The 72,089-nt window shown below is 33.0% G+C and overlaps 1 protein-coding gene, 1 long non-coding RNA gene and 1 other non-coding gene across 4 annotated transcripts; all 3 read left to right on the top strand.

Moving 5' to 3' along the window:
- Window positions 1–38,999: 38,999 nt before the first annotated feature.
- On the top strand, window positions 39,000–42,670 carry LOC139874214 (uncharacterized). Of its 2 annotated transcripts, XR_011767840.1 has the most exons (8): window positions 39,000–39,193; window positions 39,332–39,371; window positions 39,529–39,665; window positions 40,889–40,962; window positions 41,125–41,266; window positions 41,830–41,930; window positions 42,302–42,369; window positions 42,574–42,670. It is a non-coding gene; the product is annotated as an uncharacterized lncRNA (long non-coding RNA). The 2 variants fall into 2 exon arrangements; XR_011767839.1 differs by lacking the exon at window positions 42,574–42,670 and having other exon boundaries at window positions 42,302–42,434.
- Window positions 42,671–46,053: 3,383 nt separating this feature from the next.
- TRNAN-GUU (transfer RNA asparagine (anticodon GUU)) lies at window positions 46,054–46,125 on the top strand. The gene has a single exon. It is a non-coding gene; the product is annotated as a tRNA-Asn (tRNA).
- Window positions 46,126–47,558: 1,433 nt separating this feature from the next.
- Window positions 47,559–49,461, top strand: LOC139877188 (ras-related protein Rab11B-like). The gene is made up of 2 exons (XM_071864599.1): window positions 47,559–47,755; window positions 48,741–49,461. The coding sequence occupies exons 1-2, from the start codon at window positions 47,559–47,561 to the stop codon at window positions 49,459–49,461; spliced, it is 918 nt and encodes a 305-aa protein (XP_071720700.1).
- The last annotated feature ends 22,628 nt before the right edge of the window (window positions 49,462–72,089 follow it).

Genomic DNA, 72,089 nt, shown 5'->3' with positions numbered 1-72,089 from the left:
ATTTAAGAATGACCCGCTTGATAGTTATTTGAAAGACCAAGGCATTGAACATCAGTTCTCTGCTGCTCGGACCCCCCAACAAAATGGAGTAGTCGAACGACGTAATCGTACGTTGTGCGAAGCAGTACGAACGATGCTTGCCTACTCCAAATTACCTCCAAAAATGTGGGGGGAGGCCATTTCAACTGCATGCTATACCCAAAATCGTTGTATTGTAAACAAACGTTTTGATAAAACTCCATATGAGTTGTTATATGGTAGACGCCCGAATGTCAAATATTTCCGTGTTTTTGGTTGTATATGCTATGTGCTTAATGATTTTGATAGCCTCGGAAAGTTTGATCCTCATGGCAATCAGGCCATATTTCTTGGTTATTCCTCGAACAAATTTGCTTATCGTGTTTATCATAAGCGGACAAAGATGATTAAAGAGAGCATTAACGTCAAGTTCGATGAATTTTTGGGAATGGCTTTTGAACAACTCAGTTCAAAACTCGATCCTAACCTGGCTACTACTTCTTCCGCGCAAAACTTAATTTTCTCGAAGAAGGGTGTTCCTATGGTTACATCAGAGGAACTGGATATCTTGTTTGATAGTCTTTATACTCCTCAACGGGATTCAAATGTTCAAGCCGTACCGGTTACACCATTACAGTCAACTACTGTGGAGACTCTTCAAAGTCTTTTTAATAAAGATTCAACACCAACTGATTGACCTGTTGCTTCTTCATCCTCCCTCCAACCTCCTGTTACTGATAATCTTGAACAAGATCAAGATTCATCATTTGATACAACTCCAGCTGTTTCTCCAGATACTCTATTGAATCCATTAGATAATGTTACATCAGATCAAGCAGATCAAGGCTCAACGTCAACAATGGTTGATGTTCCGATGGATACAATTGATGTTCAACCTCTTCCCCACACCCGATGGACTAAAAGTCATCCAATAGATCTTATTATTGGTGACGCATCTGCTCCAGTTTCAACTCGAAGGGTTACTCAGAATATATGTCTATTCACAGCCTTTCTTAGTAAGATTGAACCAACAACAGTTGCTCAAGCTTTACTAGATCCATACTGGGTAGTTGCAATGCAAGACGAGATCAATCAATTTGAACGATTGAAAGTATGGCGATTAGTTCCAAGACCAATGGGTCAACGACCAATAGGGGTTAAGTGGATTTTCAAGAACAAGAAGGATTCTGATGGAATTGTGGTTCGAAATAAGGCACGTCTTGTGGCCAAAGGATATCGACAACAAGAGGGCATTGATTATGACGAAACGTTTGCTCCAGTTGCTAGGATTGAGGCAATTCGTCTTTTCCTTGCATTTGCTTCTCATATGAAGTTCATGGTGTTTCAAATGGATGTGAAAACTACTTTTCTGAATGGTTATTTTCAAGAGGAAGTCTATGTTGATCAACCAGAAGGCTTTGTCGATCCCGTTCATCCAAGCCACGTTTACTACTTGGAGAAAGCTTTATACTGTCTGAAGCAAGCACCGCGTGCATGGTACGAGACCTTAACAAAGTATTTGATGGACAATAACTTCTCTCGTGGAATGATTGATACAACGCTATTCATCCGTAAAAACCACGGTCACATTCTCTTGGTTTAAATTTACGTTGATGATATTATTTTTGGTTCCACGTCCCCGGCCTTATGCAAAGAATTTAATGACCTTATGGCCAGCAAATTCGAAATAAGCATGCTTGACCAGTTAACTTTATTCTTGGGGTTACAAGTAAAACAATTACCAAATGGAATTTTTATCAGTAAAACAAAGTATATCAATGATATGCTAAAACGTTTTAAAATGACTGCTTTAAAACCAATGACAACCCCAATGAGGACTTTACCGGATGCTGATACTAATGGGGAACCCTTTGATATTACGCTTTATCGAAGCATGGTTGGTTCTTTAATGTATCTGACTGCAAGTCGACCAGACATTACACTTGCCGTAACTTTCTGTGCCCGCTTTCAGTCCAACCCTAAGAAATCTCACTCCAAAGCGGTTGTTAGGATTTTTCAATACCTTAAAGGTACACCTAACCTTGGGATCTGATATCCTCATGGATCCAATTTCAATCTCACTGCTTATACTGATGCGGATCATGGTGGTTGCTATGTTGATAGAAAGAGCACATCTGGATCAATTCAGATGTTGGGGAATAGGCTAGTTGGTTGGTCATCCAAAAAGCAGAACTGTGTGTCTTTATCAACAGCTGAGTCTGAGTACATTGCTGCAGCTCACTGTTGTTCACACGTTTTGTGGATGCAAACTCAACTCTTGGACTATGGCTTTAAGATTTCTAAGACCCCGATCTATTGTGATTCACAAAGTGCTATTGCAATAACAAGCAACCCGGTTCAGCATTCTAAAACTAAACACATAGATATTCGTTATCATTTCATTAAGGACCATGTAGAGAAAGGGGATGTAGAGTTATACTTTGTACCTACTAAAGTGCAATTAGCTGACATGTTCACTAAACCTTTAGATGAACTTAGGCTAAAATTCTTGATCAAAGAGATTGGCATGGTAGAGTATAGTGCTTGATATTCCTTAGCTCTGTTGGAACTTATTTTTGGGATCTTGTGTTTAGGGGGAGTAGATACTTTCTAGGGGGAGCAACTAAGTTTCAGTGCTTTAGATAATTTTTCTTTAAGGGACTGTCTTTAGATTAATGATAACTTCCTAAATATATTTGTTCAATGGTTACGCAAGGGGGAGGTAACTCATTGATATCCTATTTCAAGGGGGAGTTAATTCATTTTCTTGGGAACATAATCAAAATGCTGATTTACTTTCTTGTATATCACATTTTGAGGGGGAGAAAATGAGAAAATTATTTAAAAAATATTATTTTTCAAAAGTGAATTCAAAATTTCTTTGTTTTTATCTGAAATAATTCACTATGGCTTGTATACATCTCAGTATGCAACCCGTGTCAACAATTGGTATCACTGAAGATTTGTACTTTGTATAAAATTCAAAGTTCTTTTAAGTACAAATCTTATTTTGAAAAATTCATAAAAATTGGAAAAGATAAAATCCAAAAAATATTTAATTTTACTGAATAAATGCTATTTTTAGCATTTTACCGAGTCTGACAACCAACAGTATAGATTCGGTAAGTTCAAAGTTTTCAAAAATTGTCTCAGAATTGTTTTTCATGAAAAGATTGAAATGGATTTCAAGAGGAAAAATCAATTTGTCAAGATTTGGAGTTAAATTGTTAAAGTTTTAAAAAATTGGATTGTATTCGGTATATTAGGCCCATTCTGTAAAGCCCATTCGGTATTTTACCTTCGGTATCTATAAAAGGAGAGTCAAAGTCAAACATTACTCTCTTACTGTTATTAATTACCTACCGAGTCTGTTGATTATACCGAATCTGCCTAATTCTACCGAGTCCGTCATTCTGTTTCTTCAAATTCTTGGTAATTGTTCATTTTAATCAATGTTTAAGATATATAATTGTAGATCTGAGATAATTAAGTTTTTATCAACCAGAAAAGATCAAAAATAACTGGATTATGACCTTTAATTTTTGAAATCTTGTTGATTATACCGAGTCTGAGTCGATTTCAATTAATCTTTGATTAAACTCAATTGATGTGGAAAATCAACATGAAATCTTGTCTAATCTGAGTTAAATTGACTGATCTATCATTTGACCGAGCCTGATTACATGTTTAATTACTTATTTGATGAATTCTGTATCTACCGAATGTGTTCTTATCCTGATACCGAGTTTTTTCATACAATTAACATGTTAATATGCTTGTAATTGAATGGTTAATTGATCATGGTTGTGAAATTACATGATATGTGATAGAATATGCATGTTTGAGTGACTTTCTGTTAATTGTTGAAGATACCGAATCTGGTTTTCTTCCTTGATACCGAGTCTGAAATTTGGTACCTTGAAATTTTTTGATTTTTATCTTCAAACACTTAACATGTTTATTCTATATCTTTCTGATATGAAAACTCAAGCTTATTTGGTTACAGAATCTAAAGTTTTCATAAATACCGTATCTGCTTGAATTGTGCTGAAAATTGACTAAGTGTTGTTCTGATTCCTTGTGTTATATAATTGACTTTGCATGATGATTTTGTACTAAGATGAATATCATATGAATGTCATGGTTATCAATTATTTGTTCATATTTGGAATAAATGATTTTTATATCTTAGAAAAGTCATAAAAATTATAAAATTTGAAAAATATAAAAAGGATTTCAAAGGAAATAAGAATAGAGAAATGTGCTTTATGATAACATTTTGTGGTCTTCTATTTCTTATGTATACAGCTAAATGGCGAATAATCACTTTATCAATTCTGAAACCAATATTCCCTGCAATTATTGGACTGCAATTCTAGAGAGGCATACTTTATGGCCTGCTCTGAGCTCCACAGTTAGTGTGCCAGAAACAGACTTGGATATTCTTAACAGATCAATCAGATTTGTGGAGGCCACACAACCAAATGATACTAATTCACAGGGTGAACCAGCCAGATTTGAATTTAGGCTGAGGGGAGTACAAGGATTCAGGAGTATCACAAAAGCAGACTTCAGGAGGATATTCAGACTTCCTCTTGTACAGAATGCTCCTGCTTTTCCTGCCACACAGCAGATGATGTCTTCAATCTTTTCTCTTGGATATGTTGGTGCAACTAATGTTTCACCTGCTAAGTTTCAAAAGAAGTATCTACACTCCAGGTGGTATGTGATATTCTCAATCATCAACAGATGCTTGTTGATGACAAAAAGTGGATCTGATAGCTTAACTGTGCCGATGCTCAAACTTTTCTACTCATTCACAAGAGTAGAGAATCCTGATTATGCAAAACTTATATGGGATTTGGTTCAGGCACAGGTTGAAAAGCCAAGGGGTTCATACATCCCTTGCGAAAGGTTTTTCTGTATCTTTATCCATGATGCTATAAATGCTTGCAGAAATGCAAATATATTTGTACCAGGTACACATGGATTACAGATGAAAAGGTTTGGAGAGCTGAAGATGAACACCCCTATGGTGTCTGATAATCAATTCACTGCGCCAATTCCAAATTGGCTAGTGAGGCTAGCTGAACCCCAAGACGCTCGTATGCGTTCTTATTTTTAGGTTGTAGGAATACCTCTTCCGAACCCGGTACAACAAGAACAAGTTGAACCTGCCGTGGTTCCAGCCCCAGAGGTTGTAGAGGAACCTGTAGTTCAACCACCCGGGCCAGCTAATCCTCCACTTAGGGTGAACCTCAAACGATCTAGGGTAGCACACCAAGCTCAACCCGTGAGGATCAGGGAACCTAGTTCAACTAGGATTGAACCAACCCTTTCCACAACACCCAAAGTAAGTAGTGACACTTCAGCAACAGCATCTGAATCATCTCCTGAACATTCTCCTAAGAGAACTCGATACATGCCTGATGAGATGATTCAGACTCCGCCAACCCAACGAGTAACTAGATCTAGGATTTCGACACCCATTGTCTGCCAAACAGTTACTCCAACCATTGGTGATACGGACCAAGACCTAGAGCTAATTAGGTCACCTTCACCCATCTCCGTATCACATCCAAGAATAACAGTAAGCCCTACACTAAATGAAGCGCAAGCTTCGGTAGGTAAGAGATCTAAACGCACGGATGGTAAAAAGACCACTAAGCCCATCCAATCTAAACAGGACTTAAGAATAAATCCCACAAAGCAAGATGCTTCGGCATCTAAGGAAGTAAAGTCTTCCTCTGCAGTAAAGTCTGCGTTGACTCAATCGATTGAGGACACTCAATCAATGAAGTCCTGAACGGCCGAAGGGGAGCCGAAAAATCTTGAAAAGGCACCCTGCGTATCAGCTGGAAATCCTCCTGTGCCTCAACGTACAACAGTGTCTCGAGGTCCGGCTTATCTTGATGAGGAAGATCTGCCGCGTCCCATGGAAACGAGTCAACATGACAATCCTTCGGGATATTTATCAGACTTCCAGCAGACTGTTCCATTGGTTCATGAAAGTGATCCATTGGTTCAAACCATTTCTCTTCTGGATTCTGAATCTCAGGGTCTGGAGGAAGAGTCTTTAACTGAAAGAGATGTGCCACCTCATGGTATATCAATGATTTCAGGAGTCGGGGATAGCAATATCTCTGCGAGAACTAAACAGACAGGTAGTTCTACTACTCTGTCAGAGTCCCATGAGACCAAAGTCATGGAGGCGGATGCTTCGAAAGAAACTTCGCCGGTGACAACTCCGGTTGTTACCCAACCTCCATCAGAAGGGGATATCACGAATCTGACTAGTAGTATGTATAGCCCTACATATAAGAATAATACCGCACAATCATCCTTACCTGCCCTCATGTGACGACCCAGAAATTTTCGACCAAATTTAAATTTAATCTTTATATGTTTTCGACACGATAAGCAAAGTCTGTAAAGTTGGGTCTCAAATTTTTGGAACAGTTTACAGTAATTCAATTAACTTGTGACCATTTCCGACGATTCACGAACAATTTGCTTGCAAATAAATATGTATATGTATATATATATATATATATATATATATATATATATATATATATATATATATATATATATATATATATATATATATATAAATATGCGTATATATAATAACTTGAAATAATAATATACGAATAATTGTTATAACTAAATATGTATAATAGTATTGTAATAAACCTAAACTAATTAATAAAATAGCCACATTTTAATATATATATTTATATAGACATAAGTTTTCTAACAAACATTAGACAAAATGAATAAAATGGATCATTATATAATTATAAATACTCTGTAATATATATACTACTAGTTTGAATCAAGCATTATGGAAAATGCATCTATCTGAATCATTGATTGCTTTTACTATTACACGAAACCAACCTATAACAATCTCTTAATTATCTTGTGAATTAATTGAGTGAATTACTATTTAATGTTGTCATTCGCTGGCCTTCCACAAACCATTTACGGGGTAATATCTATATTCTATTACATCACCACCTATCTGCTATAAATATTTACATAATTCTATACATAATTATTATAAGTATATACATATGTATAATTTATAGTTACTATATGAAGAAATTAGAATATTTCAGTCTATGTAAATATTAGTATGTTAATATTGATTGTTATATTGAGTACTACTATTATTACTAGCAATATGGTATTCATTATATTTAAAGTAACTATTAACAATAAGATTAATAATTATTATCATTAATAATTATTATTATCTGTATTATTAATATTATTATTAATAATAATTAATATTATCATTATTATTATCATTATAAATAATAAATAATAATAGTATTATTATTATATGTTAGTAATTATGAATTATTAATAATAAAGTAAAAATATCATATAAATCAGATATATACGCGTGTGATATCTATTTCACCATCATCTCTATTATTTTTTCCCTGATTCTCATACCTGCTCCATGATCCTTGTCGATCCAGTCTCCACCACAAAACAAAATTTGATAAGTATTTGTTTCTGCATCAATCGCATGGGAAAAAAAAAAACATTTACTGCTATTTGATAAAGAAAAACAGAATTTTTTTTTTTAGAAACCAAACCCACTTCCTGTACACGAACACTTTTAGTTCATAATTCATCTTCGAATGAATTGTCAAAATCTAGAAATACAGAAATCTTTCTAATCTATCCGTGAAACTATACACTAAATTTCAGATTCTAAATCGAAGAAATTAAGCTCGAATTGGAAAAGTCAAATATATGTTCTTCATGGTCAACGATTCGATTTGAATAATTGGAGACGTTTATGATTCAATTGAGGGTTGAACAAGATTCTAGGTGTGATTTAAAACTTACTTTGTGCTATAAGTTTTGTCCAAAACATTCACGAATTGGAAAGCATTTTTTTTTTCTTCTTTCGTTTACAAACAGCGACGCAGCAGTAGCTGTGGTTTTTTTTTTTCGTGTTTTCTTTTTCTGATAAATCTAAACACCACATATACTTCGTTCTTATTTTCGTTTATAAACCAAATTCCTAATGCGTAGCTATGGTTGATTGTTGGGCTGCTCGATTGGTTTGAAGAAGAAGGAAGTAAAAATACAGAAAACAGACGGGTTATATTACACTCTTTGGGTAAGATTTCAGGAAAAACCGAATTGGAGTAATGGTCATGGGTGTTTTCGGTGAGCGAGGGGTCTTGGGTTCGAGTCTCGTATGCGACATTTCTTTTTAGGATGGCTTTTGAAAGGGTATACATATTTCATTATTATTATTATTATTATTATTATTATTATTATTATTATTATTATTATTATTATTATTATTATTATTATTATTATTATTATTATTATTGTTATTATTATAAATATTATTATAGTTATTATTATTATTGTTATTGCTAGTAATATAATTATTATTATCATGTTTACATTTATAAGCATTATAATTATTGTTATTAGTATTAAAGTTAGTAATATTATAATTACCAATATAAGTATTATGATAAAAATTCCCAATTATTATGATTATAAAAACGGGTATGAAAATTATTATTAATATCATTAATAGTTGTAGTATTATTATTATTATACAAGTTATTATTTATCTCATTAATATTAGTATTGGTATCACTTTTGTCACTATTAGTATTATTATTATTATTATTAAACAAAAGTATTATTATTAACAATATCATTATTAATATTAATATTATCATTTTAATAAAGTTATTATTATTATTATTAGTAAATCATTAATATCATAACTATCATAAATAGTAAAATTAATATTTTTACAAGGATTATTATTAATATCATTGTTATTATCACTAATAGAGTTATTATTAACAAAAGTATATTATTAATGTTATTATCATTAGTTTTACTAATATTAACTTAGTATAATTAGAACTATTGTTTTATTAAGCAAATGAAATACATAAATATATATATATTTAACACATATAACATAACAAAGTTTAATATTTTTATATACAAAAATGAACATATCAAACATATATATATATTATTTAACATAAAGGAGATATAGCTAATACATTTATATATATGTGTTCAATTAGAACAATGAATATTAATAAATATACAAATGATATAGGTTCGTGAATCCGAGGCCAACCCTGCATTGTACAATGTCGTCATATGTATTTTTACTACAAAATACAGTATTGTGAGTTTCATTACTCCCTTTTTAAATGCTTTTGCAATATATATTTTTGGGACTGAGAATACATGCGTTGCTTTTATAAATGCTTTACGAAATAGACACAAGTAATCGAAACTACATTCTATGGTTGGATTATCTAATCGAATATGCCTTTTTATTAAGTCTGGTAATCTAAGAATTAGGGAACAGACACCCTAATTGACGCGAACTCTAAAGATAGATCTATCGGGCCCAACAAGCCCCATCCAAAGTACCGGATGCTTTAGTACTTCGAAATTTATATCATGTCCGAAGGAGGATCCCGGAATGATGGGGATATTCTTATATGCATATTGTGAATGTCGATTACCAGGTGTTCAATCCATATGAATGATTTTTGTCTCTATGCATGGGACGTATGTTTATGAGAAATGGAAATATGACATCTTGTGGTCTATTAAAATTATGAAATGATTATTTATGATAAACTAATGAACTCACCAACCTTTTGGTTGACACTTGAAAGCATGTTTATTCTCAGGTACAAATTAAGTCTTCCACTGTGCATTTGCTCGTTTGAAAGATATTACTTGGAGTCATTCATGACATATTTCAAAAGACGTTGCATTCGATTCGTCGAGTTCAACAAGATTATTATCAAGTCATTTATAGTTTAGATATATTATGAAATGGTATGCATGCCGTCAACTTTCGATGTAATGAAAGATTGTCTTTTTAAAAACGAATGCAATGTTTGTAAAATGTATCATATAGAGGTCAAGTACCTCGCGATGTAACCAAATGTAAGATATTCGTCCGGATGGATTAGGACGGGTCCTTTCAGTTGGTATCAGAACGGTGGTCTTAGCGAACCATGTCTTGCATTAGTGTGTCTAACTGATAGTTGTTTAGATGCATTAGTGAGTCTGGACTTCGACCGTGTCTGCATGTTAAAAGTTTTGCTTATCATTTCGTGTCGAAAAATTTTCTGCTTATCCTTCTTAGAAAATTACCTGCTTATCTTTCTTAGTCTAGACACATCTTAGCGTATATGTTACTGTAACTTTGCCTGACAACTTCCGTAGATTCCTCCGTAACTTATGGGATTTTAGTATTATATATGCATATGTAAATTATGTATTGCAGGGTACTAATCTACATCCTATAATCTATTTCTTATCGAAAATCCTTCATCTGATCGTACGAGATGAACACTGCAACCAGTTCGAGTCCCTCAGATTACAATAGCTATTCCGGTAGTTATTCCGACAGCTATCCCGACAGTTATTCAGATTGGATAGTCATCTAAGCTCCGGAAGCAACGACACCAGAATGAATCAACCAGTCATCCATCCCCAATTCATCTGATGGATTCATAGTCGACTTAATCAATGGAGACGCGCAAAAGGCGATCCCACCCACTAACCGAATTCACCTTTTGGCGAAGAACCTGAAGCACTTACCGGCGAACCTGTTCGTAACACCATTTCACCCTCATTTCCCAAATATCTCGCCACGACTATATCATAACTCAAATTCTAAACCTTATTCATCTGCTTGTTCCGACCGACAATCATCTTGGAATAATAGGAAAAGTCAACGAACTTCGCGCTCGAGTAATCAATCTGGAGAATATGGTACAAAATGTACCAGCTTCAGCAACATCATCGACACCAACAGTACCATCAGTAACAGCACCAGTACCATCAACAATCCATGCCTCAACATCTCATTATGTACCTCGAGTATAATCATCGTTCTACGTATCATTCTACATCATTTACCTTCGTTTGACATGGTGATTATGTAATCTCTAATATGTTAGAGATTATATATTCTTGTTCTAACAATAAATCACATGAGTTTGATATCATATTGACTCATTAAATCCAAGATTACATCTGAAGAAAATATATATGTATATATGTTTTCAAAAAGATTGTAATTAGAAATTCTTTTGTACAAACTATTAATGGTGAAAATATTTTAACGGGTAGGTAATACCCGAGGAATATTTAAATTTTACATTAATAAGTTACACTGTATACTCTTCGAATCTGATTCAACAGTTATTCACTATCCTATTTACAACCACCGAGATACGTATCCGTTCACCAAAGAATAACTATTTTCATTCAAATTCAATTTCATATTTGGATTTTGACCTATCAGAATCCAACAAGTGGCATAATGAAGAAATAATGGACACAATAAAAATTGATTAGAAACAGACTAATTAACAATATTAAATTTTATTAAGAAACCACCCTAACAACATCCTAACTAACTGTTCCTAGCTAACTGTTAATTCCGTATTACATTTTATTTATCGCAATTTAATTATCGCTATTTATTTTATCGTAATTTATATTCTCGCAATTTTATTTATTGTCATTTAATTTCTGTTATTCACTTTACGCACTTTATTTATCGTCATTTAATTTTTGTTATTTATTTTACGCACTTTAAATATCGGGACACGTATACAAAGTTTTGACATATCATATCGACACATCTATATATATTATTTGGAATCACCATAGACACTCTATATGCAGTAATGATTGAGTTCTCTATACAGGGTTGAGGTTGATTCTATAATAATATATATACTTTGAGTTGTGATCGAGTCTGAGACGTATACGGGTCACGACACGTATTAATTAATTCGAATATTATATATTAAACTATATATGAATTATTGGACTGTCAACTGTAGACTATCGACTGTGGACTAATAACATTGGACAATTAAAATGAATTAAAATATTGATTAAAATATATGAAACTAAACAATTCTTCAAGTTTGCCACTTGATTTCGTCTTAAACATCATTTGTATCTTCACGATTACAATCTGCGATTCAAACCTTTCATGATTCTTGAAAACACCTCAATCGATAAGATGAACCAACCACACTTCATCTACGGAAGAAAGGATCGATGCATATAGTTACGCACCTGAAAACATTCGGAACTTGAGTAAACGTTTAACACGTGTCTGTATTAGCTCCTTTGGCATTGTTATTACCGAAAATAACATTGCAACTCTTTTTCAAATTAGCCAATTTTATCACAGCTTCAACAAATCAACTTCAACTTCTATTCGAATCAGCCTTATTATAATCGCGATATATAAGTTTACTTGTCGTCATCGTTACCGGAGAACCGTTTATAACATTAGCAGTAAAATTACCAGCAACTTCAATGAATTTGGACTTTCTGAAAAATCATTATATTCATTGAAACCCCATCTTGTATTCATTTATACCCTGTAACAATAATTGCCATACCAATTACCGGGAATCAGCAATCAGTATTTCGAATCTCGTAGCATTTCTACATCAATAGTTATATGTATACATATAATAATTATCTCCTAGAATTACGATCTTCAATTCCGAAATTTTGAAAAGGCACCCATTTTACGAATTGATACTCTGAATGTTGAAAAAGCTGAATGAAGCAGTAGAAACTGTAGGCAACCGTAAATGACCTTAGTCGTCGAAAGTTTGATGATAAAGAATAATATGTTGGAAAATCTTAGAAATGTTGGAACTGGAAAACGGATAGAGTTAACCATGAAGGAGACCAAGGACAAATACAAGGACCATACCCTATATTCAAAGAATCCAGATAATTCTGGATCCGTTGAAATCTTTAGAGAATATCTTGCTCCGAAGTCATGTTAAAATTTTACGAAAAATCTTTCTCTACCAACTATCGAACTTAGAAATTCCAAAATATCCTCATCAATATTTTCGATATTTCTGAGGATATTTTCATAAATATTCTAGTCCGAAATTATATACCTCTTCGTGCTTCCTGTGTATCATTATATTAGAAATATTCAATAGAAAATCTAGTACCGAAAACCGGATTATGCGAAACTATGAAGGAAGCTGTGGACAAATCACAAAGAATAAGTTTGACTTCAAAGAATCCAAATGATTCTGTTTCTAATGAAATCTTTAGCGAATACCTTGCTTCCGAATCTAAACCCTTACGGATAAATCTTCTTTATCATCCTTCGATATTAGAAATTCCAAGATATCATCGTACCTTTCATTATAAATATTCTCCATATTTCTGAAGATATTTTTATAATTATTCTTATCTGAAATCATTAATCTCTTCGTGCTATCAGTGTTACATCATATAGAAACTGTTAGTTTCTATATTTTGTAAACTTTCGAGCTTAAAATAGGAATGTTATTGAAGTAATGATGGGAATTGATGCATGAGTTAGTATAATATAATGACACTTGATCAATGTGATTATATTACAGTAAGTCATGCTGAGTTCTAAGGGGACACGATGGTTCACAGTAGATCATACCACCATCGTGTGCCATGTTACATAACTCTTTCATTCTACTTCACCTCCGAACATATCAAGAAATTATATTCTTGATAGTTCTATTCTCACCTTGATTCTGGTAATTTGACAAATCAAATCGTGCCATTACGATCTCCTTCTTAGAACATTAATAATGTTCATTCCGAAGTTTATATATGCGAATTCTGAACCATTACAAGCGGTGTTTAATCGCAAGAAGATGAAACGAAGGGGCAAAAACTCCAAAATATAAGAGAAAATATAAAGCCCAATAACAACACGGAAGTTACAAACTGTGGATATTAATATGAATAACAATATAAAGACATGGTATAATTAAGAATAGTATTACCCCAAGGTAATAGTAGGAGTAAACAGATTCTTCTGGTGGAAGATTGAAAAGAAGGATGACAGAAATGATAATTAAGAAAACATCAAGGATTAGAACGGGATTAAGCATTTCACAATCTTTTGGATGTATGGACTAAGAAAGAAAGTATAGGAATGGTGAGAATAATGAAACGGAAGAGTTTGATTTATAATGGAAATATCAGACAGAGTAATCGAGGTAGATCACGGTATTTAATTATAGAGATCTTAATTTCCTTATTCACCGAAGAATCAAATCTTTTCGATTTCGAAGATTTTCTATAAATCCCTTGAATTCTGGAATTCAACCAATACAACGTCAAAAGTTAAGACACACCTTATTTTCTAAATTCAACCCTGACTCTGTCAAAAGTTAATATGAATCTTTACTTTCATATTTCACTAATTGGTGATAGCTTCATTCGTACTCTTCGAATAATCGAATTATTTTTTTTATCCATATTACTCAATAATGATAAAACTCTATTTATCAGCTCATATTCGTCAGGAAAACATTTTTATTGTTAGCCATGACAACCACATTCAAATTTCGGGACGAAATTTCTTTAACGGGTAGGTACTGTGACGACCCAGAAATTTCCGACCAAATTTAAATTTAATCTTTATATGTTTTCGACACGATAAGCAAAGTCTGTAAAGTTGGGTCTCAAATTTTTGGAACAGTTTACAGTAATTCAATTAACTTGTGACCATTTCCGACGATTCACGAACAATTTGCTTGCAAATAAATATGTATATGTATATGTATATATATATATATATATATATATATATATATATATATATATATATATATATATATATATATATATAAATATGCGTATATATAATAACTTGAAATAATAATATACGAATAATTGTTATAACTAAATATGTATAATAGTATTGTAATAAACCTAAACTAATTAATAAAATAGCCACATTTTAATATATATATTTATATAGACATAAGTTTTCTAACAAACATTAGACAAAATGAATAAAATGGATCATTATATAATTATAAATACTCTGTAATATATATACTACTGGTTTGAATCAAGCATTATGGAAAATGCATCTATCTGAATCACTGATTGCTTTTACTATTACACGAAACCAACCTATAACAATCTCTTAATTATCTTGTGAATTGATTGAGTGAATTACTATTTAATGTTGTCATTCGCTGGCCTTCCACAAACCATTTACGGGGTAATATCTATATTCTATTACATCACCACCTATCTGCTATAAATATTTACATAATTCTATACATAATTATTATAAGTATATACATATGTATAATTTATAGTTACTATACAAAGAAATTAGAATATTTCAGTCTATGTAAATATTAGTATGTTAATATTGATTGTTATATTGAGTACTACTATTATTACTAGCAATATGGTATTCATTATATTTAAAGTAACTATTAACAATAAGATTAATAATTATTATCATTAATAATTATTATTATCTGTATTATTAATATTATTATTATTAATAATTAATATTATCATTATTATTATCATTATAAATAATAAATAATAATAGTATTATTATTATATGTTAGTAATTATGAATTATTAATAATAAAGTAAAAATATCATATAAATCAGATATATACGCGTGTGATATCTATTTCACCATCATCTCTATTATTTTTTCCCTGATTCTCATACCTGCTCCATGATCCTTGTCGATCCAGTCTCCACCACAAAACAAAATTTGATAAGTATTTGTTTCTGCATCAATCGCATGTGAAAAAAAAAAAACATTTGCTGCTATTTGATAAAGAAAAACAGAATTTTTTTTTTTAGAAACCAAACCCACTTCCTGTACACGAACACTTTTAGTTCATAATTCATCTTCGAATGAATTGGCAAAATCTAGAAATACAGAAATCTTTCTAATCTATCCGTGAAACTATACACTAAATTTCAGATTCTAAATCGAAGAAATTAAGCTCGAATTGGAAAAGTCAAATATATGTTCTTCGTGGTCAATGATTTGATTTGAATAATTGGAGACGTTTATGATTCAATTGAGGGTTGAACAAGATTCTAGGTGTGATTTAAAACTTACTTTGTGCTATAAGTTTTGTCCAAAACATTCACGAATTGGAAAGCATTTTTTTTTTCTTCTTTCGTTTACAAACAGCGACGCAGCAGTAGCTGTGGTTTTTTTTTTTTTTCGTGTTTTCTTTTTCTGATAAATCGAAACACCACATATACTTCGTTCTTATTTTCGTTTATAAACCAAATTCCTAATGCGTAGCTATGGTTGATTGTTGGGCTGTTCGATTGGTTTGAAGAAGAAGGAAGTAAAAATACAGAAAACAGACGGGTTATATTACACTCTTTGGGTAAGATTTCAGGAAAAACAAATTGGAGTAATGGTCATGGGTGTTTTCGGTGAGCGAGGGGTCTTGGGTTCGAGTCTCGTATGCGACATTTCTTTTTAGGATGGCTTTTGAAAGGGTATACATATTTCATTATTATTATTATTATTATTATTATTATTATTATTATTATTATTATTATTATTATTATTATTATTATTATTATTATTATTATTATTATTATTGTTATTATTATAAATATTATTATAGTTATTATTATTATTGTTATTGCTAGTAATATAATTATTATTATCATGTTTACATTTATAAGCATTATAATTGTTGTTATTAGTATTAAAGTTAGTAATATTATAATTACCAATATAAGTATTATGATAAAAATTCCCAATTATTATGATTATAAAAACGGGTATGAAAATTATTATTAATATCATTAATAGTTGTAGTATTATTATTATTATACAAGTTATTATTTATCTCATTAATATTAGTATTGGTATCACTTTTGTCACTATTAGTATTATTATTATTATTATTAAACAAAAGTATTATTATTAACAATATCATTATTAATATTAATATTATCATTTTAATAAAGTTATTATTATTATTATGTAACGACCCGTCAAAATCGCTATTGACGCGGCACGTTAATCATTGATTCCACAGTGAGGTTTTGACCTCTATATGATACGTTTTGATAAAATATTGCATTCATTAAAATAAGTGACTTTCTAAACATAGAAAGTTATAAACATGTGGGCGAGTGCTTAGGTATAAGCAAAACCCCGAAATACATAAGTCTTTAATTTACAGGTTGACATCACAGTCCAATTATTTATTACACAACGCAGTTTTATTTTGAATGCAATAAACTTTGTACAAAGCATGAGAGACTCCATGCAGGCAACAAGCACATCACAGCGGAAGCATTCTAAGGACCTGAGAATAAAACATGCTAAAAAGTCAACACGAATGTTGGTGAGTTATAGGTTTAATTGCTCGAGTCATAAACATATATAAAGATAGACCACAAGATTTCATCAAAAGTTTATCAATAGATTCTACGTAACAGAGCACCCTGGTAACTAAACTTAACGCTATAGTGATAATTACCCCATTCGTTTTAATACACGCAAACCAACGTGTCTTAAACTCAAATAACATACGTCCGTTAAAAGGCTAGTGCTCTAGCTCGGACGGGGATGTCAAGCCCTATGGATCCATATACAATTATTCGCGCCCACCAGTCCATATCCTATGTACTGGCAGCTACTAGTTACCAAAGCTAAGGGATTTTCGGTTTAACTCAGTGTAGAATTTAGTATGTACTTGTGTCTTATCGCGTTTAAAATAAATTGCATATAATTCTCAGCCCAAAAATATTTAAAGTATTTAAAAAGGGAGACTATAAACTCACAGTTCAATATTGAGACTCAATATTGTAGGCAAATTGCATAGACGTAATGATGGTAGACAACTGTATGGTTGGCCTTGGATTCAAGAACAATACCCCGAACAATACCCAATATTTCCTTAGCTTAAAGTGGTTTAAAACCCGAATTAAAACACCCTCGAATATACTTTATTATTATTAAACTTAAATTTAAAATTATAATTATAATTTAAATATAAATTTTTTTATTACTGAAGAAAAAAATATGTGATAATTCGTCGAGCAAAACAGGCGTATTTATATTACTTTTTCGTTACTGTAGCTCATGCGATCGCATGAGTTTTCAGTGTTTTTGCCATGCGATCGCATGGCCGCCTTTTCTATTTTTGTTTGCTAGTTCGTCGACATCAAATAGTGTTACTGTAGCAAATAGTGTTTTACTGTAGCAAATAATCTGCTCAATCGGATGCTCCCTTGTCCATTTGGTGTTATGAACAGGTGAGCTGGTTGTAGAACACACAGCATCTTGATCATCAGCTAGTTCAGATGAGTGAACAGCAACAGAAGGTTGCTGATCAATATCAGTAGAATCAGTACCAGCTTGTGATCTCTTAGAACCAGCAGACCTAGGCTCATAGTGTTTACTGTAGCAAATAGTGTTACTGTAGCAAATAGTGTTTACTGTAGCAAATCACTGTAGCAAAGTCGTTTTCACTGTAGCACTGTAGCAAAATACGGTTTCACTGTAGCAAATAGTGTTTTACTGTAGGAAAGTCGTTTTTACTTGTACATATATATATACATACATATAATTGTTCATGAATCGTCGAGAGTAATCAAAGGTAATTGTATATATGAAACAGTTCTAAAATTTTGAGACTCAATCTAACAGACTTTGTTTAGCGTGTTAAAATAATAAATCGTATAGAGAATTGGTTTAAATAAGTCAAAAAATTTCGGGTTATCACAGTACCTCCCCCTTAAAGAAAATTTCGTCCCGAAATTTTGAGTAGTACCTGTTTCATGAGCGATATCAGTGAATAAATGTGGATACTTTTGCTTCATCTGATCTTCACGTTCCCAAGTAAACTCGGGTCCTCGTCTTGCGTTCCAACGAACCCTAACTATCGGTATTTTGCTTTGTTTTAATTGTTTGACCTCACGGTCCATGATTTCAACAGGTTCTTCGATAAAATGGAGTTTATCATTGATTCGTATTTCGTCAAGAGGAATTACGACATCCTCTTCAGCTAAACATTTCTTCAAATTTGACACGTGAAATGTGTTGTGAATACTACTAAGTTCTTGCGGTAGCTTTAATCGATAAGCAACTGTTCCAATTCTTTCGGTGATTTCAAAGGGTCCTACGTACCTAGGACTTAGCTTTCCTCGTTTACCGAATCGTACAACCCCTTTCCAGGGTGACACTTTCAACATGACTTTGTCGCCCACTTGAAATTCTAGCGGTTTTCTTCTTACATCAGCATAACTCTTTTGGCGACTCATGGCCGTTTTCAATCGCTGTTGTATTTGAATGATCTTTTCGGTGGTTTCGTGAATAATTTCTGGTCCAATAAGTTGTCTTTCTCCTACTTCACTCCAACATATAGGAGATCTGCACTTTCTACCATAAAGTGCTTCAAATGGCGCTGCGTTGATGCTCGTATGATAGCTGTTATTGTATGAAAATTCTGCCAACGGTAAGTGTCGATCCCAACTGGTTCCAAAGTCAATCACGCATGCCCGTAACATGTCTTCCAATATTTGTATTGTTCTTTCACTTTGACCATCTGTCTGTGGGTGATAAGCGGTGCTCATATCTAATCGAGTTCCCAATGCTTTTTGTAATGACTGCTAGAAACGTGATGTGAATCGGGTGTCGCGATCAGATATGATAGAGATGGGTACACCATGCCTGGAAACTACTTCCTTCAAATATAGGCGTGCTAATTTCTCCATACTGTCTGTCTCCTTTATTGGTAGAAAGTGAGCTGATTTAGTTAGAAGATCAACTATCACCCAAATAGTATCATGACTACTTGCAGTCCTTGGCAATTTCGTAATGAAATCCATAGTTATTCTTTCCCATTTCCACTGCAGAATTTCTGGTTGTTGCAGTAATCCTGACGGCTTTTGGTGCTCAGCTTTGACCTTTGCACACGTCAAACATTTGCTTACATAAGTAGCAATTTCTGTCTTCATATTAGGCCACCAATAAAACTTCTTGAGATCGTGGTACATTTTCCCGTTTCCTGGGTGAATTGAGTACCTCGTTTTGTGTGCTTCATCTAGTACTAGTTGCCTTAGATTACCATATTTTGGTACCCATATCCTATCAGCAAAATACAGGGTTCCATCGGCTTTTACCTCAAGCTGTTTTTCTAACCCTCTGCTCATTTCGCCTTTTTCATTTTCTTCTTTTAAAGCTTCTAACTGTGCTGCTTGAATTTGCTTTGTGAGATCTGTACGAATTGTAATATTCAAAGCTCGGACCCTAAGAGGTTTTACTCTTTCTTTTCGACTTAGGGCATCAGCTACAACATTAGCCTTTCCGGGGTGGTAACGGATTTCACAATCGTAATCGTTTAACAACTCTACCCAGCGACGTTGTCTCATATTGAGTTGTTTTTGATCAAAAATATGCTGAAGACTCTTATGGTCAGTGTACACTGTACACTTGGTGCCATATAGATAGTGTCTCCATATTTTGAGTGCAAAAACTACAGCTCCAAGTTCCAAATCGTGTGTTGTATAGTTCTTTTCATGAATTTTTAGTTGCCGTGAGGCATATGCGATAACTTTTGTGCGTTGCATTAATACACATCCTAAACCTTGGCGCGAAGCGTCACAATAGATCACGAAATCATCATTTCCTTCTGGTAGTGACAAAATGGGTGCAGACGTTAACTTCTTCTTTAACAACTGGAATGAGGATTCCTGTTCCGTAGACCAATCATACTTCTTTCCCTTTTGAGTCAATGAAGTTAAGGGTTTGGCGATTCTAGAGAAATCTTGAATGAATCTTCGGTAGTAACCAGCAAGACCTAAGAATTGGCGGATTTGTGTTGGAGTCTTCGGTGTTTCCCATTTACTAATGGCTTCGATCTTGGCAGGGTCAACTTTAATTCCATGTTTACTGACAACATGTCCCAAAAATTGTACTTCTTGTAACCAGAAATCACACTTCGAAAATTTTGCGTACAATTCTTCTTTCTTGAGTATCTCTAGTACCAGTCTTAAGTGTTGCTCATGTTCTTCCTTGTTCTTCGAGTAAATCAATATGTCGTCGATAAAAACAATGACAAATTTGTCTAAATACGGTCTACAGATGCGATTCATTAGATCCATGAATACTGCTGGAGCATTAGTCAATCCAAAAGGCATGACTAGAAATTCATAGTGACCGTAACGGGTTCTGAACGCGGTTTTAGGAACATCTTCTTCCTTCACTCTCAGCTGATGATATCCGGAGCGTAGATCAATCTTGGAATAAACACTTGATCCTTGCAATTGATCAAACAAATCATCAATCCTCGGTAATGGGTACCGATTCTTGATCGTTAATTTGTTTAATTCTCGGTAATCTATGCACATTCTCATAGATCCATCCTTCTTCTTGACGAACAGAATAGGAGCACCCCAAGGTGAAAAACTAGGACGAATAAATCCACGGTCCGATAATTCTTGCAACTGGTCTTGTAATTCTTGCATTTCTGAAGGTGCAAGTCTATATGGAGATCGGGCTACAGGTGCAGCTCCTGGTATGAGATCAATCTGGAATTCTACACATCTGTGTGGAGGTAGCCCCGGTAATTCTTCTAGAAATACTCCGGGATATTCTCTTACAACCGGCATGTCATTAATGCTTCTTTCTTCAGTATCGATCTTCTTTACATGTGTCAAAATAGCATAACAACCTTTTCTTATAAGTTTCTGGGCCTTCATACAGCTGATAAAGTTCAGCTTTGAGTTGCTCTTCTCCCCATAAATCATTAATGACGTTTCATCCTTACGAGGGATGCGAATTGCTTTCTCAGCGCAAACAACTTCCGCTCTTGTTTTGGACATCCAGTCCATGCCAACGATTACGTCAAAACTTCCTAATTCTACGGGTATCAAATCGATTTTGAAGGTTTCACCAGCGAGATTCATTTCGCAACCATGGCAAATTTTATCGGCTTTTATCAGTTTACCATTAGCTAATTCAATAGTATATTTATCGTCTAGAGGTAATGATGCACATTTTAGTTTAAAACTAAAGTCTTTACACATATAACTTCTATCAGCACCCGTATCAAACATAATAGAAGCTAGTTGATTATTAACGGTAAACGTACCCGTGACAAGATTAGGATCCTCACGTGCTTTACTGGCACTAACATTAAATACCCTCCCACGTGCGGGTTCTTTGTTCTTCTCCTTATCAGGGCATTGATTTATAAAGTGACCAGACTTCCCGCATCCAAAACATTTCTTGACATCGGTCAGTTTTGTCTTTACTTCAGAAACGGTGGCATAACAATCTTTCACCACATGTCCTTTCTTGTTGCACTTATCACAGACCACTTGACAATAACCTGCATGATGTGTGTAACATCTTTTGCAGAACGGATGGGGTCCCTTATAGTTTGGACTTGCAGTTGCCCCATCTTGTTTACCTTTAAAAGTTTCTTGTTTCTTCAGGTGAGTACTTTTGCCCTTATAGTCTTCCCATTTCCTCTTTCCTTCAGTTGTCTTGACTTCGGTAATTGGTGCCTTAATCGAACTCTCTGTGATCTGGTCCATGAGTTGGTGTGCCATTGTCATGGCTTCCTGCATCGTATTTGGTTTGGACGATGTAACATTTCCGTTGATATTGATCGATAAACCGTCAATATACATTTCTATCTTTCGTTTCTCATTTGGCACCAATTCGGGACACAAGAAGGCTAGTTCCATGAAATGCTTTTCATAGTTATTGAGATTCGCGCCGATAACCATCAGATTACGTAACTCAGATTCCATTTTTCTGATCTCGTTTCGAGGACAGTACTCCTCGATTAGCATCTTTTTCAGTTCTTCCCAAGAGATATCATATGCCGTATCTATTCCTTCTGCTTTAGCATAATTGTTCCACCAAGTAAGTGCACCATCTTGCAACGTGCACGAAGCATACTTTGACTTGTCTCCGTTCGCACAATTACTGATTTTGAAAACGGACTCCATCTTTTCAAACCATCGGGTTAGACCGACTGGTCCCTCGGTTCCACTAAACGTCTGTGGTTTGCATCCTTGAAAAGTTTTGTATGAGCATCCGTTTCGTGAGTTTGTGTTTACGGCTGCTGCTTTGGCTACTGCTTCAGCTGTTGCTTTTGCTGCTTCGGTTGCAGCAATTCTTTCATTCACACGTTTCTCGACTAGTTGCTCAAACTCAGCATCCGAGATTTGAGACATGTTTCTTCAATAAATACAACAGATATAATTTAATCATATAGAATATTATAGGTAAAATGAGTTGTCAATAGTTAATCGTAGCATATTAATAATATGAACCAATTATTATAAAAGCCTTTTCTTCTCATTAGCATTTCATAATTATTTCTAGGGTATTACCTACCCGTTAAGTTCATACATAATAGCTAGTACAAGGAATTAACTACTAAAATCCTAATAATATTCCACTATAAAAAATTATAGCGAGTTACTACATTATTATGTAATAATAATAATAATAAGAAGTAGTAATAATACAAATAATCATTCCATGCATTTATTATTAATAAACCAAAATAATACAATACCATACAATACTGATATTTTACATAACAAGATAGAGTAGCACACATAAACAATAAAATAGCGCATGGAAGATTTATGGTTGCGAGGTCGTTCATTCAGAACTATCAGAAACTTCTTCCCATTTGGTTCTCTCTGCCAATTGTTTGTGTGCACATGGTCCGACAGACATTCTGGCAGTGTATTTTATTTTTAGTTGGGGTTTTGAGGTACCCGTTGCCTCAGTGGGTTTAATACAATAAGGGTGGTTACGGATCGAATGGTCCTGTTCTTTTTTAATAATTAAGGGCATTTTATTATTGTGGTTGTTTTTATTATCTATAGCAAGTTGGAATTTCTCCTTAGTGATCTCTTTTATTTCATTAGCGAAATCCTCCTCCTTACTGATCTCGTCTGATGATGAACTGTCTGAGTCATGTGTAGGAGAATATGATGACGAACTGCAAGAATATGTACCGGTGGTCATGAACCGAAATCTGCCAGGCGTAATCGGCACAACCCGCCCGTCGGCGGTATATCTGGACCAATGTCCATATTTGTTTAGAAATGGACGATCCTCTTTTACTCCAGGGATCATAGGTCCATGCCAACGATACTGTGGCTCCGGAAAACTAAAGCTGGGTGGAGCTGGAACCTCCTCTGGGTTTACCGGGAGTTGAGATTCCCCGGCTAACACAATTTCTTCTTTAATAGGTATTGGAACGCCCTTTTCAGTTGTGGATAGAATAGATTCAGTGTCCGATTCCGAGTCGTACAAAATGATAGGATTAGAAGAAGTCATCTATCACATAATTGAAACAACAATTACGTTAGCATATAAATATATCACATATAATGTTTTTGACCAAATAATAAGCAAAAATCAGGAAAAACAGATATGGTCATAGTCCAGACTCACTAATGCATCCTAACAATTACCAGTTAAACACAATAATGTAATTTCTGGTTCCCTATGACCTCAAGCTCTGATACCAACTGTAACGACCCGTCAAAATCGCTATTGACGCGGCACGTTAATCATTGATTCCACAGTGAGGTTTTGACCTCTATATGATACGTTTTGATAAAATATTGCATTCATTAAAATAAGTGACTTTCTAAACATAGAAAGTTATAAACATGTGGGCGAGTGCTTAGGTATAAGCAAAACCCCGAAATACATAAGTCTTTAATTTACAGGTTGACATCACAGTCCAATTATTTATTACACAACGCAGTTTTATTTTGAATGCAATAAACTTTGTACAAAGCATGAGAGACTCCATGCAGGCAACAAGCACATCACAGCGGAAGCATTCTAAGGACCTGAGAATAAAACATGCTAAAAAGTCAACACGAATGTTGGTGAGTTATAGGTTTAATTGCTCGAGTCATAAACATATATAAAGATAGACCACAAGATTTCATCAAAAGTTTATCAATAGATTCTACGTAACAGAGCACCCTGGTAACTAAACTTAACGCTATAGTGATAATTACCCCATTCGTTTTAATACACGCAAACCAACGTGTCTTAAACTCAAATAACATACGTCCGTTAAAAGGCTAGTGCTCTAGCTCGGACGGGGATGTCAAGCCCTATGGATCCATATACAATTATTCGCGCCCACCAGTCCATATCCTATGTACTGGCAGCTACTAGTTACCAAAGCTAAGGGATTTTCGGTTTAACTCAGTGTAGAATTTAGTATGTACTTGTGTCTTATCGCGTTTAAAATAAATTGCATATAATTCTCAGCCCAAAAATATTTAAAGTATTTAAAAAGGGAGACTATAAACTCACAGTTCAATATTGAGACTCAATATTGTAGGCAAATTGCGTAGACGTAATGATGGTAGACGACTGTATGGTTGGCCTTGGATTCAAGAACAATACCCCGAACAATACCCAATATTTCCTTAGCTTAAAGTGGTTTAAAACCCGAATTAAAACACCCTCGAATATACTTTATTATTATTAAACTTAAATTTAAAATTATAATTATAATTTAAATATAAATTTTTTTATTACTGAAGAAAAAAATATGTGATAATTCGTCGAGCAAAACAGGCGTATTTATATTACTTTTTCGTTTACTGTAGCTCATGCGATCACATGAGTTTTCAGTGTTTTTGCCATGCGATCGCATGGCCGCCTTTTCTGTTTTTGTTTGCTAGTTCGTCGACATCAAATAGTGTTACTGTAGCAAATAGTGTTTTACTGTAGCAAATAATCTGCTCAATCGGATGCTCCCTTGTCCATTTGGTGTTATGAACAGGTGAGCTGGTTGTAGAACACACAGCATCTTGATCATCAGCTGGTTCAGATGAGTGAGCAGCAACAGAAGGTTGCTGATCAATATCAGTAGAATCAGTACCAGCTTGTGATCTCTTAGAACCAGCAGACCTATGCTCATAGTGTTTACTGTAGCAAATAGTGTTTACTGTAACAAATAGTGTTTACTGTAGCAAATCACTGTAGCAAAGTCGTTTTCACTGTAGCACTGTAGCAAAATACGGTTTCACTGTAGCAAATAGTGTTTTACTGTAGGAAAGTCGTTTTTACTTGTACATATATATATACATACATATAATTGTTCATGAATCGTCGAGAGTAATCAAAGGTAATTGTATATATGAAACAGTTCTAAAATTTTGAGACTCAATCTAACAGACTTTGTTTAGCGTGTTAAAATAATAAATCGTATAGAGAATTGGTTTAAATAAGTCAAAAATTTTCGGGTCATCACATATTAGTAGTAAATCATTAATATCATAACTATCATAAACAGTAAAATTAATATTTTTACAAGGATTATTATTAATATCATTGTTATTATCACTAATAGAGTTATTATTAACAAAAGTATATTATTAATGTTATTATCATTAGTTTTACTAATATTAACTTAGTATAATTAGAACTATTGTTTTATTAAGCAAATGAAATACATAAATATATATATATTTAACACATATAACATAACAAAGTTTAATATTTTTATATACAAAAATGAACATATCAAACATATATATATATATTATTTAACATAAAGGAGATATAGCTAATACATTTATATATATATGTGTTCAATTAGAACAATGAATATTAATAAATATACAAATGATATAGGTTCGTGAATCCAAGGCCAACCCTGCATTGTACAATGTCGTCATATGTATTTTTACTACAAAATACAGTATTGTGAGTTTCATTACTCCCTTTTTAAATGCTTTTGCAATATATATTTTTGGGACTGAGAATACATGCGTTGCTTTTATAAATGCTTTACGAAATAGACACAAGTAATCGAAACTACATTCTATGGTTGGATTATCTAATCGAATATGCCTTTTTATTAAGTCTGGTAATCTAAGAATTAGGGAACAGACACCCTAATTGACGCGAACTCTAAAGATAGATCTATCGGGCCCAACAAGCCCCATCCAAAGTACCGGATGCTTTAGTACTTCGAAATTTATATCATGTCCGAAGGAGGATCCCGGAATATGGGGATATTCTTATATGCATATTGTGAATGTCGATTACCAGGTGTTCAATCCATATGAATGATTTTTGTCTCTATGCATGGGACGTATGTTTATGAGAAATGGAAATATGACATCTTGTGGTCTATTAAAATTATGAAATGATTATTTATGATAAACTAATGAACTCACCAACCTTTTGGTTGACACTTGAAAGCATGTTTATTCTCAGGTACGAATTAAGTCTTCCACTGTGCATTTGCTCGTTTGAAAGATATTACTTGGAGTCATTCATGACATATTTCAAAAGACATTGCATTCGAGTCGTCGAGTTCAACAAGATTATTATCAAGTCATTTATAGTTTAGATATATTATGAAATGGTATGCATGCCGTCAACTTTCGATGTAATGAAAGATTGTCTTTTCAAAAACGAATGCAATGTTTGTAAAATGTATCATATAGAGGTCAAGTACCTCGTGATGTAACCAAATGTAAGATATTCGTCCGGATGGATTAGGACGGGTCCTTTCACCTACGGCAACTCAAACACTTCCACCAACATCGCCTTCAACAATTGCTGCTGATGCTGCTTTTGTTCATGGTTACACTGTTGTTTCACCAACTGGGTCACCTTCTCGAAGTTCAAATAGATATGGATTACAGTATCTCTCTGACAATGAGGTGGAGGAGCTCTATCTTGCTGAGTTTGCTAAACAAACTGATCTTGATGAAGTTCGCGAAACTATGATGATTTATCTTGAGCAAGCAAGGATAGTGTATCCTTTATCTCCATGCAAGTCACCTGGACCAATTCACATGCCTGATCATGATGATTTCGATTCCGACAATCTTCATGAGGGGGAGAATAGACAAGGTGGTTATCGGTCCAGTGTTTTTCAAAGATCAACGTATGAAGCTGGTACATCTAGTCAAAAGAAGGATAAAGATGTTGTTGATATATCTTATTCCAGTGATGAAATTGAAGAAATTCAGTGTGAAAGTTTTCTAGATGAATCGGAAAGTCAGAGAGAGGGTGACTCAGGGATGTTAATGATTATGGATTCAGCTGATCAATCAGAGAAAAAGTTAACTCAAGAGGACAATCAAAACTTTGACAACATTGAAGATATTTTGAAGGGGTCATCGAGTGTCGCCAATGAATTTAATGATCATCAATTTGTTAATTTGACATCTCTAACTGACGAATTTGGAATACACTTCGAAAAGGAGATTTTCTCTAATGGCAAAGAAGATACCACGACTCCTCCCGATTTGAATGTTCCTTTTCAAATTGCAGAGATTGTTCTTGAACGTGATGCTAATTACCAACTGAGTGAGGATGAAGAGAAAGATATTCTTCGTTCACCATTCATTGAACAACAAGCATATAGAATTTATGGTGATTCTGATCTCGTCCTTTCTGCATCAATGAGTGTTCTGGGTGCATGGAAATATCATAAGAAACCAGAATATCTCAAAGCTTATCTGAGTGTTCGTGACAAATTCAAATTAAAGAATGAAGAGAAACTTCAAATTCAGCGGAGTTCAGAGATTAAAAGCATAAATAAGGTTTTGATGATTAACAAGGATGGAGTGAAGATGCCATTGTTTCAAGTTACAAGAATGGATGATGAGGATTACCAATTCTCAGAAGCGGATTTTGATAAACTGAAGATGGATGACATTATTTTCATTTACAACTATCTGATTAACTTGAATGAATTTGCAACAATTTATCATGCTACTACAATGAAGGCAATCTACAGATTTATTCTTGATTCGATGAGATGGATGTCAGTTCATGATTTTCAGTTGGGATTGGAATCTGGACATAAAAAGCTTGGAATCAAACCACCAAATCAAGTGATTGAAGAGCTAAGATACATGTCCTTACTTGAAGTGAGCGAATGTCCATATGGGTTTCCATTTGTCAATTCTCACTGTACAAAGATCTTCATCAGAGTCTCAGATTTCAGAAGATACTCAGACGGAATGTTGATGTATGCTTTCAAGTACATGAGATGGAGATTGATCAGTAACTGCTATTCAACTGAAGATATTGAGATTGTAAAATACATTCTCACAAGATTAAAAAGTCGTCTCAAAACAAGAGTGAACATATGAAGATATGAGAATCTCAAGGGTTTCAAATCCAAAATTTACTTCAGAGGAACAAAGTTCCTTTAGACGTTTTAAATAGGATTATGTTGTAAAGTTCACATTTAACACTAAGGAGGAGATTGTTAGGACCCCGAAGAAATAAGCTTAAATGAAGGTTCCTTAGAAGAGGGCTATATAAGGAACCTAAGTAGTCCTAATTAGATAGCCATTGCATTGTAACCGAGTTCTAGAAGCTGTGGAATGTAATTTTACCGATTCTCTCTAATACCGAGTCTCATTCTTACATACCGAATCTCTCTTTATCTTATCATTTCTCTCAATCTCAACATGATCTGACCTATCAAGTTTTGTATGCATAATTACCTACGAAACGGCGTATTATATGTGTGTGTTAAGTTTCTGAATCATTAATTGCATTTATAAGCTTGAAACATTAAATGGTGAGCATTAAATGATCATTCGACTAGATTTTGGTTATTGTAAATGATGTTTTTGTTTGATGAAATGTGTTTAGTTGTATTCATCATTAAATTACGTTTCCAACGATATAAGATACATGTTTTAAGTATTTTCGGTTCACAATTTATGATTGAATGAGTTTTGGTTCGAGACTTGTGAAATTTCAGCAAATGCAGTAGCTCAAGTGTTTGGACGCCGTCCCAACCTTTGGACGCCGTCCAGTCCTTCACAGCTGGACGCCGTCCAGCCATTTTGGACGCCGTCCAAATGAACTACAAATGGCTGTCCAACTTGGTCATTTCACGTTTAATTCTAACTATGCTACACACCTCCGGTTAACATGTAACTTGTTCTAACATGCTCATATATGATTATATAACTCAGAAAAATTGTCCGAGACCCGACCCGAACGTGTTGACTTTTTCGTTGACTTTGACTTGACCAAAGTTGACTTTTATTCAAACTTAACCAATACTTTGTTTAATCGTTCTAACATGCTTTTATATTATATCTGGCATGAAACTTGACAACTTGACTCACATGCTATATATAATCAAGTCATAACGAGCCATAGGACTAATTGAACAACTTTGACCGACTTCATACTTTACTGATATTGATACAACCTATTGTTTAGGTCGAGACTAGCATTCATTCTTGCACACGATTACTTTGTGAAGTAGATTCATATTTGTGCACTCAAGGTGAGATCATAGTCCCATCTTTTCAACAACTTTTATTCTTTAAATCATGGGATGAGAAACATATACGTTTTATACTTTTATACTTTGAACATAAGTACGGAAACAATCATTCCACATGCGAGTTAGAACAAAAAGCCTCAATTCAATTATCGTTAGTTACACTTGTAGGGTGTAAACTGTAGCGACCCGACACAATCGTCATTTACGGCGCCGCTAACTTAGGTCCCGTTACGTGGTCGTAGTCCCTATATGAGACTCGTTTGACCAAAATTACGTCGCATTCATTTGAAAAGTACAAGACTTGCAAAGTTCAGTTTACCAAAAGGATCGACAACAAGTTTAAGTTTATAAAAGTAGTAATGTATAAATGAAATAACTTGCGACATAATTAGTTGAAAATCACAGTTGCTATAAATAGCGTAAGTATGTATGTATGCTTGACTCCAAGCAAGAAATCAGAGTGTATGCATGTATGCTCGACCCCAAGCAAGTATGAAAGTACGCGGAAGCATGTATCAAATAGCCATGTATGAACCTGAGAAAAAATGTAGAAAACTGTCAACGAAAAACGTTGGTGAGATCATAAATGTAATTGTAAAAGTATGTTTTTGAATCACAAGGTTTAGTATCAAGCGTATACATCCCTAAAGATGTGTTTGTATCAAAAAGTATACATCTCAAAAGATGGTATTTGTAAACCATAAGATTTTGTATAAAGTGAATATCAAGCGTATACATCCCAAAAGATGTTGTCTGTATCACGAGCACCCAATTATCAAAACTTAACTAAATCTTACCTCTGCATAATAGTGTTAGAACCTAAACTATACACCAAAAATACGTTTCATCCGTCAGACGAGGGTTCGTCAAACCCGTATGGCCACACAACATAAATTCTCGCTCACACCCTACAAGTGTAACTAATGGTAATTGAACTTGAGGATTTTTGTTCTAACTCGTAGGTATCTTTGCTCCTGTATTTGTATTTGTTCAAAGTATAAAAGTATGAAAAGAATGTATACAAATGAAATGTATATAAGTATGTAATGTATATGTTTCTCAGCCCACAATTTAAAAGTATAAAAGTATTTGAAAAGGTGGGACTATGATCTCACCTCGAGTGCACGAGTATAAAAGTACTTCATAAAGTAAACGTGTGCATGAAAGTTTCTTAGCCTTGACCTAAACAAGTAAGTTGTATCAATTAACCGGTTATGACACAAGGTCGGGTGAAATGTGTTCAATTAGTCCTATGGCTCGTTACGACTCGATTATATAGCATGTGAATCACGTTGTCAAGTTTCATGCAAGAATCAAGTATAAAATAAGATTAGAACGATTGCATAAGTGTTTTGTTAAGTTTGACTAAAAGTCAAACTTGGTCAAAGTCAATGAAAAAGTCAACGGGGTCGGGTCGGGTCCCGAACTATTTTCCTGAGCTTAGAAATCATATATGAGCATGTTGGCCAAGTTTCATGTTGATCGGGGGTGCGTAGCATACTTAGAATTAAGCGAAAATTGACATTTTTGGGCAGTCTGCCTCAGATGCGCCGCATCCAAGGCAGATGCGCCGCATCTGTGTCTGCATCAGCCATTCTGGGGCAGTTTATCACTTAGACGATTTCAACTTCAAACGATCATAACTTTTGACTCGTTAACATTCAAAACACGTATCTTATATCGTTGGAAAGGTAATTTAAAGAGGAATACAACTAAATACATTTCATCAATCAATTCCATCATTAACAACAAAGGAAACCTCAATAAATGATCATTAAACGTTCAAAATCAACGTTTCAAGTTCATAAAACGCATTTCTTGACTCGGGAATCCAATTTACACATACGATACATCGTTTTGAAGGTAATGAAACATACAATACAATTAAATACTTACTAACGACATTAACAAGCATTCAATGCATCAAAATCCCGTTTTAAAGTTCATCAAACTCTAACCAAAATCATGAATTCAACAATTTTGTAAAGGAAGCTTTTCTAAATCAACCTACACATCAATTTGAAACTAATGATGCTAGTAACACTTTTAATACATGAACTTTAACATTTAACAACATTAACTCATCCAAAATCAAAGATTAAGCACACCCATTTCAAGTTCATGCTAGTTACTCCAAAAACAATAAATCGAGCAAACCAAACATATATTCATGTTAGACTTGAGCCATAGACACTAACTAACATCATTTCAAGTTTATAAAACGAATTTGAGAAATCTAGAGTTTTTAGAAACCTTACCCCAAGCTATGAAATTGGTACCAAATCGAAGAGGATGAAGAGAGGATTCCAAATATATAATTTGTTTTGTTGTAAGCCTCCTAGATCGAATTTAGATGATGAATGATTGAATTGGGTGTTTGTGTGTTCTTGAGATGGAGAGAAAAAGAGATGAGGGAGATGATGAAAATGAATGAATGCTAGAAAGTGGGTTGACTAGTTGACCTAGTCAACTAGTTTGCCCACTTGGCAACTCTGGTCCCTCGAGTTTAAAAGCGGGTGCGAGATTTTACCGAACAAATATTTTAAAAATACAAATTAACGAGCGATGTTATAATTAAATAACGGGAATATTAAGAACGTTAGTTAACGAAAGATACAAATTTAGATAACGAAAGATATTATCTAAAAAAAAGACGGTGTTAAAAATAAATTTAACGGAAAAATGCGGGATGTTACATTACCTACACCTTAAAAGAAATTTCGTCCCGAAATTTAGTTGGAAGTAGTAGTTGTCGTTTCTTCTCCGAAACCTTGCGTTTCCGATTCCACGAATGAGTGAAGGTACTTCCTTGGACATTCCAACGAACTTTGACGGTCGGGAGTTTACGTTGTTTTAAAGTTCGATTTCACGATTCAAAATTTCAATCGGTTTTTCTCATGAAGTGGAGTTTGTCATCGATAGTAAGCTCATCAAAAGGAATAACAAGTTCTTGTTTGGTAAGACACTTTTTCAAGTTCGACACATGGAAAGTAGGATGAACGGAGCTCAAATGATTCGGAAAAGTCTAAACGGCTAGCAACGGGTCCAAAACGCCCCAAGATTTTTAAAGGATCAAAATATCGCGGATTTAGCTTTCTACGTTTTCCGAAACGGATTGCACCTTTTCAAGGTGCGACTTTTAACGTTACGCGGTTACCCAAATGGAAATTGGGAGGTTTACGTCTAACATCGGCATAGTGGCGATTACGAGCCATCTCGAGCCTTTCTTGGATTTGAACGATTTTAACGGTTATGTCATGAATGAGTGCGGGTCCGGTGATTCGATTATCATTTACTTGGTTATACAAAAGGAGAATGACGTTTTCGGTCACATAAGATTTCAAAAGGTGTGACGTTAAGACTTGAATGATAACCCTCGTCGTAAGAGAATTTAGTTAAGGGCAAGGACTTTTCTAAAGTAAATTTGAGGTTGATAACACAAATTCGTATTATGGTTCCCGAGGTTCGAATTGTACATTTACTTTGTTCGTCGGTTCATGGATGACACGCGGTACTTATGTCTAACTGTGGTCCCGAGACTTTTTGTAAGGCACCTCGAAATCTAGAAGTGAAACGAGGTACATTTCATTAAGGTATGTTTGAAAAAGTTTGTTAGGACTTGAAAATGTTTGTTGGAACAAGTTTCTGTTTCTCAAGAATTTCGCGCCGCGGAAGATTTATCGGTTTCTGAAAACGTTCGTTAGAGCATGTTTCTTATCGGGTTCTGAAAAACGTTCCTTAGGACTATTCACCCTCGTGGCGAATACTAGTATAACGTGAAGAGTCTCTCTCTCCATTGAGAATTTAGAATAAAGATTTCCTTAAACGGAAGTACGAGTATAAGGCGAGAGAAGTTTCCGCCTCGATATGAGCATACCAAACATTTTGTAGTTCGTCGATAAAACTGCTCGAAGACGAGATAGTATACACGTGTAACGTATGTTTGAAGTCAGAAGAATTTGTCATTCATTTGGAAGCATAAATATGGTTCGACAATAATCGACGATGTGTCCCGGGTATGGTTGTTATCAGTATTCTCGGAGTTTTCGGATATCCAAACAAGAAAAATAAAAATGAAGTCATGTACATGGCAGATGGTGGTGATTAGGTTGATCGAGTCCAATCACCATCACGTATCATTAGAACTTTGGTATGGCTTACCGTAATATAACCACGTTGATCGAGTGTCGTTATATTACGCTAACTCATACCTCCATTCCCACATCTCTCCATAGATTCAAGTTCGTGAAATCGTGAAGTTTTAAAATGAACAAAGTGTAACGACGTCTCTAACGTGACTAGTATTAATCGTAAGAATTAGTGCAACTCTATAGAAGCGTTCCCCGAGGGAAGTGTATAAATGATTGTTCACGTCCATGCGGTTCAAGTCAAATAATAATGTATTTAGGTATGAAAAGAGTAACGAATCATGATAACGAGTAGTACGCAACCGTAGTGATAAATAGTGATGACGATACTCACCTAGAGTAGTGGTGGTAGTAACAAGAAATGATAGATAGTGTGAAACACCGGTGTGACACCGATAGTAAGTTGAAACGGTGGCGAATAACAATCTGGGAGACAGAGTTCCCGAACAAGTGTGACTAATGAAGTCGTCGTCATCCTTACGCATGAATCTCGAATTTACGTGTGTTACCAGAAAGTGGTAGAATACGGATTCGTATGATGAAAGTTTGGTACCAATAAGGAGTTCACCTAAGAAAGGTTTAAGTATAATGCACAAGTAGTCAAGTAAGTGCTATCTATAGCAAATGTATGTCAGAATGCAATGGCTAACTATCCGGTTGTAGTCTAGATTCACTAATGCGCCCTAACAATTCTGTCAGACACACTAATGCACATCCTAAATCCCTACAACCAACGCTCTGATACCATCTGTAGCGACCCGACAAAATCGTCATTTACGGCGCCGCTAACTTAGGTCCCGTTACGTGGTCGTAGTCCCTATATGAGACTCGTTTGACCAAAATTACGTCGCATTCATTTGAAAAGTACAAGACTTGCAAAGTTCAGTTTACCAAAAGGATCGGCAACAAGTTTAAGTTTACAAAAGTAGTAATGTATAAATGAAATAACTTGCGACATAATTAGTTGAAAATCACAGTTGCTATAAATAGCGTAAGTATGTATGTATGCTTGAATCCAAGCAAGAATTCAGAGTGTATGCATGTATGCTCGACCCCAAGCAAGTATGAAAGTACGCGGAAGCATGTATCAAATAGCCATGTATGAACCTGAGAAAACATGTAGAAAACTGTCAACGAAAAACATTGGTGAGATCATAAATGTATTTTTAAAAGTATGTTTTTGAATCACAAGGTTTAGTATCAAGCGTATACATCCCTAAAGATGTGTTTGTATCAAAAAGTATACATCTCAAAAGATGTTATTTGTAAACCATAAGATTTTGTATAAAGTGAATATCAAGCGTATACATCCCAAAAGATGTTGTTTGTATCACGAGCACCCAATTACCAAAACTTAACTGAATCTTACCTCTGCATAATAGTGTTAGAACCTACACTATACACCAAAAATACGTTTCATCCGTCAGACGAGGGTTCGTCAAACCCGTATGGCCACACAACATAAATTCTCGCTCACACCCTACAAGTGTAACTAATGGTAATTGAACTTGAGGATTTTTGTTCTAACTCGTATGTATCTTTGCTCATGTATTCGTATTTGTTCAAAGTATAAAAGTATGAAAAGAATGTATACAAATGAAATGTATATAAGTATGTAATGTATATGTTTCTCAGCCCACAATTTAAAAGTATAAAAGTATTTGAAAAGGTGGGACTATGATCTCACCTCGAGTGCACGAGTATAAAAGTACTTCACAAAGTAAACGTGTGCATGAAAGTTGCTTAGCCTTGACCTAAACAAGTAAGTTGTATCAATTAACCGGTTACGACACAAGGTCGGGTGAAATGTGTTCAATTAGTCCTATGGCTCGTTACGACTCGATTATATAGCATGTGAATCACGTTGTCAAGTTTCATGCAAGAATCAAGTATAAAATAAGATTAGAACGATTGCATAAGTGTTTTGTTAAGTTTGACTAAAAGTCAAACTTGGTCAAAGTAAACGAAAAAGTCAACGGGGTTGGGTCGGGTCCCGAACTATTTTCCTGAGCTTAGAAATCATATATGAGCATGTTGCCCAAGTTTCATGTTGATCGGGGGTGCGTAACATACTTAGAATTAAGCGAAAATTGACATTTTTGGGCAGTCTGCCTCAGATGCGCCGCATCCAAGGCAGATGCGCCGCATCTGTGTCTGCATCAGCCATTCTGGGGCAGTTTATCACTTAGACGATTTCAACTTCAAACGATCATAACTTTTGACTCGTTAACATTCAAAACACGTATCTTATATCGTTGGAAAGGTAATTTAAAGAGGAATACAACTAAATACATTTCATCAATCAATTCCATCATTAACAACAAAGGAAACCTCAATAAATGATCATTAAACGTTCAAAATCAACGTTTCAAGTTCATAAAACGCATTTCTTGACTCGGGAATCCAATTTACACATACGATACATCGTTTTGAAGGTAATGAAACATACAATACAATTAAATACTAACTAACAACATTAACAAGCATTCAATGCATCAAAATCCCGTTTTAAAGTTCATCAAACCCTAACCAAAATCATGAATTCAACAATTTTGTAAAGGAAGCTTTTCTAAATCAACCTACACATCAATTTGAAGCTAATGATGCTAGTAACACTTTTAATACATGAACTTTAACATTTAACAACATTAACTCATCCAAAATCAAAGATTAAGCACACCCATTTCAAGTTCATGCTAGTTACTCCAAAAACAACAAATCGAGCAAACCAAACATATATTCATGTTAGACTTGAGCCATAGACACTAACTAACACCATTTCAAGTTTATAAAACGAATTTGAGAAATCTAGAGTTTTTAGAAACCTTACCCCAAGCTATGAAATTGGTACCAAATCGAAGAGGATGAAGAGAGGATTCCAAATATGTAATTTGTTTTGTTGTAAGCCTCCTAGATCGAATTTAGATGATGAATGATTGAATTGGGTGTTTGTGTGTTCTTGAGATGGAGAGAAAAAGAGATGAGGGAGATGATGAAAATGAATGAATGGTAGAAAGTGGGTTGACTAGTTGACCTAGTCAACTAGTTTGCCCACTTGGCAACTCCGGTCCCTCGATTTTAAAAGCGGGTGCGAGATTTTACCGAACGAATATTTTAAAAATGCAAATTAACGAGCGATGTTATAATTAAATAACGGGAATGTTAAGAACGTTAGTTAACGAAAGATACAAATTTAGATAACGAAAGATATTATCTAAAAAAAAGACGGTGTTAAAAATAAATTTAACGGAAAAATGCGGGATGTTACATAAACGTGAACTTATGTTGTGTGGATCCATACGGGCTTGACGCGCCCTCATTCGGACGGTTCGCTACCGTTAGCGGGTGAAACATATTTTCGGGTATAGTGTAGGTTCTAACACTATGATAACGGGGTTCGTAAAACAGTTAAGTCTTGATAATTGGGTGCTCGCGAACGTACAACAACTTTGGAATGCAAATGATTTGGATAATCAACTTTATATTAAATCTTGTGGTTCAATACAACATACTTACTAAACCTATGATTTCACCAACGTTTTCGTTGACAGATTTTCTATGTGTTACATGCTTCCGCACACTATTTTGATACTTGCTTGGATGTCGAGTATACATGCATACATGGAGCGTCTTTTGATTTCACTTTAATTTGTGTCGCATAGGTTTCATTTGTACTTAAACGTTGTAACATAGCTAGTTGTTAAACTACTTTTGTAAACTTTGAAACATCTTTACATTTGAAATGAATGCGACATATTTTGGTCAAACTGTGTTTTAAAGACTTATGATCACGTTACGGGACCTAAGTTGACGGCGCCGTCAATGACGATTTTGTCGGGTTGTCACAAGAATAGTAACGGACATTCAAAAACCGAGATGACTGTGGACGTGATCGGGAAAGAGGTTGGGGGTCCGGGTGAGTCGAGATGGTATTGAACGCGTTTGTGGGAGTAGCGTGGAATGAACCAATTAAGGGGATGGTTGTTAGAGCTAATCGGTTCATTGTGTCCCACATCGTAAAGTGAAAGAAACAAATGTGCATATATAATCTTATGAGAACCTCCATCTATCACCAATTGATTTTAGAGTAACGTGGAACTCATGAGTTTATATATTGTACATGTTGGTGGACTTAAAAAGGATCCGACATGGCCTACCTCTCTTAGCGAGAGGTCAGAAGTTCGACTCCGCTGAGCTACAACATTGCACTCAATGTTATTACTGACATGAAGTATCCACTCTCCCTTGTGATCTCAAACTGATGTTCAAAAAAAGAAAATGTAATCATGTATAAGGTGTAAATTAGATAGTTTTACAACATCTAATCTAATCTAATCTTATATTAGCCTAATAACATGATGTCATAAAAATAAAAAAACTTAATCCATGCTAAAAAAAAAAAGAAAAAAAAATGGAAAAAATCTGAAAATCTTTGCTGATGTCATCTTAAGATTTATTTTTTTTTATAAAAAATATTAATTTAAAATAAATTAATAATCGGTATAAAAAAAAATCAATCAATAATCAATAATCAATATATATACATGTGTACTGTAAAAATAAGCTTTTACACAATTTTCCACTTCAAAACTCCCACCGCTCAAAACTTGTCTGCCTCGAGCTCCTAACCCTAATCCTCCAGCCTTTTACTCTGATTAAACTTTTAAGTTTCCAATCCACTCGAATTTGAATTCAATATTCAAAATCAAATATCAATATATGTAATGTGTTCATCATCTTCAAGTGTCGTCTCTCCATCTCCATCAGATTCTTCTTCAGAAAGTTGTTTTATCTTTTTAAAATTCAATCAGAAATGTGGGATTATATAGCGATTGAAATCAGATTTAACAGGTAATATTTTCAATTTCAGATTCAACATCGATTTAGGGTTTTTCAATAGGAGGTTTGCAGTTGCTTTCATAGATTATAAATCACTGCATCTTATTAGCTAATGGTTTGCATTTATTTTTTATATTTACATGATACAAGATTTTGTAGGGATGAGCTGACATTTGGTCTCTACAAATAGGTAATTTGTAGTATTCCATGGCGAATATACCTTGAACGACGATTTAGTATGTGCTTGAATTAATTGTGTTTAAACTTGATGTTTCAAAATTATTCCATTTTGTTTCAATTTTAGGAAAGTGGTTAGTAATGTTTTTATGATTGTTTTCATTGTACAGACTAAGCTCCGAAAAAAAAATAATCAGTTTGCATCTCAAGTTTCGTTTTTTGCTTTAAGTTGGGGATGTTGCGAAATCCCTTTAAGATGATTTATCTGAAACTGCTTCAAATGGAAGAAGCTTACGTGTTAGGTTCTGTAAGTTCTCTTCATTTATTGTTATTTACTTCTAATACAGGTTTTGGATTAAGTGTGATTACTTTATGTTGGAGTGAGCTTAAGACTTTTAGTTGTATGGTTTATTATGATCTCCATGTATTTGATGAAATGCTTAAATGAAACGGAAGGCGAAACAATACAAAGTTTCATGTGTTCGATGAGATGCTTAAATGAAAAAGGTACATGTCATATGGGACTTACATGGCGCATAGCATAAGTTGAGTCAATTTTGTAAGTTTCAGTGAAAGTTGAGTCCTTCATAAGATTTACCTTTGATTTGTTTATTTGGTGTCTTTTCATCGATTTGAAATGTTTGATGATATGGTTCATTAATATTCAGAATTTTTGTTTTTTCCAGTGTGTGTTGTAGTTGCTAACAAGTGTTTATTTGAAATGTTTGATGATTTGGTTCATTCGTATTCATAATTTTTGCCTTTTGCAGTGTTTGTTGTTGTTGCTAATGGGTGTTTATAGCACTGTAATACTCTGTAATAATTGGGTAAATTGTAAGTTTTCTACTTTTGAAAAGATGTTATCAATATTTATTGGCATAAAGTTGCGGTTGCACTTAAGAAAAGCTCATGTAAGAATCATGATTTAATTTGTTTAATGGTGTTGTTTGTTATTAATGGTACTAACAAAGTGGAATATTTAAACATTTTATGTTGATGGATCAATGAATTGCAGATGTGGAAGTACTGATGTGATTAAAACTTATGTTATATTGAATTTGCATGGATCAACTAATAACTATAGTTTTTAGAATTTGTGCTCATTGTAATTTATTGTTTGTAGTTACCATGTTTGTGAATACTGTATACATTTTTGTTACCATGTTTGACACACTAATCCTTGATGGACTTATAAAAGTGGTCAAGAAGATTAATGTAGTGAATTGAACTGCTTTCTTTCTACGACAGTAACTTGCCCCTTTACCCATTTTGCCTCCTCTGTTGGTTAGGTCCTTTATTTTTAAGCATCTTGAACATGAACTACATTCTAAATTGGTACATTTTTGAAGTTTGGTTAATATTTTTTTGAATTTTCAAATGTTGCAAATGTATTCATACATCAGCACGCTAAACCGTCATTCATCATTACATGGTTAATACGGTTTATAAAATATTTATTGATAGGATCTGGAATGATCAAGGGCTTCAAATGATAGAAATGAGATTATGTGTTTCTCTGATTTTTGGTAGGTTTTATAGAGGCAGGTTATGGATGGTGAGGGTTGTGTCAAGGATGTTAAGCATTGGATCCTTCAAGATGGAAGGTAATTCTTCATTAACGTTGTATCTTAAAGATGGAAGGGACCTCTTCATTATCCTTAATTTACATCCATTATAGTTATCTCTTTTCTTTTTCCGCTGTTAGTTAAATTTGGTCGACGGATACAATCTGTTGCCACAATGAGGGATGTTATAAATTTTCTCAGGTAGCAATGGTGGAGTCGCAAGTGCTGACAGAAACTTAATAATATCTTAAACTTGAAGCGGTTTTTTATAGTCCAATGATGGAAATTGTTTGATGAGGATGTTGTGGTTACATTGGAGTTACATTAAAAAACAGTTGCTCAGGTATGACATGTATTCGAATAATTAGTATTACGTTATCTATGTACTTATGTGGTTAGAAAAATGATCTATTCGACTTCGTTGTTAGTTTGTATAGACCCATTTTAATGGTCATGGTTACTTCAAAGGCTTGCTAATTTGGACCCATTTGATTCAATTTGGGTAACATGAAGTGGTTCATTTTAAGGTATTGTATTTTTTATATGATTTTGATTTAAATCTTAACAATTGATGCATTAATAAGTCTTACTGTTGTATATGTATAGTCTCTTTGAATGATAACTGCTCATAGGGTTATCTTCATGCAATTGCAACCTGCTACTATTTTCCATTTTAGTTTGTATTTAGTGTTCAAGATTGCAAATCAAGCCTATTTAGTTGAATTTTTGTTTTGATATTTGATAATGTGGATAGACATAATTCAACGACCCATTTAGTTTCTTTAGATACAATGGCAAACTCTGAAATTCAAATTTATGTTTGTTATTCACGTACATTGTAATTATAAAGATTTATTTTAGTTACATCTTCATAAACACTTACACTCACTTTGTATATATTGGTAGTACTACAAACGATAGTTATGAAGAATCGAAGGATAATTATAAAGAAACTCGAGGTTAATGTTACAACCAATGCAGTGTTGGTACAAGACCATGCAAATGAGGTATATGATTATTGCGCAACATATATAATTTATTATTAAAATTTGACTTCTAAGAGTCAATGCTTATGATAGTTAAGATCAGTGTGCATTATTTAGTTATTAAAACATTATTATTTGTATATTGCTATTAAATTGTAACTATAAACTTGGTCATGAAAGCTTCAATGTACTTCATAAACTAAAAATATCAACACTGAGATCAAATAGCAGTAGTTTGTTTGACCTTCAAAAGTCAAATTTGTCATGTACCAAATCAACAGTTTTACACATATCGAGTTAAAGCTTATCAAATCTTTAAATATCAGATGCTAACATTAGTTCCAAGTTATTGACAAATTCATCATTATTGACACAAAATTGAATTATTGAAGTGTGGCAGTCTTCTTGAGAGAGGAGCAACTGAATCAGTGGATGATAATGGCTTAACGGTTCGATCCAGGTTGTTTTGCATTCTGTTGTTGGAAGTTAGGTGTATTGTTACCTTTTTATGTAATTTTTATTGTGATTTCATACATGTGTGTTTGTTGCATCAAAACTTTGCGGTGTTCTTCCCTTCTTTTCCCTTCTTTTTGCTTTATTTCCTCTTATTTCATTACTAATTAGAGATTAGAGATTTTATAATGGGTTTTGTGTTTGTTTCCAGATTTTGTTAGGGTTGCATTTGGCTAGCACTTGAAGGTAATGGTAGTTTTGACTATTTGGACACTCGACCGGTTATGGTTAAATGAGGTCAATTTGGGTAACGGTCATTTACAGCTATTAAAAAAGATAATTCTTTTATCTAGTCCGTGAATTCACGGGTCTTTAACTAGTAAGAAACAAAATGCAAGAAACGACTTTATATTCTTTAGGCAGGGAAGCGCGCAAACCATTCTATTTGTTGCCAATGGTAGAACATGGTGAAGACAAGAAGGGGCACGTGCCCCCCTAAATCTCACTTTTAATATTGTATATTCTATAGCCTAAAATTGATAGATTAAATTTGCAAGTGGTTAACTAGTTATAAACTTAAAGAAAATTAAATCCAAGTTAAATCCCACTTACTTTTTATATTTTTTTTTATCAGTTTTTCTATATATAAATCTTGCTTTTCCAACTTTTCTCTTTATCAAAATATGATATAATTGTTCTTCACAATTTTTTATGATTTTGCCCCTCCAAAATTTCGGTTGAAGTTCCGCGCCTGAATAATTGTTGCCACCATGTTTCAAATATTATGCATTTTATCAAATACTCGGAATATATAAATGTGAACGAATGAAAACGTCATCTTCATCTTTGTTTTGAAGAGTTTTCATACAAAATCAAATGTTTGAAGATGTGGGAATTCATAATGACAGATGAAAAACTGGTGAAGTTGTGAGATTGGCCGGCATATATCATTCATCACTTTTGTCATTCTCCATTTATTATATAAGAAACAAAATGATTTTCTTCATATAAATAATTTTTGATAGTACAAGATTTCTAAGAATAGTTTACAAAAGACATGATTACGTGAACAGTCCCCGTGGTTTATAAAGATTTCATGTTCATTCCATGTACAATTTTTCTTGCTCTTCCAGTCCTTATGATTTGCAATTTTTGCACAACACGGTCCTAAGTTAAGTTGTCTAACATGCGTTGCATGTGAGGGTGTTTATGTCATTTTATCATTCCTCCTTCTAAGTTTTTAATCCCATTTCTCTTTCACCCATAAACTCAAACTCAAATTATTCTCTTTAGACCGTATTTAACGGTGGAGTGCTACCACCGGTGCTGACCAACACGCCATGTAACCATGCCGTGCTCCACCAAGTGCTAGTGGCGTGCATCAACTGAGCACCGAAAGTTTGTACGCGTGTTTGAACCCATCGTCGACGTGTCTGGCTCCCATCCATGAAAATTGCAACGGTTGTACCTTTCTTTTTTGATTTTGCAGTATATATACATGTATACAATATACACTTCAGACACAACATACACAACCAAATCAAACACAACTCAAAAACACTTTACAAAACCAAACAAAAACAATGTCTTTTCCGAATGAGTGGGGGTACAATATTCGTGAACCGACTACTTCGGGGGGTACATCACCTTAATCGTATTTTTATTATTAATTTTAGTGTGTTTTGTTAAATTAATTTGTTATTATAATTTCAAAATAATAATATAACTAATAACAAATTTAAATAAATACAAGAAAAATGAAAAAAGAAATAAAAAAATACGCCCAATACGCCACTCAACACGTCATCCATTACACAGCAGTCTGGCAGCACGCTCATTAAACACCTCACCCCCACCCAACAACACGTCAACACGCCCTCAGCGATAAGTATGGTCTTATCCGCTTCCCTTGCGTGCTCTTTCCCAAAATCATTGTATACATTTCCCTAAATTTAACATCAAATTGTACTGCACATACACGTCATACGCACGATGGAGTTGAACAAAATAGAACCCTGCTTTAATGACTTGTACTTTTTACAATGAAATTTGTATTATTCCAAATGTGTAATGGGTGATATCGCTAACAACAATCTACTAAAACCTCCAAAGTGGGATCAAATTTTGTTGGACTCATGAATTAGAGGACGCTTGTAAAGCGAAGATAATAAAAATAAGGAACAGGTAGTTGCACCCATCAACCGTCGCCGTTCACTGCAGCCGTTCACTAACCCCTCTGTGATTAATACCATCGACCGAACGGTACTTGAAACCGTTGACGCCACTATCAAAAATCGATTTGGATTATTAATTAATAGTGTCTTTTTTTAGATATGTGTGTCAATAATCAGTAAGGATGAAAAACTCATGTTTTTAAATCATGATATTATTTTGTTTAGATTTGGATTTAATTTGGGTTTACTATTATTTGAGTGTATGAAAAGGAAAAGATGAAAGAAGAAAGAGAAGCCAATGGAGAAAGAGGAGGGAAGACCAAATTACCCTCACATGCAATGCATTTGAGGTCACTTACCGAGCTTTTTAACAGACGTTGGATTCAGGGACTGTACGTGCAGAACTTTCAAGCCACAAAGTAGGGGCTGGTCTATTACGGTTTCACTGGTAGCACGTGCTACCAGTTGAATGAGTTATGTAGTGTAAATACTTTTAAAGATTTAATTAATGACACCATGAAGAAGAAAGTTAGATCACTATTAAAAATTATAAAAGTTTAATATACTGTAGCATGTTGCAGGAGCAAGAACTCAAATGGGAAAGACGACTGATTTGTGTAACTTTATCATTCATATATTTTCACAAATAACCTTGCAAATAAAGTCATATTTATCGGTCATTGTTTTTGGAATTAGACAAATTATCAATGTTTTCAAGGAAAATAGCCCATAACCTTTCGAATTAGTATAAATAAATAATTTGTTTATGCTATGAGTAAATCGTATTAGTTTTATAAATTTTCAAACACCATTAATATATAAATTGTTGTTAAAAATCTATACGTAATTATGGATAAATATCATGTAACTTTCATTAGTAAATGACATTACTTGTATGTTTACAAGACAGTCTACATTGAACAAATTTTAAACCTTAGTAAATTATATGACTTTTGTTTAGAAAATTTTATATAAGGGTGATTTTCGATTATTTCGCCTAGAGCATTAAAACATTCACCCCTCAAGTGGTGAAAGTGGAAAGAAAAGGGGCGCGCTAGCTGCAATCAAACTAAAGCGCTAACGAGCAAGAATGTCTATAGGTAGCGCTTTAGTAATAATATAGATAGGGCTTTTTCAGGAATCGATTCTATGATTGAATAGCAGAAGTGCTACTTAGTAGTAGAAACTCGGAGAGACGGAGATGGGACTATTTCATACCTGCTAACTCCTAGGATGAGAAGTGGGTCCCTTGTTTTTGGCAAGAAGAGTTTCAGCCTTTGTTGCCCCTGGGTAGAGTGAGTCTACTTAGTGGACTGGCAAGACGCGAAGATCAATTGATCAATACGAATCTCGAGAGTGGATGGTTGATCGCTGCCTCCTTGTCCTGGAGGCTCTCCGGTCGGGGAGGGGCTTGCTATCGTAACCTTTTTCCCGGTGTATGTGAGGGTGACGAACTCCTTTTTGTTCGGTAATAAGTTGGTCCAAAGAACGAGAGTCGGCTTCCTTAAGTCCGTTGTTCTTCAATAGCTCAGTGGTAGAGCGGTCGGCTGTTAACTGACTGGTCGTAGGTTCAAATCCTACTTGGGGAGATGGGTTCAAACTATGTTCCGATGAGGGCATCCAAGTGAATGACATCGAATTTGATTCCAAAGTTATGGTGGACTCCATCCTTGGTCTTATATCCACTCCACCCCCTGACATGTGCTTTACTTTAACTGCCTGAAAAGTGAGAAATTCTGACACCCATCATTTTCGAGTGAGTATTACACCAAGAATTGACAAGCCTTTAATTGTACGAGTTGTACGTTTTCTATTTCTTACGTGACTTTGATGAAAGAAAGCATTCCGGGAATAGGAATAAGAGTAAAGGCCTTCCTTGTCATTGTAGTAGGCTTGTTTGCAAGAGAGAAGAAGCAGCTTCAACGATGCAATCAGACATGTGAAAGTAAGCATGAGAAGCCAGTCTGGCAACACCTCATGGGCGCCCGGGCCGACCGACAGGCTAAGGGCAATGGAAACGAAAACAAAGAGGGAACCTATGCCCAAAAAGAGAGAAAGAGAGAAAGAGAGAGAGAGAGCCTTGTCTTGAGAGTGAAAAGAAAGGGCAAACGATAGAAAGGATAGTCCCTCGCGCGTTAGCTTCATCCTCCATCCACACTACGAGGGCCGACCGGAATATGTTTTGCTGTTCAATAGCCAATTCCATTTCGGTTCATTTTGGTATGCTGGGAAGATGAAGAGATGAACTTTGGAATTCAGTTACATAGAAATTCAACAATAAGCTTTCGGGTTGGAAAGGTGTCCGCCCTATTTCCACATATCGAGGTCGGAATGGGATCGGGTGTTTTCACGTCTCACCGTAGTGCCCGGTTTGTCTTGATTTCCGATTGATGAACAAGAAGAAAAATGGAATTCTTGGATTTTCTGACTCGCCCCCGGCTACGTGTCCTTTGGACCCTTCACCCGCCCGCCACCAGTGGAAGCAAGCACCATCTTCTTCATAACCTCTAGCTTTATATAACATTCAAATTTGAACCCTCAAGTTTTATGTTGTTGTTTATTACCATAACCCCTCTTTATTTACTAAAGTCCATCGATTTTAAAATATTTTTTAATTTAATATTCATACTCTTTTCAAACCAAGGGGACTCTTTGCATAACTATGTCTTTTCTAAACTACCATACTTGGTTAAGGAACTCTGATTTTTTAAAGTTTGAATGAAAAGATAACAAAGAAGATAACTGAAATGATAAATATTATTGATTGTTCACCATTCTTTTAAATAAGTTTTTAAAATAGAAGCAGATATTAAAAAACACCCAATTGTTACCAGCAAATACGGATCGTGCATGTTTGAGATTTGTACAGTACAAATTCTTAATACATAGTTTTTGTGGATATATCAAAAAATATGTTGGATATATCTTCATTACCATTGTTCTCAATCTCTATCTCTAGACATTGTAAATTTATCTTTTAAGGTGAGTAAAAAAAATAAAAAATTCACATTGAGAAGGAGAAATGGGGTCAGCAATACATGACGATTACGACTATTTGTTTAAGCTGGTTATCGTAGGTGACCTTTTATCACGATTTGCCAGGAATGAATTCAGCTTAGAGACCAAATCCACAATTGGGGTTGAATTCGCTAATAAGTGCATAAAAGTGGATGACAAGATCATCCAGGGACAAATTTGGGACACGGCTGGAAAAGAAAGGTATTTACACGCTCATGATCAAGATCTTTTGTAAGTTGTTACCCAAACAAACCACATGTTGTAGGTTCAAATTATCGGTTGGTTTAATTGGAAATATTCATGGATATGATATTCAAATTTTTTTGTTGCTTACTCATTGTTGAAAACATTTTAAACAATCAACATGATGAATTAAACTTTTAGTTTCCTTTCTCTAATTTCGTTTAAACTATTTATTCTTCAGATAATAATCCGGAAAAAAGCTTACCATTCTAATCCAATATTTCTCTCTCCCTTTTGCTTACAAACATGGTTTGATTGTTGTTTCATGTTAGCTATTACTGTTACTGTGTAAGTTTGTTGAATTTTCTTATTAAATTACACAAATTGAGATTTTGTTATTATTTTCTTATGATTGCCAACAAAATACCTAGATCTATCCCAACAAAATACCTAGATCAATCACACCATAATCGTCTAAACATAAACTTTAATCCATCTTTCTAAGATAAATGTCCATTATGCAAATCATGGATTGTCGTTGCGAAACTCAAATGTCAAACTTACCTTTATAAATGGTGAAAGGATACATTGTTTCTTGTTCGGACTATTCGTGGAGGAAAGTATTTTTACACAGATGGATGCAGTTTAATCGGGTAATCACTTGACTATATTCTACCCCATTCTCTACCACTCAAAGATATGATACTAGTGACCCTTATACCTGATAGACTTACCCTGATAAAGGATACACATTTTTTTTTTATGAATTTATAGTTATGGCTGATTGATGAATTTATTATAATTACAATAACGATATATGGTGAGATATGAGTATCCTTTATCATGGAAATATACATTTTTCAATATTTGATAACGTATATAAACAAAATTTTTGGCATTTGTTTGGGATCGCTGAAGCAACTACAAGGTTTTATTGCCCGTAAATATTTATACATGTTTGTCCAAATCAATTGTATAACAAACAATGATGTTTTGCGTGCAGATATCGAGCTATTACGAGCGCTTACTACAGAGGAGCTGTAGGTGTTCTAATTGTATACAACATCACTAAAAAACTAACGTTTGAAAACGTTGAGAAATGGCTAGAGGAAATTCGTGATCACACAGATCCAAACATTGTGGTCATGCTTGTAGGAAACAAGGCTGATCTTTGTCACTTACGAGTTGTTCATACTGATGAAGCCAAAGCTTTTTCTGAGAGAAAAAATATGTTATTCATGGAAACATCGGCTCTAGAAGGATTAAACGTTGATAAAGCTTTCACTGAAGTATTAAAAAAAATTTATCATGACGTGATCCGAAAGGCCCTTGGTGAGTGTAAGGACCCTACTTTTGTGTCAAAGGGACAAGCAATAAATACTAAAGGTGTGAAGAAAGTGAACCATGAATTCGAACGCTTGCGTGCCGCCATCCCAACCATTTTTCGTAGGGCCATCGAATCAGAAGCCGTGAAAGAAGCTTTTAACAGGCTGTTGGACGCCAACAAAGGTGTGGAGCGTATTAAAACACTAACATTACTTGCCAACCATGTCCAGTTACCAAATCCACTGCCCGAAGCCGTACTAGAGAATTTCGATACGGATGCACACGCCAAATTCGAAATTGCTACAAAGGAGCTAGCAGAATTGAAAGTTCCATATATCGAGGCGATTGGTAGAGAGGCCGGATTAACGGTTGACAAAATAATGGACATGAAAGCATAAATATTAGGGCACAATGTAATGTTTCATGGTCGTATCATCTTTTATAAAAGCTTAAACACCAAATAAATATTATATATTGTGGACGCGTGTTGTAGATTAATTGATCACAATGAACAATAGAAAAATGTGTACCAGTTCATTGTTATGGACTTGTAATATAAAGTAAATTAACTAATTCATTGTGACTTGCAAAACAAGTACGTTTTATTTTCAAGAAGTTAGTAGATTCTAGACTACGTTCGAGGGTGATACGGAACGTATCCGCGATCCAGTCACGAATACAAACTTTCCAAATCATGTTAGTGATTTAAATGTCATCTAGCAATTATATTAGTTAATTTAGATTTACTTGAAAGAAAAAGATGACTAGTTAAACAAAGGTTTGGAAAATGTGGTGTGCACGCCCGTAAGAATTGACTAGACAGTGTCGCAGAAATTGTGGTGGGTCGTCGCACACCCTTGCGGATCCAAGGGGCAGCGTCCTGATCAATCCTAAATTAGATGTTTTAGATCTAATTTAGGAATTGAGTGCAATAGGGGTGGATGGTGGTGTTGATAATGTTTTTTGGGACCTTATGATCGTCTTTCACTTAGATTACAGTAATCAATCACCATGTCCCGGTCTTGATTGCATTACCTTGGCTTGATTATGATTAAGGCTTGGGCGTATTCACAAGCGAACCATAAAAACCTTGGCAATTGCACTGATAAACAACCTAAAATGAGAGGCCAAACTCCCTATTTATAGGCTTCGGATTTTCGTGGAGCTAACAACCGCGCAACACCGGCATATCCGCAATATTTGTGCGGGACACTTTCGTAGATATTCTTTGCGTATGGTTCCGCAGTGTTTAAACTCAGCGCACAATTGTTTAATTATCTCTGCGGTTCTGTTTGCTCTTGCACTTGAGTTGCCTTTTGTACTTAAATTATACATATATATATGCCTATATATATATGATCAAGTCCCTCAAGTTTATTGTGTTATATTTACGCAGAAAATATAACATAATAAACTCTAAAAAATGCAGTTAAAAATGCACTTCTCAAACGGTCCGTAAAATTTAAGCCGTTATGCATATAGCATATTATATTGCGTCTAACAAACTGTGCGTGTCCCATCAGGATTGCCTAACGGCTCTTTTCTATCCGTTGATAGATTATTGCTAAATTATAGCCGTTGATTTAATCATTGCGAAAAACCCTGATACCTTCAATTACTACAATAAATAGGATCGATTGCAATTCAATTTCACTTTACTCATTCGCATTCAGCTATCTTCTTATTAAAGCACTAACCACGCAGATCAATACTCACAACTTTCTGACGATTATCATTCACTTTCTTCCTTCATTATCTCCTTACTCATTTTAATTTTAAATATTTCATACTTTCAATATGGCATCCCCATCTACTCCTCAGTCCTCTTTCGCTGTATCCGCGGATAGGTTTTCGCCATACATGACCGATGAGAAGATCGAGCAATTAAAAATCAACTATCCATTATTGGATCAATTTATGCCCATTGCTCCTGCTCAGAATGAGAGAGCTAACAATCCTCCCGCATGGATGATTGCCATCTATGAAACATCTATGTATCAAGGAAATCTGAGATTTTCACCAACTGACTTCTTCTTGGGCATCTGCGATTCGTACAACATCGCCATTGCCCAATTACATCCATACGCTATTGCTAAAATCATTTTATTTGAAATGTATTGCAGGGCGATAAACAAACAACCCTTAATTGATGTGTTCCGCAATTTTAACACCATCATACCATCCGACCGCGGATGGTTTACATTCAAGTCATGCTATGGAGTTATTACAACTCCCAAGGCATCAATTGGGAACTGGCACATGTCATTCTTTTTCATTAAGGCTGAAGCAATTCGTGGTTATAAAAATTTACTTTGCTGGACAATGGAGCTGAATACGAGCGCGCATGAACGCAATGATCTTAATCAGATCGGCAAAGAGTTATTGGCCGAAGTTAAAAATGTACATTTAGTAGTCCGCCAATATAGCCATATTCCACTTTATTTAGGGCGAGAATCAATGTATTGGTCGTGGAACAACTACAATGTAACTCTTCATGACGCAACTAATAGAGGTATAAGATCATAGTGTTATTTTCGCACAACACATATGCATTTTTCTGCATATTGTATATTTATACTTCTTATTTTTTGCAGAGATCTTTCTCTCTGACTTAATGGTGCTAGAAGATGCTTCTCAATGCAAAGCTATCTGTTGCCCTAAAGAAGGCAGCATCACTACAGTAGTTGTTGAAGAACCAGTGCTAAATTCATCAATTATTTCAGGTGGCAAACGAAAGAGCAGTAGCACAAGTGTCCCCTCTATGCAAGAAAATAGGTGCAAACTTCTATGCATTACTCCCATTGCAGAGGAAGTTTTCGGCAAAGGAAAAAATAAAAGTATGCTTCCTTTCTGCGTCTTAAATGCACGCTATTATATTTGACATTTTACTTTTATATCAATTGAATTTTATCCAATACATTACAACAGATCATGTTGATCTGACAGCTGATACAGAATAAACCGTAGAGGAAGCATTCATTAGCCACGATGTAACACCCTGAATTTTATACATCAGAAGTGTCAGTAAAAGTGTGCATCAGAAAGTGTCACTGAAAGTCAACCAAACACGTATGCATTTTTAGAATTTACATCAGAATCAGAATCTGTCAACCTCGGTCCCTGAACTTCTGAATTGGAGCTGGAAAACTGGAGATATCGCGTTTGAGTGAGGTATATCGCGTTTCAGCTTGTCGCGGAACGCGACATACATGACCAGAACGCGACATTTTAAAAATCCAAGTCCTGGTCACTTCATCGCGTTCCAATTGAGTTTATCGCATTAGGGGTGTCGCGAAACGCGACCAGATATCGCGAAACGCGACTATGTGGCAGACCTGTTGTCTTGAACTCGTTTTTAAGGGGATTTTAGAGGGTGTTTTGGTCCTTTCACTTTGGAGTCGGATTTTTAGCCACAAAACTGATCCAACCTTATCATGAGCTCATTTCACACTCATTCCTCTCCCACCAAACATCCTAGAGAGAGAGGAGAGTTCTAGAGAGAGGAAGCTTCAAATGGTGATAAAGATGGTGATTCTTGCCCAAATTGGATTGGTTCTTGGTGGTTGTTGGTGTTTCTAGCTACTAGAGCTCGTTTTGGTACTTGAGGTAAACCCTAATCCGAATTGTAGTGTTTGATTCTTGTTTGTGTTTAGGGTTTATGCTTGTTAGGGTTATAAACCTCATTTATTGTGATATTTAGGGGTTTTGGGTATGGTCAGAGTGAGTAGACCATATTAATGTGGGTTTAGGGTTTAATGATGAAATTGGCTAGATTTGTCATGGGTTTGGGTGTTAATCACTAGATTGTAAGTGTGTTGGTGATTTTGATGTTCTTAAGAACAAAGTTTGCTAGTCAAAATGGGTGTTGACTTGGTTTGGTGTCAAAATGAGTTTTGTATCAAGTTTTGGTGAATCGAGTATGTAAATACTTGGTTTATGTGTTAATTGATGTTTTGAAAATATAATCACTAGCCGTTAGTGATTTTGGGCGTTTTTGTGACTTTTGTCAAAATGGGTAAATTGAATTGGGTCAAATTTGATGATTACACTAATTTTGGATTAAATGGATGTTAAACACTTTTTTTAAGTGTTAAATTATATTTTTGGATGTAATTACTCGCGAAAGTAATTTTGGGTTAAAATGATTTTTTAACATAAGTCAAACGTGGCTAAAAGCAATATGGGTCAATATTGCACGTGTTGGAGTTTTAGTGTAATTGGCGTTCGAAATGATTACTACCTAAATAGTAATTTAGTCTTAAGACCTAGGTTGGTCTAATTGGTGTAAAGTATAAATTGGGTTAAATTGTACTTTGTAGAGTGGGTTTGAATTACCACCCGAAGTGGTAAATGGTTTGTGTCCATTAGGTGTTAAATGGGCGGGTTTTGGCGAGCAATGTGTAATCTCTTGGTTAAGGGATGTTTGTGTCGGGTTCTCTTTTAGAGAATGGCTATTTATGTGTATATTGTACATATGTGTGATATAGGTGGTTACTTGCTCGGATTTGAGGACGGAGATCATGTTATACATGACTTGTGCGGGCATTCCAATGTGAGTGGAATAATTATATGCATATGTATATGATTTATCTATTTGCGGAGTATGGGTTTAAAGTTGGATGTTGACGATACCATATCCTCGCCTGAGTTACTATTTGATGAGGGTTTAAAGTTCGGTGTTGACGATACCTCATGTATGGAGTTAAAGTTTGATGTTGACGATGCCATACCACTATTGTAGTGATTTTTATGAGGGGTTAAAGTTCGATGTAGACGATACCTCATATGTGGGTTTTAAGTTCGATGTTGACGATACCACATTAAATGGGGCGGATGGGGTTTAAGTTCGATGTTGACGATACCATTCGCGGGACTAGCCTTGAATACTAACGGATGTTTTGAACATCAATATTTTGTGTGTTGCTTATTATTTTAGCATTTATATTTTTGAGATTATATGCTAATGATGGTGCTAGTTTATACGTTTGAAAATGCTAGCTTGTGTGCATTGATATGCGGGATTTATGTATGGTTGTGTAAGTGGGAGTAAGTAGGTAATTTGTATATGTATATATATATATATATATATATATATAATTATTGCATTCACTAAGCTTTATGCTTACCGCTCTCGTTGTTTACCTTTTTATATGTATCGTTGATGCGGAGTTATCTAGTTGCTAGACTAGGGTTGTTAGACGTTGCTTAAGCTTGGAGGATTAGCTTTTGGATATTTGGACGCGAATTGGGGAATTTGTATTCCCGGGATTATGCTCTTGGTATCGGGTTGGGTTATTGTGTATTAACCCGTATTTCGTGTGATTGGATCATTATTAAAATTGATTTCGTAATGTGTGCTTTGTGTACCAAGGGTCATTATAAATTGTTAAACGTATCGTTACAATATTATGTTTTTGGTTAAAACAGAGTTGGAAATGCATTGTATTAATGGGACCTAACTTATATATATATATATATATATATATATATATATATATATATATATATATATATATATATATATATATATATATATATATATATATATATGCTTCGTTTTTGGTAAACGGATTTGGGGTCGTTACACACGATCTTCCAGATGAAGAATTCAGTGACCCACAAATTCAAAACATCTTTTCTTCGCCATTTGATCCCATAAAATCAATTCACATTGAAAATTTTATGGCGAGTTTAAATGTTAGCGATGATGCAGCTGCAGATCAGCTCAAGCGTTTACCAGATGCAATACCGCAAGATGTTCAAAATGAGTATCAAAGACTTAATAACCTTGCGGCAGAAAATACTAGCATTCAAAATTGCTTTAATTTTGTTTGTTCAATGGTCGATGGCGTTAGACGCCGCGAAACCACTCTTGCAGCACTTCGCGCTGAAAATGCAACTAATGATGTTTACGCTCTAAAATTCACCAACTTGAGCAAGATAAAGCACAACTAGCTTGGGACCTTCAAAAGTCTCAAACTGCACTAATAGAAACACAAGAGGCCAATGCGCAACTTTCTGCAGCTATTCCTCAACCATCTGAGGAAACTGAGCACGCAGAAGAGAAATTTAAAAAGCTAGTCAAGCATCTTCCTGAGCTAAGCCAAAAGATCATAGATTCGGCGTCTGTTACCGAAAAATTTCATATTTATGTACAGGCTTCAAACATCGTTGCAAAATGTGAGTTTTTGGAACTTCTGCTTAAGGTCACAGATCTTGCTACGCCATTGCCTAAAGAGGTGCACGACAAAATATGCTCACTAGAGGATGCCCGTGAATCATATAAGGAATGCACAGCAGATATTGAGAAGATTGACATTCCCACGCTATCGGAAGTTAGTCGCAGAGAAGACATAACCGCAGAAGAGATTATAAAATTGAAGTTGTAAATATTTTTACTGTTTTTGGCTGTTATCTGCGCATGTATACGCGCTTATTTTTGTAACAAGCTTTTTGACGCAACTCTTTTGCGCATTATTAAATAAAGTTTTCCCCCTTTTGTAGATTTCAGTTGCAACTTGTAACGCCCCCTAACTTACAAAACTCTAATAAATCATATAAAAATACCTTATAAGGCAAAAGGGCGTTAATCTTATTCAAAGTCAAACCAAAGTCAAAGCTAAAGAAAACAAACGTTAAACCAAAATTACTAAAGCTTTACAAAATTCTAATGCAAAGGTGCTAAGTCCACTTCAAATCTACACTCTTCTCTCGATCCCAAAGCCCACTGAATACCTGTCGTATAAGAAAGAAAATGGAATGTGACTGAGCCAAAGCTCAGTGAACGGATATAACAAACGCAAGAGTATAGTATGACATTCAAATACATTTTACAAAAAGAACTTATTTTCGATATAACTTACTCTCAAAGCAAACTTATTTTGACAGAAAAGTACGATTTAGTATAGATATACAATACAAAATGTGTAAAACTTATATTAACACAAGCTTATTTCAAAGTAGACTTATTCTAATAGAACTTACTTTCAAAATGAACTCTTCTTCAAAAAAAAAAAAGTACGAATAGGTATAAATTCACAATACCAAATATGTCATTATATCAAAGTATACTACATAACACAAATTTTATAAAATAATGCACTGAGTCAAAACAAATAACTTACAAAGTATCAAAATGAAATCATAGGGTAATTACTCCACTAATCATTCATATCGGTGACGTTTCGTATGACACTACGATAAACGTTAGCCGTCAAAACAAAATACCTAGGATCGATCCATACGACTCCTATTAAAATATAATAACAAAGAGCTCGTACCACCACCGGGAAATCAAAAGGAGATGTCTTAGATATAACAAAATACATCGCTACGGTCGATTCCACGTTGCCGGTGTCACAATAACGCGCCCATGGGACCTCCATGGATAGGTTACTCTTAGGCACATTTTAAGAAACCGTTTTAATTAACTTATGTTTACAAAATACTGAATACTTTTAAAGTAAATATAAATAATGAACACTAAAATATGTCTAATAAGAACTAATATAGTGAACCAAAATATTTTACGTTTGACGAAATACCTAAAATGTTTAATAACATGATATGTCATTTTCTTTTAAAATCTCGTGTCAACCTAACCCTTCGGTTTAACTTTTTCTACTAGTCATTTACGTACTTTTAGAGCCCATATTGAATAATACAACTTATACATAACTTAACGGGACATGTAAAGTCACATAGAATGAGGGACACTAGATACGAATCACCGTAACATACACCACACTCACATACGTTCTTTACCGGGCTGTTTTGGGACATTTTCGGGGCTGTTTATGGACTGTTTTGGGGCTAAAAATACAGCAACTTCGGGACTGATTTGGGTTGATTTCCGGGCTATTTTTGTTTGGTTTTTCGAGACACGATTTTGACAAAATTTCTAAAGACCAATTTATTATGATTCCTCAACTATCAAACATAATTAGCAACCTCGTTAGTACATCAAAAATGAGGAAAATCATAACATTAATTATAGACTAACAAACATAACGAATAATCGAATGAACATGTCATACCAATGATTTTTATACATAATTCGAAACAAAGTTTTGAGAGAAAAGATTTTACCGAAATGATCCTAGAACCACCTAGAATATCCGTACCTTATCTCGAATCACGAAATTCCAAAGATGAAAGAATTACCAAAAGGATGCGATAACCGAACGAATCTAACAAATATACAAGTATGATCACAAAACACATTCAAATAGACACTATGTAATATCCTTTATTTTATAGTATTATCATATATTTTATTTATGTGTTTGTTATTATTACAAAATTATAATTATATGCTTGATTAAAACATCATCATTTTCATTGTATTTTAACTACCAAAAGTATGATTGTTAAATAAAGTTTTGACATGATTTATAGGTAGTTATAAATCAGAATTTTAGAACTTGTATAATGATAATATAATCTTAATAATGTAAAACAAAAGATAGATTAATTACCTTAACACATGGAACACTAAAACAAGCTTGAATTCTCACTAAAATGAATCAAACACTTAGAAATTGAGAAGTAAAAGTGTGTAGAATTTTTAGGCTAGAAAAAGATGAGAGAATGAGAGAAACCTCAAGAATTTCATAAGGGAATATAACATCAAGTGTGGTGAAAAGTTTCATAATAAAAGATCATTAGGTTAAGTTTAAATGAAGATTAAATATGTACGTTAATGAGTGATTACCATTAGTTATTAGTAAGTTACAAACATGGAAGCATAACAAAACTTACGTATCTTGTTTTTGGATTGTGACTTCAAGTATGCATCTATTAAAGGATCATTATTTAGGAAATTTATGATAGTTAATTTTGTAAGTTACAAGTGTTACTAATGAGTTATAATGAAAGTGTAATCTAAAGGTCTCCTTTTATTAATCTAGTAATGTATAATGTATTAAACTTATGACAAAAGAATACAATGGAGAAAGTTCTAGACTTTAAAGTAATCATATTAAAAAGACTAGACTTACATAATAATTAATCATGTGACAAACTAATCAATTTATAAATTATGTTAATTATAACTTATGTTAACTTATTGCTAAACAAACCTAAGATATCATTAATTATATTAAACTTATGATATAATGCGACTATTTACTTATAAATGCTTATCCTTCAAAACATATGTATTAATAATTATCAAAGTTATAGTAAAAAATTTGCGGGATATTACAACTCCACCCACTTAAAAAAATTTCGTCCTCGAAATTGAAAGACGTTATGAAGCAAAAACACACAAATAGCAAACAGACGAAGTTTTGCGCGTTGACCTTGTTCACAAAGATATAGTAGGGTTTTATCGCAAATTATATTAATTTATATAATGTTCTTTACTTTTATAAACTAAAGAGTAATATTTATTAAGGGTTCATTCTATATAGGAACCTCTCATTATTCATAAATGTAAGTAATTTATATATGAATCTCAATCATAATTACTGTTAAGGCTCGAACGACGTATTTAACAATAAAAGTAGTTTTACTTAAAATAGTCATAAGTAGATAAACATTAGTTATTCCAAATCATATAAGTGTTAAATCATTAATCCAAGTGTAGAGATTTAATCATATCATAATATTCTATGATTTTCATAAGTTCATACATTACAACTTAATCACCATCACACTGGCTAGACGTGGTAATGATTACTTTGTACATGTATGTTCCTATCGTTATCACTTCATACTACAAATACAAAATTTTTCATATACGTAAGTATCTTTATTATCAAGCAAAGTTGGTAATTATTATCAAATTCAATACGATGCACGTTTAAACTATATTTATTAATTTCATTTTTATACAATTCTTGTCTTCAAACAAATTAACATGTAAAGATACGATGACAAATAAAATTAAACACATAAATTCAAAACATACAAATCAAACGTATGCATATAATATCAAATTAATGATAATTATTGTGACGACCCGGAAATTTCTGACTAAATTTAAACTTTATCTTTATATTATTCTGACACGATAAGTAATGTTTGTTAAGTTTAATCTCAAGGATTTTAAACTATGTTTATACATTCATTTATACCTTGACCAATTCCAATGATTCACGAACCATTAAATGAACATATATGAATATGTATGTATATGTGTATATGTTATAAATTGAAAATGTCAACAAAGTATTTAAACGTATAATGCTTTATATGAACGTATTTGTTTCAATATGATTATCGACGAAATTAAAAAAAATATATATTAAATGATTGAATTATCAGAAACATTGAATTATGATTACAAGTCTCTGTTGAGAGGTCCACTATAATTTGAGAAAATCTATTCCTCTTAACGATATTCGGAATAATTTGTAAAGCTATTTATAAATAAAAATAAAAAGTGTCATTTACGAAAGTTAGACAAAAGCTAGTGGAGAATTGGTTTCCATAATATTCTATTAATCTATTTTCAAACGTACAAAAACGTTTTCAGTTTAAAAAGAACATTATTATTAAAACGTATATAACTTTTATAAATATCCAGAATCATTTTTGACAACTCATTACTTAACCAGTATAATAAATATAACGATATTTATATTTTATTTCATTAAATATATATAACGATTGAAATTAATATTATATATATTTATACGCGTATTATACATACAACGTTTTTATACTTTTACTATACTTTAACTTTACCTTCACTTTTACTTTACTTTAACTTTAATAATTCAGTTTAATAATTCATACTTTAATAATTCACTTTAATAATTCATACTTTAATAATTTACTTTAATAATTCATACTTTAATAATTCACTTTAATAATTCATACTTTAATAATTCACTTTAATAATTCAAAAATTTATTATAAATAGAATTCAATAGGTTTCATTATTTCATAGAAACTTGAAAATATATTTCTCTAAACTCTCTCAATCGATTTACATATATATATATATATATATATATATATATATATATATATATATATATATATATATATATATATATATATATATATATATATATATATATATATATATGTATATATATATATATTTGCTCTGTATTATTTCAAGATATTATTAGTATACATAAAATATTACGACGGAGTGATGTCCAAGTGATTTCAAAATAGTTTTTTGAATGAGTCGAAGCTAAGGAAATTATGGGTTATAGTTATGGAGGTGATGGGTATGGTTCATGGGTATGCTCGTGAGGTCAATCTAGTGTTTATCATCTCCGTTGCGTCTGCGTACTTTCCTGCAATATTGAATCTCAATATTGATACGTGAGCACTCATAACTTAACTTTTATATATCAATAGTGTATCCCTGACTAGTGCTCGAGTATATAGGATTATGCATGCTTGTACATTCGATGTTGTCCTTAGATAGGTTTGTTGAATCCTGAATTAGATACATATGCTACTAAGATAGGGTATATGATATGCATGTCATTGGAAAGCTAGCGAAAAATTAAGAACTTTTTATTTAGATATCGAATGGTTTCGATGAACGGATTAGAAGTTATAGTCAACTGAATTTTAGTATTATTGTTAAAATGATTATTATTACTATCGTCGTTATTATTTTAATAGAAATATCATTGTTATTATAAAATATCATTATTACTATTATGTTAGTATTATCATTTTATCATAATACCATTTTTAGTAAATATAAATATTGTTATTTTTTTTTATAGAATAATAATAATTATTATTACAAAATAATACAACTTTTACTTATTATTATTATGATCAATATTATTTTATCAAATAAATAGGGGTTACAAAGATATTTTTCACCACGCGTAATATAATTACATTAATAATACTTACCACTATAGTTTTACGATATCAAGTGAACTTTATAAATTTTACTACTTAAGATATATAAAAGTATATTTTATCATATATAAACGTTAATATAAATTTTTATTAATAAATGACTTTTATTATTATAAAATCTAATAAATATATTTAAATATATAAAACGACTATAGTTAAGTTATATAATAAACACGTATAAATTTTAGAATTCATTTTGGGTCAAGTTGACTTTTGTTGACTTTTGCATATTAGTCTCGAGCATTAGGATTGTGGTACACTATGACTTGACCAAAAATTGTTAGACAAATATTGACCAACATATAAATATATATAATTAATATAGGTTCGTGAATCCGAGGCCAACCTTGCACTTGTTAAATGACGTTATATGTATTTTTACTACGAAATACAGTATGGTGAGTTTCATTTGCTCCCTTTTATATATATTTTTGGGACTGAGAATACATGCGTTGTTTTTATAAATGTTTTACGAAATAGGCACAAGTACTAAAACTAATTCTACGTGGGTTTAAACTAGAAATATACCCTTAGCTTAGTAACATTAAACTACTTGTCTATGTACGGTAGGCGCGAATCCTAAAGATAGATCTATTGGGCCTGACAAACCCCATCCTAACTATGGGATGCTTTAGTACTTCGAGGTTATTTTAAACACACCTGATCTGGTGTACTTTAGACGGTAAAACATGAACGTTAAGGCTTGTTACCGGGTGCCTACAACTTATAGAATACTTTTATACACTTGCGAGTGTACATATATTTATAAACGGAAATCTTGTGGTCTATTAATATATTGAAATGATTGTTATGATAAACCTATGAACTCACCAACCTTTTGGTTGACACTTTAAAGCATGTTTATTCTCAGGTATTAAAGAAATATTCCGCTGTGCATTAGCTCATTTTAAGGATATTACTTGGAGTCATTCATGGCATATTTTGAAAGACGTTGCATTCGTGTCATTGAGTTCATCAAGATTATTATTATGTCAATTATAGTTGGATGTATTATGAAATGGTGTGCATGCCGTCAACTTTCGTTGTAAAGAAAGTTTGTCTTTTAAAAACGAATGCAATGTTTGTAAAATGTATCATATAGAGGTCAAATACCTCGCGATGTAATCAACTATTGTGAATCGTTTATAATGTATATGAACGGATCCTTTCAGTTGGTATCAGAGCGGTGGTCTTAGCGAACCAGGTCTGCATTAGTGTGTCTAACTGATAGTCGTTAGGATGCATTAGTGAGCCTGGACTTCGACCGTGTCTGCATGTCAAAAGTTTTGCTTATCATTTTTGTTGGAAATTGCCTGCTTATCATTCTTAGTCTAGACACGTCTTACTGCATTGATTGCATGAATAGTGTATAGACAATATTCATATCTTAGTGTATCTGCTAATCCATATCTTAGCCTATCTGTTACTGTAAACTTTGCCTGACATATCCCGTAAATTCCTCCGTAATCTATGAAATCTTTTGCGCTATATATATAGATATTCTATGTAATTAGAATACCACCCGATAGCCGAAAAATCATTTCATATCGAAAAATCCTTTATTCAATCGAATGAAATGGAATTCATCATTAGTTCAAGTCCCTCGAATTCCGATATGGAATCCCACTCAAGCTTCGAAAGCAGTGTGACCGGAATGGATCAACCAATTAGCCATCATCTATTCTGGATGAATTGGGGATAGGTTCGTAGCCTCCTCAATAATTGGAGACAAGAAGAAGGTGATCCCTTCCATCCACCACATTGCCCTCTTAGCGATGAACCTGAAGCACTTATCGGTGAACCGGTTAGAAACACCATTTTCTCTCTCATTTCCAGAGTATCTCGTCACGATTATATACTACATCAAATTCTAGATTTTATTTATCCGCTCGTTCGAACCGACAATCACCCCGGTGTAATAGAAGAAGTCAACGCGCTTCGCGCTCGAGTAGTGGCTTTAGAGAATATGGTGCAAGGCTTACAAACACCAACAAATAATGAAGTATTAATTCATAATTTCAATTTTATTGAATAAATACTCGGTAAAAGTTATGTAATTTCTAAAGTCTTTAGGGATTATTCAGTTCTAGTTTCAACCGTAAATCAAATGAGTTTAATTTAATATTAACTCATTAAATCTATGTTACATCTGAAGAAAATATGCACATATATATTTTCATAAAGACTGTAATAAAATTCTGTTGTACAAAATATTAATTGTGAAATTTTTTTAACGGGCAGGTAATACCCGAGAGATATATAAATTCACAATTAATATGTTACATTTTTCGAATCTGATTAAGCAAATCATCAACTATACTCCCAAAATCTCACAACAATATACATTCTTATATAATAATCAAAACAACCATTCTCACCCAAATTTGATTACGCATTCTGATTTTGACAAATCAAAATCCAAGTCATGATTTAACAAAAGACATCACTCTTAGATTCCTACATCTTTCAAAGCTATACTTTGACTTCAAAACTGTGTTAGAACATCATATGTATATTAACGATTACAAACTGTGTTCAAACTCTCCGAAGTTTTCGAAGACACTTCAAACAATGAACAATCGAGATGATGATCCAACCACATATTACCCACATTTATGTACCTAAAAAGCTCTCGAAGCCAAAGTCATAGTTCGACGCGTATCCGTGTCAGACCCTTTGGCATTTATTAGCTAAAATGACTTTTTAATTCCTTTTCAAAGTAGACAGTTTTGTCACAGCTCCAGCAAGTCAACTTCGACTTTTCAGTCGGACTAGTCTTATTATAACCTCGATAGATACGTTGCCCTTTCGTCATCGTTACTGGGGACCTTTCATATCTCGCCACCTTAGCAATAAACTTACCAACAACTTCAATTATCTTTGACTTTTCGAAAAATCATTATATTTATTGAAATCACATCATTTACTCATTCACATCTTGTAACGAGAATTGTCATACGAATCATCGGAAAACAGTAACCAGTATTTTGAAATCTCGCAGCATGTCTACGACAACAGTTATATGTGTGCGTAAAACGTCTATCTCCTGGACTTACATACTTTGAATGTGAAGTTCTGAAAAATATTTTGAACTGCAAACTAGTTCTTGAAATGCTGACGAAGCATCAAAAACTGTAAACGATCTTAACAGTAAAAAGTTTGATGACAAAGAATAGTAAGGTGGTAAAGCTGAGAAAAAGAGAAGGTTTGGAACTGGAAAACGGATTGAACAGACTATGAAAGAGGCTGTAGACAAATCATAAAGACTAAATCTACCTTCAAAGAATCCAAATGATTCAGTGCCTGCTAAAGTCATTAACGAATACCTTACTCTTTATTCTAAACCTTTACAGACAAATCTTCATCATCATCCATCAATATTAAAAATTGTAAGATATTATCATATCTTTCATTATAAATATCCGCGATATTTCTGAAGATATTTTCACAACTAATCTTATCTGAAGTCATTTATCTCTTTGCGCTATCAGTGTTACATCATATAAGAAAATATTAGTTTCTATATTCTATAAACTTTCGAGTTTAAATTATGAATGTTTTGAAGTAGTGTTGGGAACTGAAGCATGAGTTAGTATAATATAATGACACTTGATCAATGTGATTATATTACAGTAAGTCATGCTGAGTTTCTAATGGGACATGACGATTCACAGACCATGCCATCATCATGTTCCATGTTACACAACTCTTGTATTCTATTTAATCTCTAAAAATATCAAGAATATATTTTCTTGATGATTCGGTCTTTTCAGGGTATTCTGGTAAATTAACAAATCAAGATCGTGCCATTACCATTTCCTTCTTAGAACATTAACTATGTTCATATGGAAATTCATATCTGCGAATACTGGACCATTACAAACGTTGCTTAATCGCAAGAAGAAGAAATGAAAGGACAAAACTCCAAAATAGAAATTGGAGTATAAACCGCAGCAAATAGAAGGGAGCATTAACTATGGATGTCAATGATTATAGAAGACAAAAGCAGGGGCTTTGAAATATAAGGGAAGATATAAAACCCAACAACCACCCAAAAATTATAAACCGTATATATCGATGCATATAGCAATATAAAGACACGGAAGAACTAAAAACACTATAAAACCGAGAGTATAGTAGAAGTAAATAGATTCTTCCGGAGGCAGATGAAAAAAAAGAATGACAGATATGAAAGTGAGGAGTATATCGAGAATCAGTACTGGATGAAGCATATTAACAAATACTTTAAAATATGAGTTAAGGGAGAAAGAATAGAAGGTGTGAGTTGTAAGGAAACGAAGGAGGTGGATTTATAGTGAAATACCCGACAGAGAAATCAAGATGGATTATCGTATTAATTTGAAGAGAATCATAATCTCCTTAATCACCGAAGCATCAGATCCAACATAGATTAAAAGATTTTCTTTAAATTCGGAGATCAATTGTGATGACGTCAAAAGATATGACGAATCACTATAATCTTATTTCCTTCATTTACGATAACTTCCCTCATACGCTTCGAGTAATTGAATTATTTTATCCATACTTCTTAGACATGATAAAACTTCATAATCGTTACGTCATAATAACATTCTCATTGTTAGCCATAACGACCTCTATCAAATTTCGGGGACGAAATTTCTTTAACAGGTAGGTACTGTGACGACCCGGAAATTTCCGACTAAATTTAAACTTTATCTTTATATTATTCTGACACGATAAGTAATGTTTGTTAAGTTAAATCTCAAGGATTTTAAACTATGTTTATACATTCATTTATACCTCGACCAATTCTAATAATTCACGAACCATTAAATGAACATATATGAATATGTATGTATATGTGTATATGTTATAAATTGAAAATGTCAACAAAGTATTTAAACGTATAATGCTTTATATGAACGTATTTGTTTCAATATGATTATCGACAAAATTAAAAAAAATATATATTAAATGATTGAATTATCAGAAACATTGAATTATGATTACAAGTCTCTGTTGAGAGGTCCACTATAATTTGAGAAAATCTATTCCTCTTAACGATATTCGGAATAATTTGTAAAGCTATTTATAAATAAAAATAAAAAGTGTCATTTACGAAAGTTAGACAAAAGCTAGTGGAGAATTGGTTTCCATAATATTCTATTAATCTATTTTCAAACGTACAAAAACGTTTTCAGTTTAAAAAGAACTTTATTATTAAAACGTATATAACTTTTATAAATATCCAGAATCATTTTTGACAACTCATTACTTAACCAGTATAATAAATATAACGATATTTATATTTTATTTCATTAAATATATATAATGATTTAAATTAATATTATATATATATTTATACGCGTATTATACATACATAGTTTTTATACTTTTACTATACTTTGACTTTACCTACACTTTTACTTTACTTTAACTTTAATAATTCACTTTAATAATTCATACTTTAATAATTCACTTTAATAATTCATACTTTAATAATTCACTTTAATAATTCATACTTTAATAATTCATACTTTAATAATTCACTTTAATAATTCATACTTTAATAATTCACTTTAATAATTCACTTTAATAATTCATACTTTAATAATTCACTTTAATAATTCAAAAATTTATTATAAATAGAATTCAATAGGTTTCATTATTTCATAGAAAGTTGAAAATATATTTCTCTAAACTCTCTGAATCGATTTACATATATATATATATATATATATATATATATATATATATATATATATATATATATATTTTCTCTGTATTATTTCAAGATATTATTAGTATACATAAAATATTATGACGGAGTGATGTCCGAGTGATTTCAAAATAGTTTTTTGAATGAGTCGAAGCTAAGGAAATTATGGGTTATAGTTATGGAGGTGATGGGTATGGTTCATGGGTATGCTCGTGAGGTCAATCTAGTGTTTATCATCTCCGTTGCGTCTATGTACTTTCCCGCAATATTGAATCTCAATATTGATACGTGAGCACTCATAACTTAACTTTTATATATCAATAGTGTATCCCTGACTAGTGCTCGAGTATATAGGATTATGCATGCTTGTACATTCGATATTGTCCTTAGATAGGTTTGTTGAATCCTGAATTAGATACATATGCTACTGAGATAGGGTATATGATATGCATGTCATTGGAAAGCTAGCGAAAAATTAAGAACTTTTCATTTAGATATCGAATGGTTTCGATGAACGGATTAGAAGTTATAGTCAACTGAATTTTAGTATTATTGTTAAAATGATTATTATTACTATCGTCGTTATTATTTTAATAGAAATATCATTGTTATTATAAAATATCATTATTACTATTATGTTACTATTATCATTTTATCATAATACCATTTTTAGTAAATATAAATATTGTTATTTTTTTTATAGAATAATAATAATTATTATTACAAAATAATACAACTTTTACTTATTATTATTATGATCAATATTATTTTATCAAATAAATAGGGGTTACAAAGATATTTTTCACCACGCGTAATATAATTACATTAATAATGTGATAACCCGGAAATTTCCAACCAAATTTAAACTTTATATTTATATTATTCCGACACGATAAGCAAAGTTTGTTAAGTTAAATCTCAAGAATTTTAAATTGTGTTCATACATTCATTATAACCTCGACCAAATTCCGAAGATTCACGAACTGTTATATATAAATAAATATGTATATATATGTATATATATATTATAACTTGAGAATATTAATAAAGTATTAAACGTATAATACTTTACATGAACGTATTTGTTTCAATATGTTTATCGATGGAATTAGAAGATAATATCAAATGATTGATTTATCATATATATTATGATATGATTACGGGTCTATGTTATGAGGTCCACTGTGATTTAAGAAATCTATTCTTTTTTACAACATTCGGAAAATGGTAAAGTGATTTATAAGTAAGAACGTGAAGTGTAAATAACTTAGATGTTGGATATCGACAAGTTATGTAACTCGACATTTTTCATTAAGATGATTTCATACGTTTATTTAACCTTTGAACTTTATCCCATGCTTCACCAACAAACTGTAATTTAAAAACTTGAAACCTATTATGAATATATATGATTCTACTTTTCTAAAACATTTTATGATATAACGATTTCCATTATTTTAACCTTTAAACAAAATGATTCTTAAAAATATATTTGGTTTTGGAAAACAAAATTATTATATTTATTTGATTTAGTTTCAAACGTACAAAAACTTTTCAGTTTAAAAAGAACTTTATTATTAAAACGTATATAACTTTTATAAATATCTAGAACCACTTTTGACAACTCATTACTTAACCAGTATGATAAAGATAACGATATTTATATTTTATTTTATTAAATATATATAATGATTAAATTAATATTATATATATTTATACGTGTATTATACGTACATAGTTTTATACTTTTACTATACTTAAACTTTACCTTTACTTTATTTTTACTTTACTTTAACTTTAATAATTCACTTTAATAATTCATACTTTAATAATTCATACTTTAATAATTCACTTTAATAATTCATACTTTAATAATTCACTTTAATAATTCATACTTTAATAATTCACTTTAATAATTCATACTTTAATACTTCACTTTAATAATTCAAAAATTTATTATAAATAGAATTCAATAGGTTTCATTATTTCATAAGAAACTTGAAAATATTTTTCTCTAAACTCTCTCAATCGATTTACATATATATATTTACTCCGTATTATTTCAAGATATTATTAGTATACATAAAATATTACGTCAGAGTGCTGTCCGAGTGATTTTGAAATTGTTTTTCGAGTGGGATTGGATTAAGGAAATTATGGGTTATAGCTATGGAGGTGATTGGGTATGGTTCATGGGTATGCTCGTGAGGTCAATATAGTGTTTATCATCTCCGTTGCGTCTACGTACCTTTCCTGCAATATTGAATCTCAATATTGATACGTGAGTACTCATAATTTAACTTTTACATACTAATAGTGTATCCTTGACTAGTGCTCGAGTATATAGGATTACGCATATTTGTACTTTTGATATTGCCTATAGTTAGGTTATGTTGAATCCTGAATTAGTTATATATGCAACTAAGATAAGGTATAAGATATGCATGTCGTTGGAAAGCTAACGAAAAATTAAGAACTTTTCATTTAGATATCGAATGATTTCGATGAACGGATTTGAAGTTATAGTCCATCGAATTTTTGTATTATTATTAAAAATGATTATTATTATCGTTGTTATTATCGTCGTTCTAGTTTTATCTTATTATTATTATTATTATCTTTATCAATAAAAGGATTTATCATTAAAAAATTGTTATTTTTTATTATTATTACTATCGTTATTATCGTTAAAGTTATAATTAGTATTATTATTATTATCCAATTATTATTATTATTATTATTATTATTATTATTATTATTATTATTATTATTATTATTATTGGTATTATTATTATTATTATCATTATTAATATATATATATATCATTATTTAAAAATGGTTATTGTTATTGTTAATATTATTATTACTATATTATCATTAAGATAATTATTAGTATTATCGTTAATAATGTTATAGTAATTATCATTATTAATATTAGTGTAATTAAAATAAATATTTGTAACACCTAATTATTTTGATTACTATTATTATCATTATTACGAACACGATATAAAAGACGATTAAAAGCAATTAAACGAAACGATTAGGAAATAATGGGTAAGAGTATCATGATGAAATTAAAATATTATAAGATATTGATTTAGATAAAATTATCGTTCTTATTATTTTTATCATTATTAAAATTATCGTTAGTATTAAAACTATCATTTTAACAAAAATTATCATTTTAATAGAAATGTCATTGTTACTATAAAATATCATTATTATTATTATTTTAAATAGAATTATTATTTTAAAGATAATATTAAAAATTATCATAAATATTAAAGTTATCATAATTAGAATTATCGTTTATCATAATGTCATCTTAGTAATTATAAATATTGATATTTTTATAATAATAATTATTATTACAAAATAATACAACTTTTACTTACTATCATTATAGATATTATTTTATCAAATAAATATTTGATACAAACATATTTTACTACGTGTAATAACTTACTTTAATAATACCTATCATATTATCTTTATAATATTAAATGAACCCTATAAATTTTATTACTTAATATATATAAAAGTATATTTTATTATATAAATATAATATAAAATTTTATTTATTAATAAATAAATTATATTATTTACTCTAATAAATCTTTTAAAAATATTTAAAAATATAAAACGACGATATTTAAACTATATATTAATCATGTATAGATTTTTGGAAATTATTTTGAGTCAAATTTACTTTTGTTGACTTTTGCATATTAGTCTCGAGCATTAGGATTGTGGTACACTATGACTTGACCTAATTTGTTAGACAAATATTGACCAACACATAAATATATATAATTAATTTAGGTTCGTGAATCCGAGGCCAACCTTGCACTTGTTCAATGACGTTATATGTATTTTTACTACGAAATACAGTATGGTGAGTTTCATTTACTCCCTTTTACTCTTTACGTTTTTGGGCTGAGAATACATGCAAATGCTTTATTAACTGTTTTACAATATTTATATGCGTGAGTTTTCATTATTCCCTTTTTAAATGCTTTCGCAATATATATTTTTGGGACTGAGAATACATGCGCTGCTTTTATAAATGTTTTACGAAATAGACACAAGTGATCGAAACTACATTCTATGGTTGGATTATTAACCTGAATATGCCCCTTTTTATATAGTCTGGTAATCTAAGAATTTGGGAACAGACACCCTAATTGACGCGAACTCTAAAGATAGATCTATCGGGCCCAACAAGCCCCATCCAAAGTACCGGATGCTTTAGTACTTCGAAATTTAAATCATGTCCGAAGGAGGATCCCGGAATGATGGGGATATTCTTATATGTAAATTGTGAATGTCGGTTACCAGGTGTTCAATCCATATGAACGATATTTTTGTCTCTATGCATGGGACGTATGTTTATGAGAAATGGAAATATGAAATCTTGTGGTCTATTAAAAATTATGAAATGATGATTTATGATAAACTAATGAACTCACCAACCTTTTGGTTGACACTTTAAAGCATGTTTATTCTCAGGTGTTAAAGAAATCTTCCGCTGTGCATTTGCTCATTTTAAAGATATTACTTGGAGTCTTTCATAGCATATTTCGAAGAACGTTGCATTCGAGTCATTGAGTTCATCAAAGATTATTATTAAATCAATTTATAGTTGGATAGTGGATATTATGAAATGGTATGCATGCCTGTCAATTTTTGATGTAAAGAAAGATTGTCTTTTAAAAACGAATGCAATGTTTGTAAAATGTATCATATAGAGGTCAAATACCTCGCAATGTAATCAACTATTGTGAATCGTTTATAATGTATATGAACGGGTCCTTTCAGTTGGTATCAGAGCGGTGGTCTTAGCGAACCAGGTCTGCATTAGTGTGTCTAACTGATAAGTCGTTAGGATGCATTAGTGAGTCTGGACTTCGACCGTGTCTGCATGTCAAAAGTTTTGCTTATCATTTCTAATCGGAAATCATCTGCTTATCATCCATAGGAAATTACCTGCTTATCATTATTAGTCTAGACACATCTTGCTACATTAATTGCATGAGTAGTGTATAGACAAAATTCATATCTTAGCGTATCTGCTAAATCATATCTTATCGTATCTGTTACTTAAACTTTGCCTGACATATCCCGCAAATTCCTCCGTAATCTATGAAATCTTTTGATCTCTATATATAGATATCCTATGTAAATAGAATACCACCCGATAGCCGAAAAATCATTTTATATCGAAAATCCTTTATCCAATCGTACGAAATGGAATTTGTCATCAGTTCAAGTCACTCGGATTCCGAAATGGAATCTCACTCAAGCTTCGAAAGCAGTGTGACCGAAATTGATCAACCAATCAGTCATCACCTATTCTGGATGAATTGGGGATGGGTTCGTAGCCTCCTCAATCATTGGAAACAAGAAGAAGGCGATCCTTTCCATCCACCACATTGCCCTCTTGGCGAAGAACCTGAAGCACTTACCGGCGAACCT

This window comes from Rutidosis leptorrhynchoides, chromosome 11 (assembly GCF_046630445.1).
Source record: "Rutidosis leptorrhynchoides isolate AG116_Rl617_1_P2 chromosome 11, CSIRO_AGI_Rlap_v1, whole genome shotgun sequence".
Lineage (NCBI taxonomy): Eukaryota > Viridiplantae > Streptophyta > Magnoliopsida > Asterales > Asteraceae > Rutidosis > Rutidosis leptorrhynchoides.
This window is presented reverse-complemented; position numbering and strand designations above follow the sequence as displayed.

Coding starts and splice junctions, on each gene's coding strand:
- LOC139877188 (XM_071864599.1), top strand. CDS start 47,559: ATGGGGTCAGCAATACATGACGATTACGACTATTTGTTTAAGCTGGTT. Junction 47,756..48,740: donor GACACGGCTGGAAAAGAAAG/GTATTTACACGC, acceptor TTTTGCGTGCAG/ATATCGAGCTATTACGAGCG.